At 43.5% G+C, this 70,378-nt stretch overlaps 7 protein-coding genes across 7 annotated transcripts; 2 read left to right on the top strand and 5 right to left on the bottom strand.

Annotated features, from left to right (window-relative positions):
• Positions 4,351–7,402, bottom strand: LOC110431195. The gene is made up of 6 exons (XM_021449924.1): positions 7,239–7,402; positions 6,039–6,111; positions 5,690–5,791; positions 5,146–5,352; positions 4,761–5,054; positions 4,351–4,576 (listed from the first exon to the last, which is right to left on the bottom strand). The coding sequence occupies exons 1-5, from the start codon at positions 7,400–7,402 to the stop codon at positions 4,764–4,766; spliced, it is 837 nt and encodes a 278-aa protein (XP_021305599.1). The 3' UTR covers positions 4,351–4,576; positions 4,761–4,763.
• On the bottom strand, positions 13,396–15,218 carry LOC8063781 (zingipain-2). Its single transcript, XM_021450235.1, has 4 exons — positions 14,637–15,218; positions 14,289–14,521; positions 14,043–14,183; positions 13,396–13,858 (listed from the first exon to the last, which is right to left on the bottom strand). The coding sequence occupies exons 1-4, from the start codon at positions 15,118–15,120 to the stop codon at positions 13,640–13,642; spliced, it is 1,077 nt and encodes a 358-aa protein (XP_021305910.1). The 5' UTR covers positions 15,121–15,218; the 3' UTR covers positions 13,396–13,639.
• Positions 17,341–21,530, bottom strand: LOC8063780 (probable glucuronosyltransferase Os06g0687900). Its single transcript, XM_002437441.2, has 3 exons — positions 20,371–21,530; positions 19,728–20,276; positions 17,341–17,835 (listed from the first exon to the last, which is right to left on the bottom strand). Exons 1-3 carry the CDS (start codon positions 21,222–21,224, stop codon positions 17,637–17,639), a joined length of 1,602 nt encoding a protein of 533 aa, XP_002437486.2. The 5' UTR covers positions 21,225–21,530; the 3' UTR covers positions 17,341–17,636.
• LOC8065100 (EH domain-containing protein 1) lies at positions 22,698–28,020 on the bottom strand. Its single transcript, XM_002437440.2, has 16 exons — positions 27,850–28,020; positions 27,647–27,726; positions 27,472–27,540; positions 27,316–27,373; positions 27,177–27,229; positions 27,041–27,083; positions 26,899–26,960; positions 26,301–26,414; positions 26,039–26,141; positions 25,905–25,954; positions 24,741–24,869; positions 24,411–24,662; positions 24,235–24,314; positions 23,854–23,980; positions 23,621–23,764; positions 22,698–23,198 (listed from the first exon to the last, which is right to left on the bottom strand). The coding sequence occupies exons 1-16, from the start codon at positions 27,932–27,934 to the stop codon at positions 23,013–23,015; spliced, it is 1,635 nt and encodes a 544-aa protein (XP_002437485.1). The 5' UTR covers positions 27,935–28,020; the 3' UTR covers positions 22,698–23,012.
• LOC8063779 (malonyl-CoA:anthocyanidin 5-O-glucoside-6''-O-malonyltransferase) lies at positions 37,184–38,961 on the top strand. The gene has a single exon (XM_002438857.2). It carries the CDS (start codon positions 37,295–37,297, stop codon positions 38,732–38,734), a length of 1,440 nt encoding a protein of 479 aa, XP_002438902.1. The 5' UTR covers positions 37,184–37,294; the 3' UTR covers positions 38,735–38,961.
• Positions 44,202–45,801, bottom strand: LOC8063778 (putative cis-zeatin O-glucosyltransferase). The gene has a single exon (XM_002437439.2). The coding sequence runs from the start codon at positions 45,757–45,759 to the stop codon at positions 44,368–44,370; it is 1,392 nt and encodes a 463-aa protein (XP_002437484.1). The 5' UTR covers positions 45,760–45,801; the 3' UTR covers positions 44,202–44,367.
• On the top strand, positions 54,122–54,976 carry LOC110430826. Its single transcript, XM_021448856.1, has 5 exons — positions 54,122–54,209; positions 54,291–54,354; positions 54,444–54,520; positions 54,654–54,867; positions 54,937–54,976. The coding sequence occupies exons 1-5, from the start codon at positions 54,142–54,144 to the stop codon at positions 54,964–54,966; spliced, it is 453 nt and encodes a 150-aa protein (XP_021304531.1). The 5' UTR covers positions 54,122–54,141; the 3' UTR covers positions 54,967–54,976.

Below are 70,378 nucleotides of genomic sequence, written 5' to 3'. Positions count from 1 at the left end.
CGGAGAGGAAGACAGAGAAGGGCAGTATTGAGGAGGGTCCATGAGCATCTTTTTGATAATATAAGTTTTTTGTTGATATATATAGAGAGATCGAGTTCTTATCAAGTTAAAACTTGTGTTACCTACTGAGAGTTGGAATTTTGATTAGACTGCGCCAAGGTTGAATTATATATATATATATAGAGAGACCAAAGTTTTTCAAAGTAAACTCGGTGTGTTTGTTCTCCCCGGCCTTGTCGATCTCTGATCTCGAAAATTCACACGTAACAAGGCATGGCCGCGCTCCCGCTGCGCGCGCGTCCCCCCGCGGCCGTGGCCGCCGCCGCGTCCCGTATCTCGCGGCCGTTCCACGTGGCCATGAATCCGCTGGGCCGGCGAGGCCCCTCGCCGGCGCCGGTTAAGTTGCAGGCCCGCACGCGGCGCGACTCGTTTCGCTCCCACTGCGAGAAGCGTGTCGACGACGATGGTCTGAATGAGCCAGATCCGGAGCCTGCAGAGAACCACGATCCCGAAAAGGTAATTAACAAGAGCTGAGCTGTACGTACAGAACAGATATGGATCATCATCTCTCTCTTGGAGTGCTAGAACTTATCTTAATTTTCCGTTTGTTTGGAGTGCCGGACCTGCAGAACCACCCCTTGGTGGAGGAGTTGCTCAACAAGAAAAAGGCACTTTTAGCTGCTATAGGCGTGGTAAGTGTTTCTGGCGATGGTTATGTGTATTGTTAGGTCTGATGTGCATGCATGTCACTGTTTTGGTATTGTTAGGCTTTTTTTTTTTTTTTGCGGCGATGGTTATCAACCACTAGTAATTTCGTATTGTTAGTTTTTTTTGTGGTACCAATCATCAGAATATTCAGAATAAAAAAATACTCGTTGTTTGGAGTATTGGACTTTGTTATTATTAACTCTGATGCATGCATGTCACTGTTTTGTACGTATATCACAGCGGGAGCCTCCTGATATGTTCCTTAAAGAGAAGGAACAAATTTCTGACTACTGGATGAACTTGGGTCGTTCAGCTGACGGTCGGGTGAGGTCCTTTATTACTACCGCTAAAACTTTAGTTCTTATTAAATTGGATGTTTGATACATGCATAAAGAGTATTAAATACTAAACTATTTGTAAAACTAAAAAAATATAGTTAGAGACTAATTTATGAGATGATTTTTTAAATCTAATTAATTCATTGATTAGACATTAATTGCTACAGTAATATATGCTAATGATGAATTAATTAGGCATAATAAATTTCTCTCGCGGAGTACTAGCGGAGTCTATAATTTAATTTGCTTTTCTATTAGTATCGGACTATCTCATATAACATATAATGTGACACCTATTAAACTTTAGTCCATACAACCAAACACACCCTATAATTATGTTTGTATCTCAAATTCTCAATCACGTTGGAACAAGTTCGACAAACTCCTTTGTTTCTACTACTACTACTACACTACTAGTATATAAAACTTTAATTGTTCAATAATGTTGAAAACGAATCGCGCTAAGTTTTTTTTTTGGATCTGATGATGTCATTAGCATTCTTTACGTATTGGATTTAAGACATGTTTGTAGAGCAAGGTCGAGCGAGTCTCCAAATACTAGATATCTCATTATCTTTTCCTCTTTGTTTATCTGCTGTAGAGTTTTGATGAAAGGGTAGTGGCAGAAGCAGTTTGCTTAAGAGCAAAGGAAGGTTTGGATTTGGCTTCCAAGGTCATGGTAAGCGGGCCTAAGTGTCCAACTATATTTTTTTGCTCCTTTATAATATTTATAGGGCACAGTATGCAATAATTATTTTTATTTTCTTAACTTGCCACATCCATCGATTGTTTTAAAACTACCTAGGATATTGCACATGATGGCCCTGGTACAATAGAATTTTCTCGACATACAATAGATCAGGTAACCTTCACTGCCAGGTTCATGCCACTTTAGATAACACTTGTGAATGAACTTAATGATCTTCTTATCTCTATAATATAGATGGTTAGGACATATGCAGCTATACTTTATAATGTTGCCGGTGATGCTTACCACAAGAAGATCGGGACAGAAACCACGACTCTCTCGTTTCTTGGTGCTCTTAGAGGCTTGGGGGCAATTTGTCATATCTTAGTTCAAGATACCGTGACTAAGCTCAAAGATGGTCATTTGAAAAACAAAATCACCCATGCTATGGATACATATTCCCGAGTGTTTTATAAAAAGATGAATAATTTGGAAGATGAAGTTGCAAGGATTACGGAACAAAAGGTGCATCTTTGTCCATAGATTTACTTGCCATCATCTTTAACCGAATTTGTTGTCTCAATGATATTATTAATTACTAACCCTTGTGCATCATCACTTCTATTAGCTTCAACAGAAGGTGACTACGATGCTCCAGTATGGCTTTGAACGTGCAGCTGTATATATTTTTCTGCTTATTGAAGCTCGCAAGGTTGCACTGAAGTACTTAACACCCAAGGTTAATAAGAAATATGATGTCCGATTTATTTCTCTTCTCATTAGCAACTTATCTCTTTGCTATGCCTAGCTTTGACTTTGTTGCAACTTGCAATGATGAATGCCGTTGTGATGTATATTGTTGCAGGAATAATAAAATGGGCAAGAGTATTGAGGAGTTGTCTTTTCTTTGCTGAAGCCGTCAAGACAACTTGAGCCGGAAAAAGATGGATTGGGTACTATATAAGGTTGCTTTGCACATTGATTTAGCGGAATACTAGGAGAATTCTCTGCGCATTGCCGCATGTATGAAGGAGGAGTATCAATATTCCTTACTGTAGTCTACGAATCATCTATATATAGCTTGATTATTAGTAGTCAGTTTTCAAAGAGCAAGAGATGAAGTCACGTGAGAGAATAATACTAGCAGTATGCGTGCATGGTCACTATGGCCTTGTTTAGATGTAGCCAAACAGCCAAAACTTTTGGAAAAAAATAAGCACTTTTTGGAAGAATGGATCTAAACAGAGGCTGTAAAACTTGGGGTGTAAAGATTTAGAATTTGGGACCTTAGAGCCCCAAAACTGTGTAAACTTGCTTAGAGACCCGTGTCTTGTGTGTTGCAGACCAAAAAATTTGGGAAGCATCTAAACACCTATTTGGAATGTAAAGTTTACAACCAAAAGGTTTGGGATATAAAGATTTGGGATCTAAACAGGCCCTATATCCACTATAAGTGGGCACTTACATGCGGCAACAAATAGGAGAACTAGATGTTGATGTGGCTCAAGGAGGTGCTAGAGACCGTGGCGAAGCCACCTATAAGATGGTGGATGCGGATGCACCCACTAGAATTTTAAATATCAATGAATAGGGTTAAAATTCCACCATGATTATGATTCAAATCTATGTATCTATAAGGCAGCCGCACCCTTCTCGAATTTGTTCTAGCTTCGCCATTGGCTAGAGAGTATAGTGGGGTTTATTTTTATAGGGATTACGCATGGTCGCTGCCGGGCCAAACAGTTTGCAAGTGTTACACAGTACTTATGTGAGTCCTTAATTTGTGTTCACCCTAGTTAAAAGTCACACTTTGTGCTACTTGGTCGATCGACATGACTGCATCATGAACAATTTAAAGGTCCTTTTTTTTCAATTCGAAGGATTTAAAAAGTTGTTATGCCAAAACAAGAGGTGCCACTATATTGGTGCTTGCCATTAATCGTCGCTAGTCTTGCCGCTGGTCCTAGCCGGCTGCTGGCCCCACCCCACGTGCCATCCATCATCTTTTGTTGTTGTGTGCTCGTGACAACTAAGTGTGTATTTGGTTCATGCCTCCTAAAGTTTAGTCACTTAAACTAGAGGTCTTTTAGTCCCTTTTTATCAAGGTGTTTAGCTCCAAAGCGACTAAAATATAAGACAACATGATTAAAAGGTAGGCTTTAGTCCCATTTAGCAACACTTAACTAGTTGGCTATAATACACTTTTTAGTCCTATTTAGTCATAGTGTTTGATGACAGTGTAGGGGAAGTTGTCAGATGCAAAGTGTCAGTCGTCGAGCACGTACTGTCTATCGACTAGCCGACTTTGTTAGAGTTTTGCATCTCACAATGGTGTGAAACCCATTTTACTGTTTTTAACAAATAATGGGCAGCTGTTGGTGGCAGCAGTGGATTGTGATCTCGATCGAGCCCGGCCATGACGGATCCGATGCAATAATTAATTGTCAGGCCAAATTCAAGAAGGATGAGGGCTCGCACTGCACCCCGCCGGTAACAACGTACGTACGTATGGCCTGCCAAATTGATCGACAGATGGAGGAAACTGAAGAAAAACTCAACGATATGATGATAACATCTCACTAATTAACTTAGAGAATTGTACGGTACGACACAACAGAAGGTAGGTAAACTGAGATAATAATGTGCACATGAGGCCGGGTCTGACTCAACTCAAGTTACCAATACTGTCATCACAACACTAACATGCATGTAAGACAAAGCAACAAACCAAACAACACTAACAGCTACTACTAGTAGATATAGATAAGGCCCTGCTTGAAGCAACTTTGATCCTGGGCGCTGATCAGATCACTGTCTTGTTCTGGCTAGGAGGAGAGCAGATCTGTTCCATGGAAACAAAGTAGAATGAGTCAGAAAGTATACTCACCGAGCTATATAAGAAACAGAAAAAATAATAATAATAATAATAATGCAGAGACTCGCCAGAGCTAAGAAATTGATCGTTGATCGAGCTAAGATATATAGTTTAAGCTAAAACCAGTAGTAGAGAAGTAGATTTTGCCAACCTGCTAGTTGGCATCGTCCAGCTTCAACATGGAGTTGATGTCCCTCACCATCAGAACAGAAATACGGTGCACAAGGTAGACGAGTCCCCTCTCAGCATCGTCGTCGCCCTTTGGTGCGTCCCAGGCCCAGCGGAGCGACCAGTCTAGTGGAAGCGGCGCCTTCAGAGTGGACGACACGAGCCGGCGCAGAAGGTCCAGCGCCTCCACCACTTCAGACATGTTCTTCCAAGTCGCCCGACAGTCGTGGCAGCTCACCACAGCACTGATGAATGTTTCCCCACACAGCCTCAGGCCCTGTACGTATTAGAAGATTATTACAGGTAGTATAATAGGCAGCAGTAAGAATTGTAGCAGGATGAAAGAATATTTGCCCAATTAAATTTACCTCATACAACTTGCTCTCAGTTGGGGGCCTAAAGCGGCTTGTCACCTTAGCCCAGACAGCAAAAGACTCCTTAACGTAGCTTTCGAGCAAGTTCTGATAGATGATAGAATGCGGAACATCATCCTCATCAAGCAGAAGTATCTTGACACCACTTGTCTCATTGATCTTGCGGTCCAGAGCAGCCTTCAGCTCACGGACGAGCTCAAACTGAAAAACAAAGTATGTAAACACACAACAAAATTTTAAATCAAATCAAACTAAATTGAAGGTACTCCCTCCGTCCCAAATTATAAGTCATTCCAAGAATCTTGGAGAGTCAAAATTTTTCAAGTTTGACCAAATTTATATAGCAAAATAATAACATTTTTTGTACCAACTAAGTATCATTAGATTCTTTGTTAGTTATATTTTCATAGTGTACCTATTTTATGACATAAATCTTTATATTTCTCTATATATTTTTGGTCAAACTTGAAAATGATTTGACTCTCCAAGATTCTTGGAATGACTTATAATTTGGAACAGAGGGAGTAGTATATAGCACCTCCTCATCAGACTCAGAGTGGTCGTCAGCTCCCTCTGCGGGGCGATCATGAGACTCAGCATTTGTGGCTTTAACAGCCGACGCCGAACGCGGAAACGGGACCTTCAAACATAAGAAAAAGAAAACAATAATGTCAGAGAAAAGAAACTGAGAGACTACACAGTAAAACAAGAACGTACTGGGGCGGGGATGGAGAGATAAAATTGATATCCTGGATCGGAGTGCCGATCCGAATAGGAAAAACGAAGAAAGTGTGAACGCACATATAAACGCACCATACAGCAGGAAGTACGTACTGAAGTAGATAATAAGGAGAACTACAAAAACTCCCAGAAACACCGAGACATGCCGATTCGATCCCAATCTGCCGGCCGCGGTGCCCAGCACGCCACGAAGGAATTGAAGCGGGCCGGGGCACAGATCTGGATGAACAATAAGGGACGAGCGACCAACACCAAACTGAGAAAAATCGAGATCACCAAGGTGCAGAAAACGGGCCGGATTTGGAAATCATCAAAAGAACGAAAAAAAAAGAAAAAGCACAGCGTCCCTGCGCGCATCGTGTGCGAGCTAGCTAGCCCTCTCGCCATATATAGCTAGTACCCTGACATACATGCATATATAGGGCGGCATACACATTTAAGCAACACGAAAATTAAAAGAATGATCTGGATACGCAAAAAACCTCTGGACACTTAGCTTGTTCTTTGCTAGACTCGAGCCGAGGAAAAAACATTTCGAGATGAAAAAACAACGCAGGCTGAAAGAAACCCAAGAAATAAATCACCACAAAATTAAATCAAACCACAAACTGATCGAACTGCAATATAATAATCACCCAGCCGCAAGCCTTAGCTTGTCCCGACCCTGACCGCACACTGTGGCTCTAATTTCTTTTATGAAGTTTTTGAACAAGAACTAAACAAAGTAACCAAAAACAGAGAGAACAAGCGGCCGGAGGAGTAGTGAAACAGAAAAGAAGAAGCAAAAAGAAGGCCCAGACGATCGACGACTGCATGCTTGTCCGTTTCATCTTGGCAGCAATATACATACTGCTCATCTGGCCGGGTACGATCCGACAGTGCGTTCGAGCATCACACGCAAATTAATTTGCAGAGAAGGAAAAAACACCGTGAAAAAAATAATAAAAAAGGCTATCAACGAAAAGAGAGATCATCATGTTTGTTTGTTTTTCCGGCCACCTCCATGCATGGACGAGGCTTGGAGAGGCTGAGAGAAAAAGCAAACAAAAAACTCACACGGAGACTTCCCTTCCCACCAGTTCCCACTTCCCACTCCATGGACGGGGTTGGGTTTGGAGCGAGGGCACACGGATATGCCATGAACGAAAGAAATCACCGTATGAATCCACGGAGCAAGTCTGGAGGGAAGCGAAAAGAAGCACAGCCAAGCCAACCCACGCAGATCGAGATTTGAAGAGAGAACCAGCAGCCCCTAAGTGATCGAGAACAGCGGTTATACAAGACCAAGAACCAAGGCGAACCCGAGACAAGTCCAACCCCGAGCGAGCGCCATAAGAGGAACTGACCTTGAACTCAGCGGTGGCGAGGACCCCGCCGCGGCCCGTCCCGTCCCTCCGGACGGCGAGCACGGCCGCACCGCGGCCAGAGAGAGCCGCCCGGACCCGGAGCCGAGGTGGCGAGCTCGAAGGGACGGAAGGGCAGCGGCGGCGGCGCGAGCCAAGGACGCCATGGTTGGATTGGGGTTTCGTGAGTCTGGGAGAGCCTGTGTGCAGTGTGTAGGAAGAAGGAACGGGTAGGGAACTGGAGATAGTTATATAGCCCCGGATGACTTTCTACCAGACAAGTCCTTGCTCTGTTAAGTTTTTCCAAAATAATCCCTACTTTATTAGAAAGACACCCTTAATTCTGTACGTACTACTCATAGGGCTTCTTTTTTTTCCTCTCTCTCTCTCTTTTTAACCTTTGAATTGAAACAAGTACTCGTACTGTACTGCGTAGGGATTGGAACCAGATGGCAGTCTGCACTCTGCAGATTTCATCTTTCTGTACCTGTACTGGTCTGTACACAAGTTTGTGTCTATTTCGTCTTTGACTAAAATCGCTGTTTGAAGCAAGATTACGTTTTCAAAAAAAAAAAAGGAAACAAAAATCCCTCTGTTGGTGGCCTGATGGATCGTTCAAAATTACCCCAACCAGAGAGCAACAGGGTGGGCTACTCTCCCAGCCAAAAAGAAAAAGGTAAAAGATATATGACCTGAGCCCGGCCCGGTGGTGGGCAGCTAGCACTAGCACTAGCAGCAACGGCTCCCTCGCCTGGACCTCACTAATTAGCGACCGTTTTTTTTTAAAAAAAAAAACACCTAAACATTCCAACAAATATTATCTAAATAATATTATCTAAATAGGAAAACATTTATTTTATTTTACTTCACTTGACTTTCTCTTTTTGACGACGCAGGCATTCCATTCTTTTGGGCATTTCATTCTCTTTTCACTTCTAGTTCAATCGCACACGCTACAATGTTTCTTTTTACGAACCATATGCATGTAACTTAGATAACTGAATTAAATAGCATAACTTCGACAAATATGTATTCCCACATTCTCTTTTGGGTTCATCAGCCTAACTTATATAACTAAATTAAACAGCGTTAATTTGACGAATAACTTACCATCATAATTTAGTAGCGCTCCCACATTCTCTTTTAGATTTCATCCTCATCTATCGAGAAACGAGCAAATAATACCACTCCTTTCGTTTTTTTGAAAGAATAATCATATCTCCGCATGCAACCCAAATTGTACTCGTTCTCTTTTCCCGGCTAAACGAACTGCTGCATGTGTCCACTCAATTTCAATTGTATTAGGGTTCACGTAAAAATTTTATTTTAAAATATTATAGTTTTTGAATGGTGTATCTGTTTTTCTTAATTTTATTTATACCAATGTGTTCTACGTGACGAGACATATCAAAACTAGACCATGCTTATATATGTTTGGAAGAATTTTTCTAGTGATGTTATAGTATTTTAAAAATGGATACATCGTTGATAAGTTATAATATTTTGAAATAAATAGTTTGTTTTTTAAAAAAAAAGTGACGTCAGACACTTAAAGACTATGTCAGGCATGTGCGGGATCGTTCAATAAAAAAAGAATTAACGAACGACCGCTATAATGAATTTGAGCAAACCGACCTCGCAAATTTATACTCCCTCCATCCCAAATTGTAAGTCATTTTAATAATCTTGGAGAGTCAAACTTTTCTAAGTTTGACCAAATTTATATTATAAAATAATAATAATTATGGTACTAACTAAGTATAATTAGATTCTTTCTTAATTATATTTTCATAGTATACTCACTTTATGTTACAAATCTTAGTTTTTTTCTCTATAATGTTGGTCAAACGTGAAAATGCTTTAACTCTCTAAGATTCTTGGAATAACTTACAATTTGAGATGGAGGGTCTAAATTAGACGGGTTGGGTAGGGGGAAAGGGAATGAGTTTATTTTTAATGCAGGTTGGGGCAGGTTGAAGCGGGTTCCGACTTCCGACGAGCCATTAGCAAGGGCTAGCGGCAAAGGCAGCTTTTTCTTCAAATTTTGAGTTAATTCCTGCCATTACAGCCTGCAATGGGCTTACCAATTAATTACCATGGCCTACATTCGACAAGAAAAATCTGGACGTTCCCCTACCAGAAAAGTCCCTGTTCGGTTAACATTTTCCACCACGCGGTCCATACTTTATGAACAAACAGAACAGACACCCACCTTTCGTACTTGCATTGGAATTTGGAAAGCAGCGGAACCGGCCGGATGGACACTGTGCATGTTTGATATGATGATCTGTGTGTACACGATTTCGTAGCGTTAAGTTCCATCGTTGCGCGTCCGGTCTCTGCGCTGCCTGGCACGGTCCAGGCAACAATATTGCTCCAAATCTCCTCCGACCCTCTCATCTTGATCTCTCTCACCACCAGCTGATGATTCAAAATCTCAAGTCCCCAAGATAACAACAGCAATGTTGACAAGGAAATTAAATGGATGTAGCAGTCACAAGTCACGAAACGACGCTCGTTTTGTTTGCATGCGGGGACATGGCCACGCCGTGGGGGGTGTGTGAGTGCAGTACGGTTATCTTTTGGTCAGGAAGGAGCTGCTGCTGCAAAAGCAAACGAATCGCCACGCACAGACAAAACTGGTGCTGCAGTACCGGTTGTTGGTTTAAAGGGTTGATCCTTTTTCTTTTTCCATTCTGATTTCCTTTAACACGTACTTACGCTGCATAGGGCCAAAAGCTGAGAAAGCTGCACCAAGTAATCTCACATTACTTGATGGGTGCGGTGCGGCCGCCGGGGAATCCAAGTTCAAGGAATAAGCTTTTCTTTTTTTTTACTGTGCGACCAGGCACCAGAGGTAAACTCACATTACTTGATGGGTGGGGGAATGGGAATCCAAGCTACATTGCAGTATTATTACTAGTTACTAGTTGTAAAACAAGGGTACGATCTCGAACACATCATGAACACATAGTTCAGCTAGTGGTAGTAGATATACATATCGCTCAAGACAACAACAGCCTGTTAATTACATCCAAAACTAAACACATCCCTGCACACAAGTTACTAGCTACAGTAGTTGATTTCGTGCACGAAGCCGGTCTGCAAGATCGATGGATATGTATACGTCTGCCAGCAAGATTTTGCTTCGTTGTCGAGAGTGTTCTTGTGCTGCATCTCATGGGGATGATGTTGGGGCCATAGAGGTAGGAGCTAGCTGCTTCTGCTCGCACGCCGACGAACACAAGCCTCCGCAGGCCGGTCTTGATCATCCAGAGTGCTCACCGCTTCACAAGGCTCAACGACAAGCGCACCGGAGAGTGTGGTTGCATATTATTTCAAGTGGAAACTGATAGCTTACATTCCAATGCCACACTTTCGGCATTAGTTTCCACTTAATTTGGCGGAAATGTATATGTATATAGAAATTGATTAGAGAGAGATAGTAGGAAGGGATCCTTAGGGCACGTACAACGCCCGTCTCCAAGACGCGAATTATGCAAAAAAAATCCTCGGTTTGGCTCAGAGACGCTCGCCCCGTCGCCTCGCGAGACGACGACAAGGGCTCGTGCTCCTAGGTGGAACGGACGAGGGCAGCAGCGTTGTACAGGTTCGTTTCCACGAGTCGACCCTGCGCTCAGATCCCGTGTAGGCACTCGCGTGTTCTAGTTTTGGTGCTCGCAGAATTACTTTGGGCGATGGTGACTGAGCTGTCGTCACAAGATCCAGCACTGTCGTCCCGCCGCCGACGCTGCCGGAGATGCCAAGCCCGACGATCTAGAGCGCCACCGATGGTGCCCAAGCCGTCACCGCGAGATCCACAGCACCGTAGTCGCACCACTGCCGCGCCGCCACCGCTGCCAGATATGCGAAGCCCGATGATCCCAAGGCTGGACACAACCACGCCAATGCCGGTGGACACTGACATCATGGTGAGCTTGGCCTCTGGTGCGAGCACTAGGACCTCTACGGCAAGAATACGTTCTTAATTCAGTAGTCTGATGAAGGAAACCTTAGTAATCTATGATAAAGCTTGTGTAGACTCCATTGACTAGATGTGTTTTTTGAAGGAGGTAATATTACAATGAGGTTGCACTAAACTGATGGCACTTTAATTGTATGCTGTTTTCATAATGTGAAATGCTAGCTGTTTTTGGCTGACCCGGAGCTACGAGGATGCTGCTAGTGAAATTTTCTACTGAAGTCAAATCTGTAGCATTTGCCTACGCTACGAAAAGAAAGAAAATTAGACAAAGATGTTATTATATATAATATGATATACAGATGGGGGATGTTGTGCCGAGTATAGCTTTGCCTTCAAGGTTACCAGTTAAATGACCTTCTTTTCTTGTTAATTCAAAGGTTAGAAGTTGTCGTTCCATTCCATTCGTAATAGCCATGGTTTCAAAAAAAAATATTGTAATCATATTGCTCTTATTTATTCTTGCTATATTTTCTATCAAACAGCCACACAATGGTACACAAAAATTATTTATAGTTCATCCTAGCTACATGCAAAGTATTAAATATCTTAGAGACAGACTCTCGTCTGTGGGTTGTATAACATGTCTTTATACATGTCTGTATGATAAATTCGAGACACTTAGAGACGGATCTCCGTCTATGGGTTGTACATGCCCTTAGTACTGATATGACACGGCCCAAAGGCATGTTGTCTACTCCCGTGTCCCTTGCTCCCAACCTATATATGGCAACTCCAAGCGAACCATTCTAACAGATTTTTTTGTTTCCTTCTCCACGGTACTGCAGTGGATTTGCTTTCTTGATGACCGACTCTTATTTTTGTTTTTCTTTTTTCTTTCATCCAAAACCGCTAGCTGGGTCGCTTTCGGGCTGGATTTTTCTTACATCCCGTTCAACATTGGAGCTCACTGCAGGCAAGGTTATCAGAATTATTAGTACAGTGATACTTTGAAGCCAAATGGACCGATTGATAGAACCACATATGTTGGCCCTTTTTTTTTTACACAAACTTATACTCCATCTCTCCTGAAATACAAGGGATTCAAGTCTGTGTCCTAACTCCTAGGTCAAATTATGTTAAGTTTGACCAAAATAAGAAACAAGAATAATAGTTATGACATTGAATTGGTATTACTGACACATTACAAATTATTTCTTTTTCATAATTTACATTTTTGATATGGTAGATATTAATACTTTTCGCTATAAATTTGATCAAACTTTACATAGTTTAAAATAGGACAAACTTATATCCTTCATATCTTAGGATGGAGGGCTTTTGCAAAAGGATGTCCAATAAAGAAACATTCATGCAATCACTCATTTTGATTCCAAACGAATTGAGCAAATTCAACTTGAATCGTCACAAAATACTGCCAAAACTTCAAACCCCAGTACCAGTCTTAAGTTCTCCACTTATGAAATTCAAAATTTTAAAATTCTTGGTGACTTACGATGGAAACATACTCTACCAAATTTAAAGTGCTTAAAGAGATCAGGTGAGAACGCTTTTGCGCGCCTCCCCTCGTCGCGGGCGAGTCCAGAATGGCTCCGCGTTGAGCGGAGGCGGTCGACGTTTGTCGGTGCGCTCCTACCACCATCGCGGGCGAGTCCGAAAGGCTCCGCATGGTGTGGCGGCGGCCGGCTACCACCTCAGTCGCGGGTGAGTCTTTGGAGGCTTTGCAACGGCTCTAGGCGAAAGTTCAGCTCAAACTTTTTGAGCCAGGGACGAGATTCTCCTTCCTCAAGGCGTCACTGAAGAGCCTTGCAACTACTTCTCATCGATACATGGCTCGGGAGAAATCCTTGCCAAGCTCTGGCTTGCATGACGATGATTACGTTACGGCGTCATTCACCCCCCTGGAGGCATCGTCGAAGAGCTCATGTCCTGATTAGTAGTCTCCGCGTCCTGCTATTGTTTCCTTGTTTATCTGTGGCTCTGTCACTTTTCGCCCTAGCGCTAGGGCGTTCGGTGCTGTTGTTGTTGTTTTTCCTCCTCAAACCTCTGTAAATCTGCCTTTTTGAGTCCTTTTTTAATATATTCAGGTGGGAGTAACCCTCCGGTGAAAATTTAGAAAAAAAATCTACGTGTCGGGAGGAGGACGAAGAAGGTATGGAGAAAAAAAATCAGGCGTTGGAAGAATGTAAAACACTCCGAAATTTTCACTTATAAAAGTTTATTTTGTTACATAATATTAACTTTATTCATAACTTATTTGTCGTGTTACAAATAAATAAATAAAATTCAATAATGAGACCATTTTCACCAGAACACTCCATACAACAAACGCTTAATAAACGACGCTAATAAACAAAGACTCTTAGACACGCACCAGAGCAAGGGCAAGCGGTCAGCAGCCTACCGACAGCAAGAACCATCTTGATGTTTTTCTATCCATGGCTTAGCCGTACGTCGGCGGTCAGCGGCCGTTCTTGACGGGGTAGGACGCGTACATGGCGATGCCGCACTTGCCCATGGGCAAAAGCACGTTGCGCTTCATGCGGATGTAGCCAGACTCTCCCCACTCGGCGCCCCACGAGTTCTTGACGATCCAGAAGTCCTCGCCGTTGTCGCTGCCGTAGCCCACCGCCGTCACGCCGTGGTCCAGTATGAACCCGCACGGCCCGTTGAAGATGCCCTGCGCACGTACACAAGATTATATTATTGACCGACCGATCGATCAAGAAGAACAGTTCAGAACAAAGAAAAGCGAGCGCCTACTGCTAGCTGCTAGATCTCCTAGCTAGCTTAATTAGGGTTTAGTGATTGTGCTGCGATCCTTGCCCTTCACCCAAAATGAATACATGCATGCATATGGTTACCGAGCTGTAGTGTTGGAACGCAGGACTGCTCGAGTCAATGGCGACACTGACCGGCTGGTTCGCCACCGCCTTCTGCAGCGCCTCCTCATCGTTGGTCGGCACATTCTCGTATGAATCTATGGACACAACCTTCCTCTTCTCCTGCATTAATTTGAGCAAAATGCAAACTTTCTATAATCACTACCAATGGACTGCAGAGGATCGATGGCATATATATGAGATTTGTTAGATCGATGTTGTACCGACCCTGATTGCATCGCAGGTCCCGTTCGTTCCGATGAAGGGGTAGTCGGCCTCGGTGTCAATGCCGCCGTTGTCGATCACGAACTGGAAAGCTTTCTGCATCTCTCCACCCTGGCAGCCGTAGTCCTCAGTGTCGCAGTCAATCAGCTCCTGCTCCGACAGCGATATGAGGTTGTTCGTCACGATCTTGTTGATCCCCTCCATGGCTGCCACCGCCGAGAACGCCCAGCACCCACCTGCATGCATCATCCCTCACGGCAACACACACGCCAGAGATCATCATCAGTGGAAATCCTTGTAGTAGAACTTACTACCCCGGCTGGCAAGCATGGATCGAGACTGAGTACGAACCGCAGTCCAGCTGGTTCTTGACCCCGGTGACGGCGCCCTGCTGGCGCCAGTCGACGGCGTCGGGGAGGTCATCGCCGGCGCGGGGCAGGTAGCGGTCGCTGGCGACGCGGGGCAGAGTGGAGTTGAGGAAGCCGAGCGCGTGGGCGCGGAACTCCTCCAGGGTGAGGTCGGTGAAGGGGGTGAGGCCGAGGCGGAAGGTGTGGAGCCCGGCGTCCGCCTCCGCGTTGTGGGCGTCGATGTACCGCAGGTTGTCTCGGAACACCTTCAGACGTAGCCCGTCGGCGACGGAGATGCCGTCTCTTGGCCGGCCGTGCTCCGACTTCCACGTCTTGTAGAGCTGCCGCACCTCCTCGTCCGCCCGCTCCAGCGGCGCCGCCGAGCGCAAGTCGCGCGCCGCGGCGACGGTCGTCGCGGTGGCTACTGCCACCGTGAGCGCGAGCAGCGCCAGCGCTGCGCCGGCAACCGGTGAGCGTGCTGAACTCATGGCGATCCCCTCAAAGCCTCAAGCTCGATCGATCGGGGAAGCACGAAATGACGATCGAGAAGCTGAAGAGAAGGTGATCGACGACGACGAAGAGTACAATCTCTGAACTGCTGGTGTGTCTGCCAATGCAATGGCTTATCAAATATATAGCCACCGGAGGCAACGAACTGGCCCGACCGGACCCACACGGCCTACCCCACCACGCAACCTAAAAAGCTCGTGTGTTGATGCATGTCTCTGTCTGTTCTGAGTTCTCAAACAGAGGGCTGTTAAGCCACCATGTTAATGTGTTGATTTCAATTCAGCTGTCTGTCACTCAAAGAGAGAACTACGACGATGCTTGCTATGACACGGTCTCTGATTTAGCTTGAAACGGTTTCAAATGGAAGGAATGATCCACCTCAACACGTGGGAAGAGTTGAACAAAGTTTAAGATACAGCAGCTTCTACATTCCTCTGTTTTTAAGTGTGGCAGTCTAGAAGGATGTAACAGTTTAGTGAATAGAAAATAAAACAACTGTTTTTAAGTGTGGCAGTCTAGAAGGATGTAACAGTTTAGAAAATAAAGCCAGGTTTAATGGACTAGGCTGCAAGATTTTGATATGTGAGTTTTGCATTAGACATGTGCTTTACGAAAACGGAGTGGTAATCCATCATCGTCCAGGTCGATAAGAGTAGGATAAGTACTGGGTTGTAAAGTTGGAATAAAATTTTCAAGTCAAAATATGAGGCTATCTAGCACGTCAGTATCATATCTATATATATTAGACGTGAGGTTCCAAAAAAATAAGTTTAGTTTTTTTTTAAACCAAAGAAGAATTATACTAGATTATAGCGAGTACATCACCACAATACAAGCACTCTATAATACACAACATATATTCAGAATCTGATCATCTAAATTGTACTTATGCTTTGTATAGCTCCAAATCTCACATCCAAACCAAACCTATATGACGATTCATATGGATGATCGTACAAACAAACATTCGGCAAAAAGTCTGAGAACAAATGCATTAGTTATAAATCATCATATTACTCAATTAGAACCAAATGGATGGTTAGGCTAGTTAGAATGAATAAGCGTCTGCACTATACATAAAAAATACTACTTCCTCCATCCTAAATTACGTTGACTTCTAGAATTATTCTAAATCAAATTGTTTTAATTTTAAACTAACTTTATAGAAAAAACATCAACTGATTTAATGTCATTAGATATATCATATATTTTTATAAAATACTATTTTGGTGTATGATATTGTTACCTTTTTCTTAAAAAAATAGTTAAATTTAAGATTGGTTGACTTAATAAGGTGTTTTAGAAAATATATAATTTGTTTCAGAACACAGATTATCCCAATCGTACTCTGTTGTTTCAACCAAACCCATACTAGACACCAATCAGCCGTGACGGTCAAAAATAAAATGAACATCATCATATATATATAGTTATACATACTCGCCCCGTCCGGTTGCCCCGTCAACATGTCCAACAGTATCTTCAGAAATGTGCCTTGTCTTGGTCCTCGGATTTGGACCCAGCCGGTTATTTGTTTCTCCCATCCAAGCTGAGCACGATTTTTGATTGGATAATCGCAAGCAGCCGAGCAGAAGGAAATTACAGCGAGTCCAGAACTCCAGATTTCGGTTGGTCCAACGCCCTGGCGTGCAACTGATTTTGTCGCGAGCTGTGTGCGCGCGCCTGACGGAGGGTGCGCTGGCCGCTGGCTGGGTGGGTGTTACACCACCATGCACGCGCGTTGAGCAGTCACGATGCATGCCTTGCCGCCCGCCGCCGCGGCGGTGAAGAGACAGACGCAACACAAACCGGGGGAGCTCGCCGCCGTTTCGTTCGCGCAGGGAGCGGTCCTGCGGTCCGGGTGTCGCGCGTGCCCTTCGTTGCGTGCACCTGCTGGCTGCTGCTTTTCTGATCCTGGGTGCACACGCGGCGAGAAGTGGTCGCAAAGCTTCACGCGGTGCGGGTGCGGGTGTGCGTTACGCTTCCAGGACAGTCCCGCGGCTGCACCAGCAAACGACCCATCGCTGATACGACGTCTTCCGATTGCCCCGATCGTAAGATCCAATCCCAACACCGGTAGAAGGTCATGGACTACCTAGGCTTAAAAGATTCGTCTCGTCAATTTCGATCAAACTGTGCAATTAGTTTTTATTTTAGTCTATATTTAATACTCAATGCATATGTCTAAAAATTCAATGTAACGTAAAATCTGAAAAATTTTAAATTTTTTTAGGAACACAAGGCGACAGATTTCCAGAATTCAGCCACCATTTTCAGTTCCCAATGCAGCGTACATTACAACACAACAGATACAGCTACATTAAAAATGTGCACTCTACAGATAACATACCCAAGCGTGGACCATCGCCACAAGAGCAAAAACATCAGAAAAAAAAAAATAAACACAGCCACCGCCAGATTAACTGGATACGCTTCCTACTGTGTTTTTTGCAGGGTGTAAGAGATATACATTACAATGCCAGTAAGTTCTCCATCAGTTTTCTTGCCCTTGAGGGTCAGCCTTCCGTTTCGTGGTGCCTCGGGGCCGAGATGATTTGTTGGCTCTAGACAGCCGTCTATCCTCCTGCTCTTGCTTGTCATCCAACAACTCGGATGGAAGCTCGGTGGTGGTTTCAGGCCATGGAGTGCGCTTTGCAGGGACGACGACTTCCAAAGGCGGCTCAATCACCCACCTGCAAAAGAGCGTATTTAGTTGTGGCTGAGAAAGAAAAGGAAACCTAAATGGGCAAAAGAATTAAACAAGAGAGAGACATGAGGATCCAATTTCTTAGCTAACGGAACCCAATGTTTTCACTCTATGTTGGTTTCAATGAAACTAAGTGTTTTCCTTACAAAACCTTTTCTCTGTTCAAGCCTTCAAGGTCCCAGGAACAAGGTACATATGACACATGGTTATCAAAGACACTACTGTCATGAGAACCCAGTTTTTTCATTTCTTTTTTAGAATGATGAGGACCTGTCTTCAACCATGAGATCAGCCTAGATGCTAGATTTCATGCCAAACAGAACACGAAAAATTTAAACACTCTGTCTAATGTTAATAATGATATATTCAAATCTCTCTCGTGCCTTAGCCATGTGGCACCATGTCAATGGAAGAGGCTAATTGCTACGGTAGCATGTAATCTTATCTTAGACTCTAGTAGGCTTCAAATAAGCAGTGATTGTCTAGAATTTTCAAGAACCCAGTTTTTTTCAAGCACCTACAAGCATCAAATTTACAGGTTCAGCAGCTTAAGATCAACAAAAAACCTTTTAGTAGGGATGAAAATGGTCTGATACGGACAGATACCTACGGATATGAATACATATAGCTACAGCATTTCTCAAATTTAGATTCGAATAGCATTAGTTGTGCCGGATAAGATATGAATGGATATCAACATCATATATGTCCGATTTGAGTATTCAGATATGGATGGGTCTGAACTCTAAACAATTCGAACTGATACAAACGGAAAATATCTGTACTATTTGTATGCCTACCTTTTGGTGCCAAAGCTAGTTGGGAGAGGTTACATGCCTAAATCAGTTTACAATAAGAAGGCACATACGAATTGGACACAATGTAGACAAAGCAAAGAAAATATATTTAAGCTGCATATCAAAATTAAATCCCTTGTACAAAGTAAAACTAAACATGATGCCTTCAGTAGCACAAAGCAAATTTCATACTTCGTTGATCCCAAATATGAGATTTGTCCTAAGTCAAACTTTTTACAAAAAACTTTGACAGGTAGTATCTATAGAAAATTATATCAAATGAAAAGAGATATATGTTGTACAATTAATTTTACATAATGAATCTACTTGTGTTGTCAACATACATAAAATTTCAGTTATTGATTGTCAAAGTTGAAGCTTTTTTACTAGGACAGACCTAGATAGGCTTATACTTACAATCGGAGCTTCACAGGAAGTAGATTATAGAGTTTTCAATCACAGTGTTTGCCGGTATTATGAGATCCTAGACAAGTATGGAAACTCTTATGGCCAGACCAGACTGGCTTAGTGACAAGACAACATAAACTATTTTACTTGAGGTATTAAGGGACTACTGTAAAGCAGTTGTTGGGACATACTTATCTCAGTGCAATCAGTCAATCACATTCAATACGATAAAATCCATATAAGATCCATAGGCAACAGAGAGCCTGTTTGGCAAGACGTGTGGAGCTAAGGTTTGGTGTACACCAGAAGTGTCGGGGTGTGGATGTCTCATTTTATTTAAAGACAAACTAGTTATTTATACAAACGCCAAACCTGGCGTGGTCCGCATGGATCTTGAAGATGGAGCTCAGCCTAACAGGGCCAATGTTTCAGTTGCTGGGTAGCTATTAGACAGTTGGTTTATATCCAGATGCCACATATATAAATATATTCATTGGAGATTTTGAGCCCGTGAACCTAGCTAAGTCTGATAAGAACTAAATTAACAAGGTTAAAAAAGGTAGTTTCCATGACTCTAGATGCTCGAATCTTGGATGCTAATCAAACAGTGTAATCTTTCCCAATAGCATAGAGGTAATAAAAATGCCAAATAATGGGATGTAAAAAAACTCACCCCTGAGGAAACTTGCTATCAGCCCGTGCTTCAACACGGAGCCACCACAGAAGGACCTTCTTCCCACAGTTCCCTAGTGGCTCAACAGAGGATGGATCATTCAATAGAGCAAGTGGGTTCTCAATCTCCTCTCCATTCTCGCCCACAGCATCAAGATCCTTCACCCAGTCAGGCTTGCCATCAGCCTCCTTCCACAGCATTCTCGAGTTCAGCACAAAACCAGCCCACTCCAAACCCCTGGGCAGAACAGGGGCTGCCTCACCAACCACTGTGGCGGTCTTCCCAGAGAAGGGCAGTGAGTTGAACGTGTGCCATCCAGCCAGATGCCCTGAGGAGTTGCAAGCAGGGCCCTGGACTGGAAGAGGCATATTCTGCTTGTCCTCCTCGCTTAGCCGTAGTTGATCTGCCGTTCCAGTATGCGCAAGGATTCCAACGGATACAGCACCCATCCACTGGACCTTCTGCACCTCATCGAACAGCTCCATGCTATGAACATTGCTGTCGTCCGCAAACACAACCACACCATCCATCTTCCTCTCACGGATCACGCTGCACAAGGAAACTGATCCTTCATCAGCCACCTTCTTTCCACAAATACTACTAGCTAGCTGAAGAGGTAGCAGTAGTAGGAAACCATACATACCGTAGGGCGTGGAGGCGCATCCGGTTCTCAGTGGCGTGGCGGTCGGCCCATTCATGAGGCATGCGGTCAGGGAAGGGGATGTGGACGAAAGTGAGGCCAGAGCGCGCCAGCATCGACGCCGTGGCGTTGGTGGTGCCGCCTGCCTCGACGACGATCCAGGTGAGCGGGTACGGCACGTTGCGGAGGGAGTGGAGGAGGCCGGTGAGGTGGAGCGCCTGGAACGCACGGGAGTAGGTCGGGGTGACGACAAGCACCTGCCTGGGCTCCTTGACGCCGTACCAGCGCCGCTGCTCCTCCTGCACGCGCTCCATGATCCGGTGCGCGCGCATCACCTCGACGGGGTCCGGGTGCGGCCACGGCCGGATCCGAATCCCGTGCCTCCCCACCACGACGTGGCTCTGCGGGTTCCCCGACGACGCCGCCCCCTTGTTGTCGCCCGCCGCCTCCAGCGCGGTGCGGTTAGCGGGGCCGGAAGGGGGAGTGTTGGCGGCGGCGAAGGAGAGCGTGAAGGTGTTGGTGGTCGTCGTCGTGGTTGTCGTCGTTGTGGTGGTAGTCGTGGTGGCGCGCAGGACCGCGGCCGAGGAGGACGAGGTGGTGGAGTGGTAGAGCGCGGTGGTGGAGAAGAGCAGGAAGAAGAGGAGCCGCGAGAAGCGGAAGCCGAGGAAGAGCGAGATGAGGCAGCAGAGCGCGTGGAGCAGGAACCAGAAGGTGGAGGAGGCCGGCGCCCGCGGGCCCGCGCCGCCGCCGTCGGCCATAGCCCCGTCTCCCCCCGCTGCGCCGCCGCCCGACGACGACCGCGCGGCCGCCGCCGACGAGCGCCGCAGCTGGCTCTGCGGCAGCAGCGACTTCATCATAGCCGCCGGATCTGGTGGGTTCCCCCCGCCGCCCGGCGCTCCCTCCTCCTCCTCCTCCGCCCGGCTCGAAGCGAATCAATCGATCGCGCTCGTCGGCGGGTAGGGGTGAGGTGGGGGTGGACGGTGGGGGTGGGGTGGATAGTTTTTGAGGGGGAGAGGTTGGTGGGGGGTGAAGTGCGGTGCACGAAACAGCGGGTGCGGAGGTGAGGTGAGGTGAGCTATCAATTGTTGGGCAGAGGAAAAGGAGGGGAAGCGAGGAGAGCGTTGGGTTGGGTACTGGGTTGGGTTGGTGCCCGACGGGGACGGGGGACGGGGTCGCTGGAGCCGCGAAGAAGCCAAATGCGCAAGCGCGGTGCGGGGGGGCGCGAGGCGAGGGCGAGGGCGAGGACGGGGGGATCGGGTTGGGGGAGTTTGGTGAGGAGGTGGGGGCGGGATGCCGAACCCGCGGGCCGCGGGGCGCGGACGGGGTCGGCGGCGCGGCGTGGCGCGGGAGAGGGGGGTTGGACTGGAGTACTACTGGACAAGGCCGCTGGCCGCGGGTCGGTCGCCGGAGACACTTGCGCGTTCGGTGACGGCGTGTCGCCGTGTCCCGTGTCGTCATTCTGTGTGTTTTTTTTTATATAAAAACATATACATTTTTGCTTCGTTTTTTTAGAGAGGTGTGGTAGTGGTTTGTGTTTGCCACGTTTTCAATGATTGAGAGAGGCAGCTGCCGGCGTCGGCGGGACTCAGGTTTGTGCCAGCTGCGTTTGACTTCCAAGCTTTTTTTTTAGAATGTTTGACTTCCGAGCTTTAGCGTCGGTTCAGTTTTTTTTTTGGTCCCGGATGTAAAGATAGCTATGTTTGGACATGCTATCTTTGGTCATAATTCTTAGGGTATGTCTAGTCTAAATTCCATAGAAATGTAGTTCAATAAGGGCCTGTTTTTGACAAGGTTTTTCTCTGGCTCCAGCTCTGACTCCTACAGAGGAGTCCTGCTAAATTTTTTTTTAAGAAACTGTTTTTTTAAGTAAAAAGCAGATGAGTTGAAGCCATTTTGGCGAAACCACAATTTGTGGCTTCACTGAAACGGTTGTGGCTCCTCTAGAAGAGCCCTGCTAAACAAGTCTAAATTATACACAGTCACGCTCCCGCACAAATTTAAGCTCAGCTTTAGCTACCGCCCGTCAGTAGCAAGGCTATATAGAAACATGAAATTCACTTCATTCTTTGGCTCTATTGTGGCAGAAAAACAATAGTATTATCCAATCTCAGGACAACTTATCAGCCAAACAAATAAGGCATTTATTGAGTTAATTTCTCAAAGGTTCGTCCTTCAAAAAATATCTGATTTTGCAGTGACACAACATACATGATATTCATGAACAAATCCACATATAACTATATATAAGCAAAACAAGGAGCCAAGTTCAGGGCAACACCCCACGGTGGTCAGAATATTCTTCATGGATAGACCGAACCACATTACCCAGCTGTTCCAAAATGAATAAATACTCATTTGAAGAAATAATGAGAATAAATAGTATATTCTTTAACACTAATATCACTGTTTAGTCGATTTTACATGACCAGATGTCTGGTGAAAGCTTGAGCAATGGATCTACGATTCTTATGCATACAGTTATATAATGGTGAAGCATGGATGACAATGAACGCCCCACGACCTTCACTGCGATGATTCACGTTGCCAGACAATTCCAAAGTTATGGAATGCAGCATCAATCCATGCCCCACTCAATCCCTCATCCTGGTGCAGATCGAAGTCATCTTTCAGCTGCCTGTATGGGTTCACTCGTATGGGTTTCTGAAGTTCTTGAGAAGTTCTGGAATGTCATATCCAAGCATATCATCCACGGCCTGTATCATCTTGGGCTTGACCTTCTCAAACTTGTCAAAGCTATACCCACTCAAGACTTCTTTGAAGTGCTCCACATAAGGAAAATCTCCCGACGGAAGGTGGTATTCCCGTTGCACCTATTCCGCCAGTCAGCAGTTGTTGATTAGAGCATGAAAATTATATGGAAAGAATATGTAAGGGGAATGCTTCACATGGCATCCAGTAAAAGAAAAGAGAGAACTGTGCAACTGAAATGAAAAAGGAAGAGCCCAGAATTCACACCATTGGCGAAATCAACCAACTTTTACTGTCACTATTTTAGAATGTGTGAAAGTAGTAAAATAACCGAAACTTAAGGTGCAAGCTGGCTACATGAAACAAGCCACGAGACCATGATACGCACCCCCCACCCCACCACCACCACCCACCCACACAAACACATGGTAAGAGGACATCTGACAGAAAAAAGAGGACCTAACATAAGGAAGGACCTCTGCGCCTTTTCAATCTACAATGATCCTATATCGACTAGAGAACTTAAGAACCTCAAAATACATACCTTTGCAAACTCATCGGGCAGATTGTCTATGAGTCGTTGTTGGGCTTTTGCTTTGCCCATCATTGTAGGCATCTCCTTCTTCAGATGGCCTATTATATAAGCATGGATCTTGGCAGCTCTAGCACGTTTAACAAATTCATTGATCTGCAAGGCACAGAATACTGATGTTAATATGCAAATACTGATTAGTTAGGACTGAAAAAACACATGGAAAAAAATAAGAAAAGATTTACCCGACGGTCACAGGCTTTCTTGGGGATATCTTTGAGATCAGAAAGGAGATCATCTTGCTCTCTCTCAAATAGTTCCTTTCCAAGTGGACCAACAGCTGATTCATTTACTGGTTTGTCATTGAATGATCTACAAACAAACATGGAAGTTACTTGAATGATTTGCAGGCACTTGAATGTTCTAAGGTCAATACCAGAACAAGATTCAAATATACTATTGTTTAAGTAATGGAGAAATCCAGTAATACCCGAGTCAAGCTTTAATAGGGTAAATGAAATACATCAATACTCTAGTTGTAAATTCTGAAGTTGCAATTTGAAGATATTATGTAATCTATCACAAAATATTTTAGCTATAAAGAAGATCAAGGTATCAGAAGTTACCCAATATAAACACGTGAAACCTCAGGTGTATTCAATACTTTCCCAAGAGACCACATCAATGCACCATAAACTCTCATAAGCTGCATGTCATGAGAGAAGGGCTATTAATACATAGAGCAAAAAAAAGCAAAATGCCCCATCAGAATTTAAGACACAGAAAGATCCACGAATACTACCTGTTGAGTGTCTACTTGATCTGCCTTGTTCAAAACTACACGAATTTTGTCATCATGTCCACGTAATGATCCAATGACACGTTTGAACTCATCGCTGATATCAAGCTTATGAGGATCAAACAGAAGAAGAATAAGATCACATTTCGCAGCAAACCATGATGTCACGCCAGTGAAATCATAGCTGCGTTGCGTGCGTTGCTTCTCACCAGAAAGAACACCAGGTGTGTCAACAAATGTGATATGCTCTAGCAGCTTCAAGGTAAATGTTTGGTATCAGTTTCCAGATTACATGCCTTTTAGGTTTTCACTTGCATCAAAATTAAATCTTACTGGATGTCGCATCTGAGAGCACTCAAACTTGGACAAAAATGCAGTCCCAAATGTTGTAAGACCACTAAAAGGCATGTCAGCTTGAACAGCAATAGTATTTCCAGGAATAGTCCTTTCATCAGGTCCTGACTGGCAAGCATACATAAGTTAACTGGAGCGACAGAAAGGGGAAAGTATTGTAGGTATAAAACATGTGGTAATGTAATAGATGGCACACAGGCAATTCATACTGCTTATACTGCAGTTGCGTTGAAATAACTGAAATTGGTCAAAGAGTGTGCCAATAGATGCTTAGTAGCTATTGCAAGTTTCACAAGAAAGAATTTGCATAAATCTAGCGATGATGAACTCAAACTTAATATTGATTTGGAGATATGTGCACTATGCTTCTTTTACCACCTTTTACATTAGCTAACATTCCCAACAAACCCCAAGGAATCAGAAACAATCATAAATATGATAGCTGGCGATATAATTGCAGCTCAGCATTTCAGAGAAAATTTAGAGAAAAAGGTGCAGGCTGCCAATCACAACGCAACAGCTGTCAACCAGAAAATTGACAGTATTTTCACAAAGCATAGAAAGACAATCAGATCCAAACATCTTATAGAAATGAACAAGCAATGCATCCCAAAAACACTAATTTTGGTTCTTGTTGGCAACAGGAAGACCCCCCCCCCCCCAACCACCACCACCACCAAAGAAATGACAGACTGGTAAATTTGCATAGGCCGTAGCACCTAAGAAAATTATGGCATCAGCACCATCGCTATTTTTTCTTCCTTGTAATACTTGTACCCCAAATAGAGAACCCAGATCAGCTTATACTCTTTGCATTCTGTTTACTATGTAGAAAACTCTGCATGCTCTTGAGGATTTCACGAACTATGTCTGGAAAAACTGTGACGACACTCAAAGGCATAAAGTCATATCCATTCTGTGTCATTATCTATCATCTGTAAAGCCAACATCTTAGAAGGGGTGCATAGGTAACTAACGATGTAAATTCCCTATCCAAAGTTTCGAGAAAAATGTTGGATTGCTTCATCCGTTCATCGTTTCAACTTTCAACTAAAATTCCTTCACAAATCAAATAAGAAGTTTAAATCATTTGATGCACCTATTATAGCTACAAAGAGAAATCCTAAGTTTTGCTCAGTTTACCATGACAACTACAAATCTGTCTGTTGTTGGCTCTGGTCCAATATGGGCACCTGCAAATGCAAAACATAAACTGTCAGACAGCACGTTACTTGAACAAACCTGGGAAACTAGAGGTACATCTGGTAGATATAAACCTGGATAGCTTGTTCTTAGCAGATGCTTAATAAAAGTTGTTTTACCAGTAGAATATTGACCTAAGAGCATAACCATTGGCTTTGCATCAAAATCACTACTTGTCTGCAACACCAAAAAAAAAGGATTAACAATATTCTGCAAGAAAGGGAGTTATTTTGAACAACATGACAAGGAAACAGCAATAATAATGGCATATGAGGACACAGGAAAGTAGCATTTCTGTTTCATAACGTATCCAGAAACTGGGAATACAGTGTGTACCAGCAAAGGGGAGACAAAATCATTGAACTTGTATGTAACTTCCAAAGGCTTCAGTTTTTCGATATAAAGTTTTTTCAAGCCATCGATGACAGAGGTAACAGCAGTCAGAGGTATCTGTTTATATGTAACACCATAAAAGGAAAGATCAGCAATAATGATAAATGTGACATTGACAAAATTAGGGTCAACTCACAGCATTTATTGATATAGGGAAAGTTCTTAATATTGGTGGAAAAAAATCTGGAAAGTTAATAATGCACAACAGAAACACAATTACTGAGAGCTATGTTGTCTTACAAACATTTTGGTGGACTGTGGGCTTCATTTTAGACAACTTACATGTATCATACTGTTTTCAAGCTCGTTAACAGACCAGATACAGTTAAAATAAATAGGTAACCAGCTAAGGCGGCTTACACAAGCTAAACAAGTAAACTTGCTGCCTTTTCCTTTTACTAACGTAAAAATGACAGAAAACTGAACTAAGGTCATAGTAGAATTTTCCTCAAAAGTTGTTTTGGTGCTGGTATGCAATAGATATTCACAAGAGCAATATTCTAGGAGCATACAGAAGTCACAAGAAAATTGTGAGTATTACCTTCTTTGATGACTTTGAGCTGAACCATTTGTTCGTTAAAGTAGATTGTTCTTGAGGATATCCTGCATGGATTAAAAAAATAGGTTTGTATCATTGATTTCCCCCCAAGCATGAATCTCCTGTTAAAGAGTGCATTACTTACCATCCATTTCTGGATCAACACGCTTCACCAAATGCTTAGATTTCTGAAAGCAGTTGCCATCGTAGTTAATACAAGGCATTGAGATAAAAGCACAAATTTGATAAAGAAACACCATAAGGACACAGTAATACATTACCGCAAGTAGGGCATCCAAACCTTCCATAACAGGTGGATTCAAACTTATCAAATCTGTCAGATATAACCTTACACTTGTTAGCAGTAAATAAATAAGCATAATGCGATCAAATAGACTTGATTTGGAGGCTAGCAACAACCATCTCGCTTAAGGCTATCTTGAGTAATCTCATTCCCTGCTTGTGCCAGAGAGACTAGCTGCCAATTTAAACAAGCCCATTAGTGACGAACAATAACCCAAATCACCTCGTGGAGACAGAGAGCACAACAAAAACATCAAATAGACGAGGGAAAACCTGCATCGCCGTGACGAATTCAGGGAAACCCAGGTACCCCTGCCGTCTGGTGTCCGAGATAGCCCAGACCTTGAATCGCAGCACGGTTAGACAAAAATGGCACATACATTAAAAACCAATAGCTCCGCAAGCAGAACAAAGCCAGGAAGGGGATTAGTAGCGAGAGCCAGCGCACCTGCTTGAGGTCGGGGCGGGAGAGCTTGGACATGCCGAAAAACTTGATCGCGTCGGGTCCTGTGATGCGGCCATCCCCATCTGCAAACACCGTCGATTAGAAGACCACACATCCAGGGCCAGGCGAACAACAGTGGGAAGGGGATTGGGGATCGAGGGGGAACAGAGCAGAGGAGAGCAGGGGGTGGGGGGCAGGAATCGGACCTGCGTCCGCGAGCGCGAACCACTCCTGGTAGATCTTCTGGTGCTCCTTGGAGCAGCTGCTCACGGGGTACTGCCCGATCTCCATGGCCGGGCGCCGGCGGTCGCCGCGCTCCGCTTTACCGCCGGGCGAAGCAAGCAAAACCCTACGACGTGGCCTCACTGTGTGGAAACAGGAACAGAGTTTTCAAATGGGCTTTTTTACCTGAGCTCGAGTGCTCGACATCGACTCGAGCTCCAGGGGGTGGTGCGGCCGTGGAGTTTGGCTCCAACCCACGCGAGGTGGCTGCCGAACGCGTCAAAAAGCGTTGACGCTGCCGTGCCAGCTCGTGGCACGATGGCCGAATGGGATAAAGTGGGAGCGCACCCGATCCTACGTGTCCTGTTCTTCCGAGGATCGATCAGCCCGGGTGTAGTATCTGAAAGAAATCAGGTGTGCCGACTCTGTCGAATTGTGATTGCACACCCTTTTTTTTTTTTGGCACAGTTTCTGCTATCTCCGTCAACAACGAAAAATACCCCGTTCATTTTTATCCTATATATCATACTACATGTATATAGAGCAAGATTAATATATCTAGAAAAAACAAAATATCTTATACTTTAATATTTAAGAAGTACCGTTTTAGTTCTATCCTAATTTCTAAGTCAAATCAGGGATTCTATAGTTTGATCAAATTTATAAAAATACTCATAACACTCCCTCATATACCATTTTTAGTACATAGTGATACCGAATACGTATAAACTGAAAATATACTACCTTATAATAAATCTAATCTATTTGGTGCCAAATAACATTAATATTTTTAATAGACATGATCAAATCTAAAATGGTTTGACTCGTTTTTTCGGCTTTAGCGAGCAACTCCATGAACTTTGTAGAAGTATCTCCGAGAGTTCCCACTACTCCTAATCTTGATTTTTTTAGCTAGGTTTAAACAATTGCTCTTAACAACTTCTTATCTCAACTCTCAATCTTTTCGCACTTAGGAAAATAAATGGTTATGATAATTTAAAAATAGTTTAGGATTCTTAATACAAAATTATCCTATATTTTAGGGTTGAGATTTCAAAAACGGTTGAAGAAACATATGTGCCTATTTCTTTTTAGGCACTTGAAAAACAACTCATTGATTTATCAATTGTTTTTTTAAGAAAAACTATTGGTGATGCTCTAAATGAACTCCCTATTTGACTTTTTAAAAAACAAGGAAAAAAACTCATCCATCATCTTGGTAAAACAGTTCCTTCATAAAAATAAAAATAAAAGTTGCTAAAACTTCTCTCCAACTACTCAGTAACTTTTCGTGTCGGGTACAGCCGGGTGAGGCTAGTCCTGACATTTTGGTAGAGGTAGCCCTAACCTATGCCCCTAGCTATGACTGGATGAAGGGTATAAAAAATCATTGTATAAATGTGTCGGTTGATGAACAATTCTTTTTTTTTCTTTTGCAATTATATGTGAAAAGGTTTTGTCGGTCGATGAATAGGATTCATAATATGTAAGATGTCAAATTGTTTTTGTTGTGCTCTCATATTTTTCTTACATTAAGTATAATATATATATATATATATATATATATATATATATATATATATATATATATATATATATATATATATATATATATATATATATATATATATATACATCTAAGATCAATGATAGGCATGCATATTGCACACACAGTTAGCCGAGACCGACTTATCCATATGGATTCATATTTTCAGTCTCTTGGAGATGACATTCACCTAAGTTTCAATGTCTTGTTATATCGTCGCATCTTGCATGGAGCTCATGTTGCACTTGTGCTAGAACCAGACCTGACACAAAATTGCTTTGATCTCCACGATGCTTTTGTAAGCTCTTTGTTTGGGTGGTCCGCCACATTGCGGATGCGACGACGGAATATGGGGTCAAAATAACATGTGGTGTTTAAGATCCAAGAAACAATGAATCCAATTCCTCCTAGACGTAAAATGTCTGGTCTGTCTTGACCAAAAGGTAGAGACAAAACTTTACATGGAATCGAGTACAAACCATGATATAAGTAAGGTGTGGAAGAAGAGGCCATTGGAACTTGCACGTTTAATGGTCATCCGAATCCAAAGCCTTAAACTTGCGTCGTAGTTGGACGATTTCACGTACAATCCAAACTGTACCGATGCAATACATCCAAGTTCCCAAGGTGTAGAGGCGCTCAAGGAACTTCCCAATGTCGCGCGGACTGTGAAGAGTGAATGGAAGAAATAAAGACACACTCAGAATCTAAAAGAATTAAATGGAAGACCATACTAGTACAGAGCACAAATTTACCTTGAGCAATAATCGCACTCATCGTTCTACTGCTTCCACCTTTGGACACTTATCATCTCCTGGTGCACTGAGCTCTTCCTGAACGAATTCATCTGCGGCAAACACGGCAGCACAGAAGCTTCTCAGTTCAAGATTATTTAGGCCTTGTTTAGTTCCAAAAAATTTTACAAATTTTTTTAGATTTTCCGTCACATCGAATCTTGCGGCACATACATGTAACATTAAATATAAATAAAAGAAATAACTAATTGCATAGTTCATCTGTAATTTGCGAGACGAATTTTTTAAGCCTAGTTAGTCTATGATTGGACTTTATTTGTCAAATACAAACGAAAGTGCTACAATGTTTATTTTGAAAAAAAAAATTGAAAGTAAACAAGGCCGACCGAGCAAGATGAAAAAGGTAAATATTCTTCTTTATTTATTTCAGAGCAGGAGCCAGATTCTAATCTAAAATACTAGTTTGCATCATCCTTCAAAAAATAAAGAAAGAAACATAATCCATATCCAAAAATTGTTTTTGCATGAGGATTTGGACTAAGTCTTCTACTATTTATGCCTTAGAGCATCTCCATCAGTTATGCAATTGAAATTTGCCATTTGTTGGAGTTTGCCAAGTCCCTAAACGTTTTGCCAAAGGAAAAATAAGTTCATCTCCAAGTGTTTGGCATTTTTGACTTGGCATATCCCAAAATAGTGGACCCAACTATTTTTGTCCGAGAATCTTTCATCTTCGCGGAAAATTTTCTCGCGCGTCGCGCGGGCGTCCATCGCGCGCAATTCCTTTGCCCGTCGCCGCCAATTCTCTCGCGCGTCGCCGCTTGGTCCACGTCGACGCTTGGTCCAGGTCGTCGAAATCCGATCGAGGCAACAGTCCCAGGCTGCACCGCGGCATCCAGGTCGCAAGGGAAAAAGAAGGCGACGCGTAGAAAAAAGGAGGCGGCGCGCGGGGGAAAGAAAATAGTCGCGCGCGGGGAGGAGTCGTTTCGCGGGAAACTACCGCGACGTGGGGAGTACGGGCACGACAAGGAGTTCAAGATTCTCGGGATATCAAAATTGCCAAGTCATTGTGCTTATGCAAAAATGCCAAGTTTGGTCCATCAAATGCCAAGTTTGCCAAAATGCATAAGTCAAATGCAAAACTGTTGGAGAGCAATTTTTAAGGTTTTTGGCAAATTTGAAGAATGCAAAGTCCAATTGCATAACTGTTGGAGATGCTCCAACGGTTTGCCATTCTAATTTTGGCATTTATGTTATTTGGCAAAAAGGTAAAAATCACTCCTCCAACGGTTTTGCAAACGAGTTTGCCATTTTAGTAAACTTGGCATTTGAGAGGCTCCCCTTGGCATATTTGGGAGTTGACTTTTGGATTGGCAAACGCTTGCGGCCGGTTTTCCTACGTCAATTCCGTGCGCGGCCTGGTCTCTTTGGCGTCGTTTCCTTCGTTGTAGGGAGTCCTCGCGCCAAATAGAGTCCGCGCCGCCATTGGTTTGCCGTGACTCAAAGACGCAGATCGAGTCTGCTACGTCGTCACTCCCTGAACGCGATTAAAATACGCCGATCGAGTCTGCTACATCCCTCCCTGAAGATCGCGCGCGTCTGGACAGAAACACGCGAGCGGCCATTGCATCCACGCAGCTGAGCGATCGCCACTAGGTAATTGCCAAGTCCAAAATGACAAACCATTAGGGATGGCCATATTTTTTCCTTTGCATTTGCAATTAGGAGTTGGCAAACAACAACAAATACCAAACCAAAATTGTCAAACCATTGGAAGTGCTCTAATTAGTTGGACCATTCAGCATGCTTAGCAGGTTCTCTTGTCTTGAAAGTAACGAGGCATGTCGACAGTTGTCAATCAATCATTAAACCAAGTTATATCATAGTTGCTATCAAAAGTTAACTTCTTGGCGAGACATCTCTTCTGTAAAAATATTTGCTTAGGAGATCTTTTTATTAGTATGTTTTCTTTAGACGAACCTTTTCAGTAAGATTGGTAACATGAAACTGCTGTTATTTAGCAATCTGATTAAAACTTTATCCATGTTATTATTTAATTAATTAATTAATCACACTATATCCAACAATGCAAGGACGTTAGAATGGTCTGTAAGGCCAGTCTCAATGAGAGTTACATTAGAGTTTTATGCACATTAAATATGCTGATGTGGCGCTATATTAATGAAGAGGGAGATGATAAGAGTTTCATGGGAGTAGAGAGAGTTTCATCCTCATAAAACTCCTATGCACTGTTTCTAAAATATTGATGTATTGGAAACTGTGTCATAAAACTCTCATTGAGGATGGCCTAACAACATGTCCGACAAATCTTCTTACAAGCGTTTTTATCTGTTCCTCCTGTACGCTTGGTAGTCATTTGAGAAGTGTTCAACTAATGCTGTTATTATTAGGGCACTCACAATGCAAGACTCTATCACAGAGTCTAAGATAATTAACATATTATTTATGATATTTTGCTGATGTGGCAGCATATTTATTGAAGAAAGAAGTAGAAAAAATAAGACTCTAAGTCCATATTATTCGAGGTAATAAATAACTTTAGACTCTATGATAAAGTCTGGATTGTGAGTGCCCTTCCAGGAAGAAATGTGAGTTCAACAGTATACCTTCAGAACGTTTTCAGTGGTAGAAGGGCCTGAAGCAAAGTTTCTTTTTCCATGAATCAAAGAAGTGCCGGGCAGGGCCTGATAAGTGAAAAATGTGATCAGAATCAAAATAAAACAGACAATGAGAGATCACATCAGTTAATTGATGCATATAACTAATTGAACTGTGCAAACAAAAATATTGCAGATGAGAACCCATCATCCTGTTTCCTCAAAAAAAAAAGAACCCATCATCCTTCCAGCACATCAATATTTAAGTTGCAATGTAATCCTAATGCAACCTACGAAGCTGTAGTACGCATGAAATTTTCGACAACATTAAAAGATTTGAAAGATAGTGCAAGGGAACTAGGCATGAGCCTCTTCGCTCTAGGTGGGTAACCAGAGGCGAAGCTGTCCTCTACCTGAAAAAATGAAGAAACCCCGTTGACGCAAGCCGGATTGTTTGGGCGGAATTTGCGTGAAATCGTAATCAAATAATCAATGATCAAATCCTGAGACTTTTAGATGCTGACTGTCAGGGAACAATCTAGGCCACAGGCTGAATTGCAATGGCATCCAGCAGGCAGAGCAAGCAAGCGCCTACCGACGAGCTGACAGCCGTCTTATAATATAGGCCGTGCATGGAGCGGCCTCAGCCCCTTCAAGAGGTCATGACATGGCAAGACTCGCTTTGAAAGCTTGGTTCCCAGAAGCCGCAGCGCCATGGGTGTACGTCTCGCGTGAGGTGCGATCCAGACTCTAGAGGGCGATGAAGCCGGTCGTGGAGACGGAGAAGACGGTCGCAAAACTTCTATAAGCCACGGCGAGCAGATCCAGCCGGCGCAGGGGCAGTTGCATTGCAGCCTGCTGGGCTGGTTGGGCCTATGAGCCAGGAAAAACAAATAGGCCCACAATGTTGTATACTCCCAAGCATAAGTTCCTAGACTCTAAAAAATAAAAGATTGATCTGTACTATACCTGGGCAACGGGCCGGCCCGGCCCGGCCCGGCACGACACCGGGCCGGCCCGGCACGTTGCCTAACGGGCCGAGGGGGGCCGTCGTGCCCTGCGGGCCGTGCCTTACCGGCCTGCGGGCCTGACCTCCGGCCCAGGCACGGGCCCGTGGGCCATTTTGCGTACCGGGCGGGCCCGTCAGGCCGGGCCAGCCCATAGCCCGTTGAACAATAACATATCAATAAACACAGATTTAAAAGCATATTTCAAACACATTCATCAATTCATCACTTCATCAGTATAAAGAACACATTCAAATACATATGACAGATGTAGAGAATAGATTTAGATATTAAAATGAGTTATTTTATACAATGTTGTTATTTGACGGACCGGGCCGTGCCGGCCCGTGGGCCTGAAGTGCGGCCCAAGCACGGCCTGCAGCCCCGTGCCGTGCCAGCCCGAGCCCAATGACTTTCGGGCCGGGCCGGGCTAGGGCCGGGCCAAAATGACGGGCTTCGGGCCGTGCTCACGGGCTCGGGCTGCATGCCCAGGTATAATCTGTACCAATCTCGTAATGATACTCTCTTTTTTTTCTACGAAAGGAGATATATAGTCGCTTTCTTTTGGACCGTTTCTATGGCGACGAATCTCAACGAAGCTATCGGATTTCTTTTCACCGATCCGCTTCATTGACAAATGCACGTTCCTTTGCTCCAACTCCAAAGGTCAGTCATATTTTCACTTTGGCTTTTAGTTCAAAAAAAGCTTATTTTGACTATAGGTAAGATTTGGGCCGCCGGCAACTCTTGTGCTTCGTGCAATTCTACCGTTTAGGCATGCAAGGTACTCCCTTCGTCTTGAAATACTTAATCTTTTTCAAAATATTCATCACATCGAATCTTTAGACGTATGCATGGAGTATTAAATATAGACGAAAATAAAAACTAATTGCACAGTTTGGTTGGAATTAACGAGACGAATCTTTTAAGACTAGTTAGTCCATGATTGGATAATATTTGTCAAATACAAACAAAAGTGTTACAATGTCGATTTTCTAAAATTTTTTGGAACTAAACAAAGCCTAAAATATTTGATGTTCTCACTTTTGAATATATCTTTCTTTTTTCAATTGCCCTTTTGTTTTTTCCAATACTCCCTCCATTTCAAATTATAAGTTGTTTTAACCATTTTAGTATAGAGAGTATGCTATGTATCTAGACATAGTATGTTGTATCTAGATACATAGTAAAATTAAACTACCAAAAAAATCAAAAGGAATTTATAATTTGAAACAGAATGCCTTTTGCTTTATTTTCCGTGCACCATGGATTTTGCACTCCTCCTTGATTCCGTGTCCAACCCTAAAATATATATTTATTGCATGAGTATGTTGGGCTCATAAATCTTTGTTTTAGCGCAAGTATGCCCGGTCTCCTTCGTACCGTGTTGGCTTAAGCTGGGCTCACAAAATATCTTTCCTTATTTTCTTGGTCAACTTGCATATAGAAAACTAGAAGAATACTCCGCGTGTTACTGTGGGAATTTCAGATAATTTAAAAAGAAATTAGACTATTTATATTTAGAGTTATATGAATAAAATTATCTTAAATTAATTTTGTTGAATGATTTGACACATCAATATGAACAACTAAATGAATGTTAATAGATGAAGAGATGACTATCATAATTATATGTGCTAGTTGGCTATAAATGCAAGTTTTAGTGGATTGTTGATGTGGATAGCTTGCATGTTGAGAGAAATCTCTAGTGGGGTTTAGCTTTATAAAAGTATAAGATAAGATATATTTTGCATATACTATTTTTATAAAAAATAATGATTTTTTTGTATCCATTTAAGAATTAGAGAAGAGGTACGCACTATATTGTAGCGTTATAATGTGCTTATGTGCTATTTTCATACCATGTTGGTCCAAACATGATTCAAAATGTGAGTTGTGTCAATACAAAATATGGTGTGTCCTGCTTATTTTGTTGGGATCCTAGACACAACACGGCCCCGCACGGTATTATGTCTTAGACCATGCTAAAGGATTATTGCCACAACTTGCCTGCAAACAGCACGGTCAAGTCCAACTCCAATGACAAATACAATTGCATAGTAAACTTTGTTAACTTTAGTTCCAATTCTTTTTAGTCTGACTAGAACGCATCTTTTTGATAAATAATAAAGTTAAAAAGGTCTGGTTTAGAACAAGTTAGATTGACTTTATTTGTGAACGGAGGAAATATTGTACTAGAAAACCCATCCAGTTGTTGAAAAATCATCTCCTTATGACAAAATTAGCGCGTTGTTGTGCAAATGACACTTGAACTACTTACATTTATTTATATAAATAAATATTATATGTTAGTAGATGATTTAACACTCGTCAACTAAATATATGTTAGCGAATGATATGGTTTACTGAATAGCTTAAAGAAAGACATAATTGTATGTGCTAGTGGATGGTGTGTGGACTATGGACAGCTAAATGGCGAGATAAAATATAGATATACATATTGGTAGACCTAAATATAGATATATATCAATAAATACTCTTAAAGGTGGTGCAACAAAAGAAAATAAACTGCTCCTTTAATTTAATTTTAAATTATAAGATGTTTTAACTTTTTAAATATATTTTTTGCATATAATATAGGCATAATATATGCCTAAACATAATATATATATATATATAGAAAAAGCAAAATATCTAATAATTTAGAAATTAAGAGAGTATATAAAATAGATGGAAGAGAGAAAGATGTTCAGTTGTCATCTCCTCTCTTTTCTTTTTTAAAAACAAGACCTTGTTTAATTTTGAAATTTTTTTGGTTTTCGGAACTGTAGCATTTTTGTTTTTATTTGACAAATATTGTCCAATCATAGAGTAACTAGGCTTAGGCCTTGTTTAGTTCGCAAAAATTTTCAAGATTCCCTGTCACATCGAATCTTTGGTCGCATGCATGGAGCATTAAATATAGATGAAAATAAAAACTAACTAAACAGTTTATCTGTAATTTGTGAGATGAATCTTTTGAGCCTAGTTACTCCGTGATTGGACAATGTTTGTCAAATAAAAACGAAATGCTACAGTAACCAAAAACAAAAAATTTTGCCAACTAAACAAGGCCTTAAAAGATTCATCTAACGCAATTAGTTTTTATTTGTGTCTATATTTAGTGCTCCATGTATATACCGAAAAATTTGATGTGACGGGAAATTTTGAAAAGATTTTGGATTTTGGGTGAACTAAACAAGGCCCAAATTGAGGTGCTTTTTTCTGTGGTCATGGATGACGTTACGTTCCGTCCAGAAGATTGGAATCATTGCGAAGGTAGCTGTTAGGAACAAGCCCGGGACGTACGGCGGGACCCGGAGGCTGCTGGAGCCTGGAGGCGGCAAATTTTCAGCAGCCAACCACCACTGACCCTATATATCAACCTCGCATGGCCTTTCTCCTTTCATCTGGTATATCTATCTGTCCACTACAACTATTCAGCTCTCCAATTGTCACCCACTGCCCACTGCCTGCCGCGCAAGCTCGTCCGACGTTGATCCATGGCCATGGCGCCAGACCAGCAGCAGCCACCTGCAGGGGCAGGGGCAGGGGCCTCCTCGACGACGGGCTCGACATCTCCTCGCCTCCGCGTACACGTACACGACACCACCCTCGTGCCGCCGTCTCCGTCACCGCCGGAGACTTCCCTCCCGCTCACCTTCTTCGACGTCTTCTGGCTCCAGTCCCATCCCGTCGAGCGCCTCTTCCTCTACCGCCTCGCCCACGACGCTGACGTCGAAGCCATCATCTCCAACCTCCGGAGCTCCTTGCACAAGGCCCTCGCCGCCTTCTACCCGCTCGCCGGCCGCGTCCGCCTCACCCCCGGCACGTCCGACCGCTACGAGCTGCACTACCGCCCGGGAGACGCCGTCACCTTCACCGTCGCGGAGTGCGACGACGACGTGGACGGCGACGCGCACTTCGACGCCCTCGCCACCGACGAGCCCCGGGAGGTTGCCAAGATCGCCGCGCTCGTGCCGACGCTGCCGCGGGGCGGAAGGCTGCTCGCCGTTCGGGCCACGCTCCTTCCCGCGCGCCGCGGCCTCGCCATCGGCGTCACCCTGCACCACGCCGCCTGCGACGGCTCGGGCTCCACGCACTTCCTGCACACCTGGGCGGCCACCTGCAGAGGTGGCGGCGCCGAATCGCCGCCGCCGCCTGTCATCGACCGGACTCTCCTCGCCGACCCAAGGCGCCTGTACGACGCCTTTGTCCAAACCGCGCCGAGCAGTGAAGAGTATGAGTTCGTCAAGATGTCCGCCGACCAGCTCTTCGCCACGTTCACACTGTCCAAGGACGACCTCAAGCGCGTCAAGGACGCCGTGGCCGACGAGGCTGCGCGGCGCGGCGTCGCGCCGCCCCGGTGCTCGTCTCTCGTTGCCACCTTCGGCCTCGTCTGGTCGTGCTACCAGCGAGGCAAGGAGGGAAGCGGCGGCGGCGCCGGAGAGGGCTCGATGGCCTGCATGGCCTTCCCCGTCGACCACCGGTCGCGGATGAAGCCTCCCCTGCCGGAGAAGTACCTGGGCAACTGCGTCGGCCCAGCGTTCGCGCTGGCACCAACGGGCGAGCTGGCCGCGGCCGGCGCAGGAGGGCTCTTCAGCGCGTGCGCCGCCGTCGCGTCCGCCATCGACGAAGCTGTACGCGACATCGGGACGTCGAGCATGGACGCGTGGATGGACCGCATCAGGGAGGTGCTCCCGATGGGTTTACTCACCGTGGCCGGCTCGCCGAGGTTCCGCGTCTACGACCTGGACTTCGGATTCGGCCGGCCGGCGAAGGTGGACATCGTGTCCGTGGCGAGGACCGGCGCAGTGGCGGTGGCGGAGAGCCGGAGTGGCGACGGCGGGATAGAGGTGGGGGTCTCTCTGCAGCCGGCGGCTATGGAGAGGTACAGGAAGTGCTTCGCGGATGCTACCCTGTGGCTCCACCAGAAGACATGAGAGCGACAGCTCAATCTAAATATGCAGAAACGGGTTATTTATGGTATCGATCGTGTGATGAAAATCTCCGCCTCCCATCCAAATTATTCAACGTTTTTAGCTTTCCTACTAGGGCTTTGTCTAGTTTACCAAAAAAACTACAAATTTTGTAAGATTCTCTATCGCATCGATCTTGCAGTAAATTTTGCCTGTAAATCACGAGATAAATCTTTTGAGTCTAGTTATTATATGATTGGACAATAATTGTCAAATAAAAACGAAAATGCTATAAGTATCGAAAACCAAAAAAATTTCAGAACTTTTACTACTTCGATATACGCAGCATCCGGATATATCTAAAAAATAATTATGTATCTAGTAGAAATATTAAAGCGTCTTATGAATAGTTTTATAAAGTAACTAGTACACGATATTTGTTCATGTACAAGACTACAAATATGTTGGTTTCTAGTACTTTCTCTGTTCTATTTTTTCTAAATATATAGTTTTTGGTATGTCGTATCTAGATATAATATTCTCTCCATACTTATAAAGAAAGTCGTTTAAGACAGTAACACGGTCTCCAAAGCCTAACTTTAACTCCTTGTTTTTATAAAAATATATATGAGAAAGTGTATATGTACAATTTTATAAAAGTGTTTTTCAAGACAAATCTATTCATATGGTTTTTACATTTTCAAACTCAACAACTTAAAAATTATTTATGATTTATATTCCCAATGTTTAACCCAAACCTTTCCAAAACGACTTTCTTTGTGAGTACGGAGGAGTAGTATATATCAAGATACATAGTAGAAAAAACAAAAATAACTTACAATTTATAGGAAGTACATTAAAATAAAGCAAGTGATGTTGGGATTGATTCTAAATTAATTTATGAATTGTCTTGTACATGGTTGATTGTTCATATACACAGTTACTCAATCCATCCCAAATTATAAGACGCTTAATTTTTTTGACACCAAGTTTGACCATTCGTCTTATTAAAAAATTTGTGAAAAATATCACTTCTTTTATCGTGGCTTGGTTTATTAATAAAATTTCTTCAAGAATGACTTAAATTTGACTATGTTTGCATAAATTTTTTGAATAAGACGAGTGATCAAACTTGTGATAAAAAGTCAAACATCTTATAATTTTAGAATAGAGGGAGTAGTATTTAAGGCAGAACATGGTGGTGATAGATTCGAATTAGGTTTGAGACATTGGAGAATTGTCATCCAAAAAATATCGTATGGGATATTCAGGCTAAAAGAACACTGCACAAGAAAATTTATCCATACACGAGTTTATCTACGACTCGGCCGCTAGTCTGACCGTAGCTAGTCTGATATGAACAGTATAAGTATACCTCGCTGTTTAGATTTAGAGAACACGTCGCCATGGAGTGTGATGTGCGCGGTGCGCCCGTGCAAGCGAGCTGCTCAGTTCACGCGGAAAACTGCAGGCCACTAGGCCCACTATGGTGTACGAGCATGATGGCACGTGCGTGTGCTTGCATCGTACAGGAAGTGGCGTGTGACTGTGAAATTCCGGCGTCGACATATATATAGGCCTTGTTTAGTTGGCAAAATTTAAGGTTTTTGGCTACTGTAGCACCTTTGCTTTTATTTGATAAATATTGTCCAATTATGGAGTAACTAGGCTCAAAAGATTCATCTCACAAATTACAGGTAAACTGTACAATTAGTTTTTATTTTCATCTATATTTAAAGCTCCATGCATACGACCAAAGATTCGATGTGACGGAGAATCTTGAAAATTTTTGCGAACTAAACAAGGCCATAATAATGCACGTGAGATGCGTGTCGTGAGAAAGTGACCAAAGACATCGTCGTGCACGGACCCAATGGAGAGTCCAATGCTTTATTCACACATGAGGACAATATAGGCTGATGAGTGGCCCAACCCATCATCAATGGGAAAAAGTCCATATGCTTGGGCTGACATTAACAATGGGAAAAAGTCCATATTAGCTCACTTTTGTAAAAGTCAGTTTTTTCTTTTATGAATTCCAAATTTGGGCAAATCACGTCCCTCAACTTCTAAAACTATTTATTTTACCTCAGTGGTCTAGTTGTAGGCGGTTTTGAATGCGGTTTTGTCTTTTTTTATTTATTTATTTTGCTGAATCTTTAAAAAATTATAGTAAATCACAAAAAATCATAAAATAAAAAATTTAATTTTGTTGGACTCAGATGGATAGATCTACACAATAAACATATAACATGATATATTTTAGTACAAAGTTTCTGCTGTACCTTTAGGTCTATGCTTTTCTATAATTAATTCATATTTGCAGTTTCTATGATCTAATCATACTAAAACTTTTATAGTAGGCTAATTATTATATGCTTAAATTATATTAAAAAATTTTATAGGCATTAGATCATTTATAACTTAGTTATAGATTTATTTAGATTTAAATCTATAACTGTAAATCTGTAATGATGAAACTATATACTAATAGAGAACCGTTTCATATTAAACTCTACGTCTTGAAAACTAAGAGATGAAACATTCTATTGATATTAGCCTAGGCCTTGTTTAGTTCCAAATTTTTTTTGCAAAATAGGAATAGTACTACTTTCGTTTGTATTTGACAAATATTATCTAATCATTTACTAACTAGACTCAAAAGATTCGTCTCGTCAATTCCGACCAAACTGTGCAATTAGTTTTTATTTCCGTCTACATTTAATACTTCATGCATGCGTCTAAAGATTTGATGTGACGGGGAATTAGAATCATGGCATCATCAAACTCTGCACCGACTGCGCCTGCCCCTGCGATATGCATGGAAGATAGTCACAGGAAGGCCACTATACAGCCATGCATTGGCCAATTTCTTTTTAACTTCCCGTGGACCCTAATAATGATCCAACAGTGAGCGAGTAATTTAACCACGCTGATATGGAAGATAGTAACAGAAGAAGGCAACTGCTGCCATGGATTTGGAAGGACTCGAAGGAGCCTTCCAGTTGCAGATCACCGGATGCTTGTTTTTTAGGTAGGCAAGGAGGCATCTCGGAGGGGACGCCGCCGTGATCGATCGCTGCATGTATATATAAGAGATGCCGCGCCGCCGCTAAAAGCCTAGAACCCAAAAGTCCGTCGTGCTCGATCGGTAGCATTCGCCGCCCGGCCGCCATGCAGCTGATCCAGTTCTTCGCGGCGTGGCTGTTCCCCGGCGCCAAGTGCTTTGCAGTGGAGATGGCCACGGCCGACTCCTCTGAGCTCGACGACCGCGCGTCGTGGTCTCCGTCGTCCAGCGTCAGTGCGGCCGGATCGGGCTCCTCCCTCTCGTCCCCGTCCTCGACATCGTCAAGCGACGGCCACCGCGGGTTCTTTAAGTCCCGGTCCCGGCAGGACAGCCCCTCCACGACACCGCTGTGCTTCGGCGCTGGCGGCAGCGGCGCCGCGGCCGCCGGGAGGAGGCTGCTGCGGGGCTCCCGCGCGCGAGCGCCCGTGAAGCAGCAGCCGCAGGCTGCGGCGACCATGGCGCCCAAGATCAAGGGAGATGTGGTCGGGAGGTACCTGCGCAAGATTTCGAGAAGACTGAGGAAGGCCAGGAGCGACGACGGTAAGGGATCGCCGTCACCAATGGCCGCCGCCGTTGATGACACGGCCCGCGAGAGGGCCGAGTCCGTGGCCCGCGCCATCTCGTACTGCAAGGACACGCTCCGGCGGGGCAATTCGCGCTCGCGCTCGCGGTCGCCGTCCCCGCCGCCGCCGCCACCCTCTCCTAGCCTTGACGAGTGGCTCCACGACAGACAGGAGGAGATCACCGCGACCGCCGCCGTGCACTGGGACGAGTGCAGCAGTGACCCACGGTCCTCGCCGACGCGTCCTCGCCGGGCCGCCGGATGGCCCCTTGGGATGCAGACGATGGCGAAGCGATTCAAGGAGTCGCCGTGCCCGTGCTCGGCCTCGCCAAGCCGGGACAGTTCGCTCGCCGCAGCCGCGTGCGCCGTCGCGCACGACGAGGAGTCACCGCAACCGCATCACGGCCACGGTAGGTTGTCTCTGCTAGCTAGCCACCCGCGCATCCCATGCAATGCAACCCTGAATCCCTGATGCGCCGGCTACGTCTATCGTCTAATGCGTTGGCTCTACGTCCAGGTTGCCGTGGCGAATCGTCGATGAGCAGCTTGGACGAGATGGAGTTTTTGAAAACATTCGATGCGGACGAGGAGATGATCAATCACCATTTCATCACTGTGGAGATCTGAAGAAGCGGGCAAGCAGAGTCCGCCGGATATGAAAAGAAAGCGATTATATATGAAAAGGAAATTCTTGACAGCTTAGTATATTACCAACACTGAACGGATTCCAGCTTCCAGGAGCTAGAGAATTAACCAGCTTTAGCCTCTTTTTGGCAAAGGTCTAGCTCTAGATAATCTGTGGATTTTTTAAAAAGTTCTAGTTTTGAGTTTTTTTCACATTTGAGATCATTAAAATGCTTAAAAAATTAATTGGATACTTAAACATGAGGATATTTTTAACTTTTTATACCTGCAGTTTAACACCGTTAGAGTCCGTAGAGAGCAAAAGAGTTCGGGACAGTGGCACCTCTAAAAGCGTAACTTTTTTAATGACTTATAGACAAATATTAACTTTTATAATGATATACATATAAAATCCTTTTTTTAAACACGTTTGGCATGTGTCATGGCTACTAGTATAGTAAAAGAGAGACGGATGGGGCTGTTGCAGCGACAGGACCGTGTGATATTGTAAGTGTGCTCAGTGTTAAGGCCCTTGGCAAGTTGTGGTTGTGGTTCTTTTTCTAGATAGAGTTTTTCTTGTCTAGAGTTTTTCCTTAGCGAGTTGAGTTTTGCTGGTTTGGAGACGAGTTAGTTATGCGTAGCTTGGGGAAAAAAATTGGTGTCCATACAATTGATATCCTCTCCTTACCCGATCAGTGCTAACAACTATGTATATGTTTACCCATTCTAAACCCATTACACGTTTATTGGTCGAGCTTTTTACCTGTGCGCCATTATTAAAGTTTAAAATGACTTGTATACTATTAAAGTTTGAAAAAGCTCCTCAGTATCCTTGTATACAATTTTCGTTCCCTGGTGCCACTTCAATCAATTTTGCTTGTAACAGCATGTAATGGCCAACTAAAAAGACAATTTTGCCCTCAGTTGTAAAATGCATCAAATTTTTCATTCTTTCCTTAGGTGCCAGTGTGCCACTATATTCCTATGATTAAAAAAAATCACCCTTTTCTCTGTACCATTATGACAAAATTTTGAATCATAATAGTCAGAGAAAAGGGTGATTTTTTGAATCGAATATAGTGAACCTAAGGAAAGAACAAAAAATTTGATGCATTTTATTATCAAGGGCAAAATCGTCTTTTCCGCTGGCCGTTACCTGCTGTTACAAGCGAAATTAACCGAAGTGGCACATGGAGAAAGAAAATTTTATACAACTGTAGTAGGGAGCTTTTTAAAACTTCGATGATGCACAAATTATTTTGAACTTTTATAATGGCATACAGGTAAAAAGCTCTTATTCGCCTAGCTCTAGGCTCTGCTCTTAGAGGCTTGAGATTGTTGCCCATCCGGCAACTAAGAACAAATTTCAAAGTATTCGATAAAATTTTAACTTCGACTAGACGGTTACTTTGTGATATGAGCAATGAAATCATCAAGGTCTTTGCGCGATGAGCCGCCGTCAGTCAGGCAGGCACGGACGGCCTCTCCGAGCACCTTGGCTCGCTGCCGCACTGCCACTCCTTGGTCAGAAAGCATGGCAACCTCGATTACTTGTCTGATGGCCTCCGCCGGAATCACCTCACCGTGCTTCTCCCAGGGGCGCACAAGGATGCCGGCGTTGAGATACTTGCACACCAGCTCCGCATCCCACGGCTGGTCGGAGTGCATGGGCCACGCAAGGATAGGCTTCCCGTTGCTCAGGCTCTCCATAGTCGAGTTCCAGCCGCAGTGGCTCATGAAGGCCGCCGTGGCGCCGTGCGCCAGTATCTCCAGCTGCGGCGCCCACCCGGTGATCACCCTGCCCCTCCCTCGGGTCTGGTTGGTGAACTTGGACAGCAGCTCCGCGTGTCTGTTGTTCTGGCTCTCGTCGTCGTCCGCCGATTCGTTGCCGCGGTCTGCGTCGCGCACCACCCAGACGAACCGCTGGTCGCTGTCGCGCAGCGCTGCTGCAAGCTCTGCGATCTGCTCCGTCTGCAGCGACGATGTCGTGCCGAACGACACGTAGAGAACCGAATCCGGTGGCTGCTTGTCCAGCCAGTCCAGGCACTCGTGACGCGGCTTCTGGGAGTCCGCGCGGAGGTGGAGGAGCAGTGGGTTTAAGGGCCCGATGGCGAAGTACTTCTTGCCGTCGGCGGCAAGGTCGCCTGCAACGACGTCCACGAACTCGCCCTCGAGCGTGCGACATGAGTTCACGAGGATGCCCGCGCCAGGCGAGATCTCCTTGGTCGGCATCGCGCGTTTGGCGACGTACTCCGCGAACTCCCTCGACGTGGAGTGCGCGAAGTCGAGGAACGCCAGGCCGCGCTCACGCAGGAGACGGAGCCCGGCGCCCGTCGTCACGGCGAGCGTCGACGCCGCCAGGCAGTGGAGCCCGAACGCCTCGCCGTTGGGCAGCCGCGCGGCCTCCTCGCCGGCGTACACGTTGACGCGGTCGTGCACCACGACCACGCGGCGGTGCGAGGCGGAGAGCCTGGCGAGGAGCGCCGCGAGCGGGGCGCGCGCGCCGGCGGTGTAGGCCTCGAACAGGGGCATGAGGTGCGTGGGGAAGGGCGAGGGCGCGGTGGGGTCGGGCGGCGGGGAGACGTACTCGGAGATGCCGAGCTCGTGGAACTCGACGGAGCGGAGCGCGTCCTCGTCCCAGCCGTGCACGCGCGCGCGGGCCTGGCGGACCTGCGCCGCGGGCGCCGCGTAGTGCACGGGCAGGCCCCGCGACGCGAGCTGCAGCGACAGGTGCAGGAGCTGGTTCAGGTGGCCCTGCGCCGGGAAGGGAACGGTCACCACGGCGACTGACTCCATCTGCCTCCCTTTCACCAATCAACACCAACGCTGGTGAGAATTGGTGATCAACGCAATCTGAGCACCAAGTCGGGCGAAACAAAAGATATGCTGCAGTTAGCATGTGCCCATGAATACTGACAGGTTACGTCTCCGAGGTATTCCACGCGCACGTGACACGACTCCTTGGCCAAATCCGAAGTATTCCACGCACACGTAACACGACTCCTTGGCAAACAACACATAGCAGCAAAGAACAGGCGGCTGAGCTAACTGGACACCAACTACAATTCTGATTGGAGGGAATGAAATACCAGCCTGACCGCAGTAAAGAATACCAAGACTGTAAACTTTTCCGGAACGGAACATAAAGTGATGTGTAAGGACCGTGACACCTAAGAGAGAAAGTGAATTAGGCAACTACGGAGTCTAATTTGTACTTTAACAAAATCTATGCAAATAAATAAACTATCTAATTGTGCAACTATGGGCTTGTTTGGCACAGCTCAACTTCACTAGTGAAGCTGTTTTTTTAGAAAATAGCTTCATGAGTGACTTTCTAGATGAAGCTAAGCTGTTTTGGAAAAAGTGTTTGGCAAAATAGCTTCACCAACTACTTCATGCATAGTTGAGAGAGAGAAATGAGGGAGAAGCTACAATAAGCTACTATTTTTCAGCTTCATACAACTTATGTTTTTGTGAGAGGAGGGGAAAAACAGCTTCACCCATGAAGCTGTTTTGGAAATAAGTGTTTGGCAAAAAAAAAACAGCTCACAACAGCTCATGAAGCTGTTGTGAGCTGTACCAAACAGGCCCTATGATTTTGCTAGGTGTGCTGCTATCTCTATCGCAAAAGAGTTATGCACCCTAGGTTCCAATTCTATCAACTAGCCTATCAAACTAAGTTAGGAAAGTAAGCACATAACTAACCTACATAATATAATGCGGAAGATAAAAGAACAATAGAGATGCAAACTCCTATCAGTGACTCTAGTGTTTTTACCGAGGTATTAAGAAGCTCATGTTTCTCCCTGTCTTTGTAACCCTCGCAAGAGCCAAAATCCTGATCGGGTAACTTTGTGGATAGCCTAGGACCTTTCCCACGCGCAAGTGGGTCTTTGACGTGCCTTCTGCTAAGCCTCTCCTAGATGCTCTCCGTTGTCTTCGCTATCAAGCTTCTGGCCAAAACGCCACATACCTTGTTCCGTACACGGTGGCAGGCACACCAGAAACACAATTGGTATTGTCCCGCAAGACTTACAATCCTCTGAGATGTACAACAATGGTGCACACAATCAACAAAGGTAAGAGGAGTGCAAACCTCACTCAACCTATACCTAAACCTAGAGCAAGCGCATACGAGTGTGATCTAACTAACCTAAGCTCTTCGCAAAAACACATACACTAATCACCGATTTTTTTTCTAAGCACTATGCATGTGGATAGCACTGAAAATAGTGTATCAACACCCTTTGTATATTTCCTTACTCCTCTGCACCTTATTTGGCTGGTTGGAACTCATATTTATAGCCCCCATTGCAAATAGAGTCATTGGTAGCTTGGATGGACAATTCTACATACTGTCAGACGAGTTGCACTGTAACATTAGACTAATATTGTAGCAGTCTGACGCCTTGCAACGGTCACTGTGTCAGTAGCCATTGCTGCCAACCGTTGTTGTGCGCCTAAGGCTGACATGCGGGATCACTGTCGGACTAGTCTGACACCCCATCCACGGACTACGTTCGACGCCTGGCACACCTCTCAGGAGAACCCAAACCAAACCACCATCGGACTACACACTGTAGCGGTACAACGCCTAGCTAGGTACTGTAGCGGTCCAATGGTACTATAGCAGTCTGACGCCTAGGCATGGTCCGATGCTCCTGTTGTGTTTCCTCCATAGTGTGAATATAGTGGTCACATCTGGTCCGACGCCCTTTACTGTATCAATCCGACGCCTACCTTTTTTTCTTTCTTGCAATCTTTTGCGTCCGGATTGGTTCTGACGTTGTGGCTTGAACTTTGCTTGATCTATTGAGTCTTCAAACATGCTTCTAAATGCCTTACTTGAGGTGGATCACCATGTTGTTCTGTCCAAGTCATGTTGGTAACCTATTGGACTAAAAAATAAGTGTAAAATACAATGTTTTGTGTAGCCTCTTCATGATGTACTCTGCTGGAAAAATATGAAACCTAGAAAACGAATAATTTTTGCTTGTTTTAAAATTATCTCTTTTAATTAATAATGCAACTTTTATGATTTTTTGTAGGCCAAAATAAATATTAAAAAATTATGAAAATTGATTTATAGATGTTTTATGACGATATCAACATGTACAAAATGTTTAAATAAAACTATCTCAAACAACAAAACAGAGTACACCATTAGAAAGAGCTCGACGAGGCGATTAAAATTGATATATTTGGCGCTACAAATAAAAATATATCAATTTCGTAAATTTAAAAAGAAGTGCTGACATCATCACCATAAACGGTGATATGCATGGCCTACCAGAGGCGGCCATGTGGCAGAACAGTGCCATGCAGCCGGTGTTATTCTCGTATTTGCATGTTCATGGATCAATGTGGCACGGATCGACAAGTTCAGGAGGCACTTTTTCGCGTTTGCAAGTTCATGGACCAAAGTGGCACATGGCGACAAGTTAAAGGGTTGTCAGTGTATTTTACTCAAAAAATAAACACTTGCAAATACATTTTCAACTTGGTCTTATTGATCATCAAATACCAAACTCCAAACTAAATGGGTCGATAGTCCATTTTCCTTACACGGTGGAAGCCGCTGAGCAATTTCTATAAGTAGAAAGAGCAAAGACATCACCGTCGCAGTTTTGGTCCAAGTTTTCCAATGTTTTATTCACATGCATACAATGTAGGCTAAATAAGCGGCCCAACACAACACTATGGTTGGGCTGATCTTGTTAACAATGATACCAAGGCGTGTCTAATACGACTATGTTTGGTGCCGCCCATTGGGCTAGCCCGTTTTGGACCATGTCATCAATCTCTGCACCAAACGTGCCTGCCTTTGCCCCTGCGACATGGAAGATAGTCATAGGAAGGCTACTATACAGTCAAGCATTGATATTCATCTCGATCCACATGTGATGAAGTGAATTAGAGTAGAATTAAATTACATTCTAACTCACTCCAAGACATGTGGAGCGAAGTGAATATACATGCATGCAAACATGACCTAATAATGAATAATGATCTATCAGTGTGGTTTTTTAATCTAATGAAGGAAGGCTTTCTCGGCGAGAAAGCCGATTGGGGAACTATTAAACGACCTAAAAGAACGAGGAGACTGGCTCTGACCTTTTGAATCCCTATCTCATCTGGATGATAGTAGAAGGTACATACAATGGTACCATGGATGTAAACGAGGTCGACCATATCTTTAATGATTTCAAGCTAAAGCATACCTAACCTGCATTGGATATGAAAAAGGGAGTTGAGCCAGAAGAAGATGAGGATCTATCAGGGCACTTACAATGCAGACTCTATCATAGAGTCTAAAATTATTTATTACCTCGAACAATATGGACTTAGAGTCTAAATAAGACTTGGAGTCTTATTTTTTCTACCTCTTTCTTCAATAAATATGCTGCCACATCAGGAAAATACTATAAATAATATATAATGAATTGTCTTGGACTCTATAATAGAGTCTTGCATTGTGAGTGCCCTCACCGGATGAGCAAATGGAAACAACTAAGTATTAGTTAGGTTTAGGTTCCGGAAATGGAAATATGGTAGAGTAATTTAACCACGCCCATGTATATGGAAGATGGAAACAGAAGAAGGCAACCGCTGCCATGGATTTGGAAGGATTGGAAGGAGCCTTCCAGTTCGAGACTACCGGATGCTTGTTTTTTTAGGTAGGCACAAGCATTGGCGGACCCAAGGGGGTGGCTGGGGTGGCTGTAGCCCCCTCTTGGACTCAAAAATCTTTTAACAAGTTTTCTTTTTTGCAAAAGATTCTATATATTTGGTATTTTTCTATGCTTATTCTATGAATCTTTGCCTTTAAACACTTTGAATCAATATTGAATTATCAATCTTAGCTATATCTATTAGTGTACTGCATTGAGCACGAAAAAAAAATTAGCCTCACTCTTGGTTCGTTTCTGGCATCTCGGAGGGGACGCCGCCGTGACCCGTGATCGATCACTGCCTGTATATATAAGAGATGCCGCGCCACGCTAAACTAAAACCCAAAAGTCCGTCGTGCCGAGCATTCGCCGGCCGCCATGCAGCTGATCCAGTTCCTCGCGGCGTGCCTGTTCCCCGGCGCCCAGTGCTTTGCAGTAGAGATGGCCACGGCCAACTCCTCTGAGCTCGACCGCGCGTCGTCGTCCCCGTCGTCCAGCACCAATGCGGCCGGATCGGGCTCCTCCCTCTCCTCCCCGTCTTCGTCGTCGAGCGACTACGGTCGCCACTCCGGATTCTTTAAGTCCCGGTCTCGCCAGGAGAGCCCCTCCACTACGCCGCTGTGCTTCGGCGCTAGCGGCGGCGTCGGCGTCGGGAGGAGGCTGCTGCTGCGGTGCTCCCGCGCGCGAGCGCCCGCGAAGCAGCCGCAGAAGCAGGATGCGGCACCCAAGGTCAAAGGAGACGTGATCGGCAGGGACAGAGGAAGGCCAGGAGCGACGGTAATGGGTCACCATCACCCATGGCCGCCGCCGCTGATGACACGGCCTAGCCTAGACGAGTGGCTCCACGACAGACAGGAGGAGATCATCGCGACCGCCGCCGTGCACTGCGACGACTGCAGTGACCCAGGGCCCTCACCTCCGCGTCCTCGCCGGGCCGCCGGTTGGCCCGGCCTCGGGATGCTGACGATGGCGAAGCGATTCAAGGAGTCGCCGTGCCCGTGCTCGGCCTCGCCAAGCCGGGACAGTTCGCTCGCCGCCGCCTCGTGCGCCGTCGTGCACGACGAGGAGTCACCGGAACCGCATCACGGCCACGGTACTAGGTGTCTCTGCTAGTGCTAGCCACCCGGCCGGCATACCATGGAATGCAATCCAGATGCACTGGCATCGTCTATCGTTTAATGCGTTGCATTGGCTCTCCATGCATTCGTGCAGATTGCCGTGGCGAATCGTCGATGAGCAGCCGCAGCTTGGACGAGATGGAGTTTCTGAAAACATTCGATGGGGACGAGGAGATGATCAATCACCATTTCATCACTGGAGATCTGAAGAAGCGGATCTCATCTCATGTGTCCTGGAAGCAGAGTCCGCTGGATATGGAAAGGAAGCACGATTAGATATGAATTAAAAAAAAATCGTGTCAGCTCAACACTGAACGTATTCCAGAAGCTACATAATTAATCACAGCTTAAGTTGTTTTTCCATCAATCTAACAAAGGCGTAAGCACGCTCTGAGCCGGTCTAGCTCCAAAAATTCTTGGAGCTGGAGGTGAGGGCTGTGGCACACTGAAGATATTTAGTTTAGTTAAGCAATTTTTATTAAAATTTTGAAATGCTATATATTTAAGGTGCTTGAAATATAGCATCTATTCAAGCGATAGCTTACAACCATGAGATTTCCATCCAACAGCCCAAATCTATTAACACATATCACAATAAACAAATTACAATTTTTTTATGGAAAGACAAGGACAAAACTGTTCAGGCTCCTGAATTATAGGAGATGTGTATTAAATTTGATTAAACACATACTTTATTCTATCTGATTAACATCAAATCATGCTTGGGTCTAGGGGTGGTGGTATGCCAAACTTGCTCTTAATAATTCGGAAAGCATTTGATGTCACTACGCTAGTAGGCTGTAGGTTATTAATTTGTACTTTGTAATTGACAAAAAGTTTTGAGGACAACTTTTGTAAATACTATATTTAAATCCATTTGCTGCACAACTTTTAATTCAAGCATTGCATAATTCATTTCATGTGTCCAACTCAAGCATTTTGCTCCTTAACATTTTATTCCTGGAATCACTTTTGGCTCCTCTTCACTGTTTGCCGGGTCCCCTCAAATCGGTACCCATAATTTTAATTTCTGTGCTGGAAATATAATTCCTCACTCAAATACATGGTCATGAAGAATGACGTATTAATGCAAGATTGCAAATCATGCTCCACCAGAAATTAATTCCAACCTTGAACGCGTGTTGCTGTTATGGAATGACAGTACTGCCCTACTGGCTGTTGCTGCCATGGATTTGGGAAGGACCTTCCATATACTCACACGCCCCCAAGCGAACCATTTCTGGCAAGAATGCTTGTCATCTGCCACTCTCCAGGAGGACGCACCGTCGTGAATGATGACGACGTGAATATAAAGACACGCCGCCATGCCATGAACAATGCCATGCATGCACCGATCGATGCACACGCACTCCTCCAACTCCATTCCTACGAGAGGCACCGGCACTCACTAGCCGCCGCCATGAATTGGCTGTCCCCGTACGCCGTGGGCACGACGACGGTGGCCACGGCCGCGACGCCTGCACCCTCCGAGCCTGACTTCCCATCGCCGTCGTCCCCGTCGTTCCGCGCGGCCGGCGGCGCCGGCACTAATAAGGAAACAGACTCGGGCTCCTCCTCATCGGCGTCCTCCTCGTCGAGCGCCGACGCCTTCAGTTTCAGCACACCCGGTCCGCGGAGCCCATCCACCTCCACCTCGGCGCTGTGCTTCGGCGCGGGTGGCGCTGGGATGCGGCTGTGGACCTCCAGCAAAGCCCTCGCGCGCGCGTCCAATATCCATGCCGAGGAGGATGCGGCGCCGGCGGCGAGCGTGGCGCCGAAGGGGTACGCGGTGGGGAGGCACCTGCGGTGGATCTCCCGGCGGCTGAGGAAGGCCAGGGCCGGTAACAAGGAAACGGCGGCAGCGCCACGCAGGGGCGCCGTCGACGACACGGCCCGCGAGCGCGCGGAGGCCGTGGCGAGCGCCATCGCCCACTGCAAGGAGACACTCCGCCGCGGCACGCCGCGGAGGAGGCGGCTACCCTCGCCGCTGTCCTCGCTTAGCCTTGACTTGTGGCTCCGCGACAGGCAGGACGAGATCATTGCTAGCGCCGCCGCGCACTGCGACTGCGACGACGAGTGCGGCGACGCGCGGCCGCCCGCGGCTTTCTTTCCGACTGCGCTTGCAGGCCAAGCCCCATGCTTGCGATTGCCACATGTACATGGTGGACGCGAGTTCGCCGCGGCGCCGGCGTCGACTGGAACGTCGTCGTCGTCAGAGATCAGTGGTCTGGTGGCTAGCAGGGCCAGGGAGACGGAAACACGCGGCGGCTTCAGCGAGCTGGAGTTTCTGGAAACCTTGGACGGGGACGAGGAGCTGATCGATCGTCACTTCATCACTGTACAAATCTGAAGTTCTGAACAAGCATCTGCGGCTCTCATGTACAGGAAGCAGTGTCTGCGTCGATGTCAGCTTTGCATCGATCGAGAACAGAAGACATCGGAAAATTACACATTTTTTATGGTCTGCATGTCAATCAATCAGATTTGTATTCTGCATATCAATCAATCAATCGGATTTGAACTTGCTAAACTCTCAAGTGCGTGTGAAGTTTCTATCATCAAGAGGGTTGCTGTCTCAAAGCCTTCCAGGTGGGCATCCTTTGTGTGATCAAGTGGTCCAAGATATGCACACTCTTGTTCTGCAGATCAGACGACACTACCAAGCCAGCACACTACTGGCCAAAGATCATTCTCCTACCTCGCAATCAATGATCTGCTAAACTTCAACAACACTACCTTCGTATCTGATTCGCAACTGCTTGTGCACTTTCTGAATGAAGCCAATCAGAACCATCCAAAGTGCTATGATGCACTGATGAAGTATGAATGTGTAACTTAGTAGTTTTCTGTATGAACTTCTGTTTATCAGATATATCATATCCTAGAAGCGATTAGGATGCTAGAATGGATGTTTGATGCTGAAATGGAAATTGAGCTGATTAAGTGATCGGCATTTTGTACCGAAAATAGATGATAGGGATAAAAACGGGACTTAGTGTCATAGAATGGATGTTTCGGTCAACTAACATCCATTTTGTGTGTACGACTTTGATCTTTTATAGTCACCCAGAATGGTGTATACGGCTTTGATTTTTCATGTAGCCGGAGCTTGGAGGAGACGAGCAGTCAGCCGACTCATCCCCACCGGCGAACTCAAGCGCCCCGCGGCGGGCTCTCCTCCGGCGAAATTTTGTAGTCTGCAATGCGACGAAAGGTAATATAGATTTTGTGGTTCATCCGAGTTGTCAGCTAAGCTAAGTGCAGCAACAAGTATATGGAGTAATTTGTTATTTGCATAGCCTTGATCTGTTGCCTTTACCAAAGGCTTAGTTTAGTGGTCAAGGTTAGTCTAATCTCATGCCTTTATCTGTGTTTCATTCCCTTAGAGGATGATACTACGAGTTTTGATCTTAGTACAATTGTTGATTGGACTGGTGGCATCAATGAGCATTACCAGGTAATTCTCTATGTATATAGTTACTGAAAATTATTGTAGATTATGAGTTTATTTATTGATCTATTTATTTCTGTGTATCAGAATACTACAAACTGTGGAAACAGAAAAATATTCTTTACTGCAGATGCAAACTACCATGTTCTTGGTAGGTCCTATGATTACAATTGTGCATCATGCAAATTAAGACCCAAGTCTTATTTCAATGCATGATATTATTTCAATGTCTTCCCTTAGATGAACATGATGATTGGACTACATGCGGTGATTGGACTGGGTATCTGCTTTTGTTGTTTACTAAACAACACTAGAAGGTAATGAATTTGCTAATTTATTGGTGTATCTCAGAAATGGACTATCAAACAAAACTAGAGGGTATATGTCTAGTCATTGGTGAAACTATCATGGACACCATGACTTACTGATTAGATTTTTGTTGTATCCCAGAAATGGAAATGGCAATATTCTCAGTGAAGAAGATGAGTGCTCTAGCAGTCAAGCTTCATCAGATGTAAGGATGAGTCAACTAAATGAGTGCAGAAGAAGACTCAATAAACTTTACAAGGATATCAGAACCATTAATATGGAAATATTGACACTACAGTATCGAATTGATGCAATTTTTGGTGAAGATTGCGGCATCAATAAATCTATTGTGCATGTAAGTCTCTATGTTTTCTACCTATGAGATTTTTTTAACACCTATGATACCTACCTCTGCTATTTTCAGCGCGTCTTGGAGTATTTTGGGCTGGCCTGATATTGTGCATGTTTTTAGTAAGTGTAGTGGACATATTGCTTCTTTTTCATTGACTAGTGATACTCTTTTATTATTACTTACAGAGCTTCCAAGTCATACACTTATCATTATCATTATTTACAGATCTTCAAGTGAATCAAGATTTAACCAGTCAATTTTCCAGGACTTCTTGCGCCTTCATCTTTAAGGATTTGGTTTTCTAGAACTATCTTTGTATCACCTAAGTTGTAAACTGTCTTTGTAGTATGAGTGTGTAACTTAATAGCTTTCTGTATGAACTTTGTTTATCAAATACCCACCTGTTGTGGTAACTTCCATTTCTGGGCTGGAAAATAGATGTTAATCTAGAAAACGGGATTTAGATACCTATATAATGGACCATACGCAGGCTATACACAAGAATTCATAGGCTGGTCTCCTCAACTGAGAATAGGAAAAGATGATAATGGTGTACAAGATCAAGAGGTGGTGGAGCTAGAAGGGGAAACTAAGTGGAGATGATATGGGCTGGTTCATTTGTTTTATAAGCTATACTTTTTCTATCGCTAATAGTGTTTTTCTCTCATAATATATTAGCAAACAGTACTATTAGCCATGACTTTTCAGATAAGCGAAACAATGGTGGTGCCTCTACATCTCCCCCTTCGGCTCTTTGTACTGCAGTGGGATAGGGTGGTTGTCGTCTTGGCTGTGCGTCGCGTCGGGGTTGCCGGATCTGCAGGGCCGGGTTCATTTGGTGATCATGCACACCACACGCTTGATGAGTGTGCGGGTGCTTGCACCGGCCTGCTCCCGCACCGCTGGTAGCACACACATGGGGCTCGCTGACACTACGGACGCTAACGATAGGCCCCTGACTGCGGACGGCGGCAGCAGCTCATCTAGCCTGAGCCTGCTCGCACCAGCCACTAGCTATCCTTGTCTCGAGAATTGTTTTGGCCTCCATGTTGGCATCTAAAAATAGGTTTGGAAATTAGGCCTTGTTTAGTTTACCCCGAAAACCAAAAACTTTTCAAGATTTTCCATCACATCAAATCTTGGAGCACATGCATGAAGCATTAAATATAGATAAAAATAAAAACTAATTGCACAATTTGACTGTAAATCACGAGATGAATCTTTTGAGCCTAATTTCCGAAAAAATAAAAACTAATTGCACATTTGTCAAATAAAAACGAAAATACTACAGTGCCAAAATCCAAAAAAAATTCGGAACTAAACAAGACCTTAGTTGCAAAATTCTAAAACCTGTTGTGGGCCAAAACTATATAAAAAAAATTCTTTCTTTCTTCTAGATTCCCTCCCCCCACAAAAAAAAATTACGTTCTGTCCCGCCATCCATTCCATCTAGGCCGAAAGATCCCCGAGCCTACCTCCGTCCCTCTCTCTTAGACCAAGGCCAACCATTTTTCCCTGTGGGCCTCAGCCCAGAAGGTGTGCTTGCCCGCTCAGAAGCCGTGAGGTCGAGGGTTTAGGGTCCGTAGCCTGGCTATGATCTACCTCCAGCAGGCTCCTACTTGAGCCCCTATAGTTAAATATGGATGTCCAGGCAAAAAAAAACAGCACTCCAGCATGGCCTCTACTAGAGCCCCCAATTTGGGGTGGGCACCCAAATCTTCCCTGCAGACTCCATTCCTGTTGGCCCAACAGCCCAGCCCCATCCTGCGTGGTGTGGCAATTACCTCCTCACACCGAACAAACACAGCTTCACCCATCTCCCTCCGGCGCTAATTTTCATTACCGCGCTCCCTCCCTCCACCTCCGACCTCCACCGTTGGGCCTCGCCGCCATCCGTTCCGGTGAGAGTGGCCTCTCCTCGATGAGCGGGAGCAGCCCCAGCCATGGTTATCGCGAGCGTCGAGTCTCCCCTTCTTGTGGTCATGAGGTAGTGAAATGTTTGACCCAATGACGAGTGGGTCCCACATGTCATTGTCTACCAGTTTAGATTTGGAGGCCTTCATTTAGGTGGTACTGTTGGAGTGGAAGTAAAAAATTTTAGGCACCCAAAAGTAGAGAAGCACCCAAATAAAAAGTAGGAGCCCTGTTTTGGAGGCTACTGCTGGAGTTGCTCTAACAAGGATGGTCTATTTTAGATGTAAAATCAAACTATAAAGTGATTTATGTGTAACTTTTATAGTTTTAAAAGCTCATCTATTATAGTTTAACCTTAAACTAAATTTTAGGGTGGTCCAAAAACCACCGCCCACCTAGCTAGCTTAGCTTATGTAGGCACTCTCGCGTCGCTGCTTCTTCCTTCGCTCGCAGCTGTTCTCGACCAGGGGCGGAGCCAGGATTTGAACATAGTGGGGCTGTGCAAACCAAGAACAATCATATGTGTCAAAATATTACATGACAAAGGTGTACATAGCACCAAAATAAACCGTTTGCGTTGCGATGTAAAAAAAAGCAGAAAAAATAAAAAAATAAAAGAGAAATTTAACTAGCCTTAGGCCTCTAACCTTCACCTGATCATTCTATTTCTTTGCCCAGGAAAAGAATCACAATAAAAACAAGTAGTTAAACGAGAACAAAATTAATTAGTACTAGATCCTAACATCAAATGACAAACAATCATTTACATATCATTTAGTCTTAGACAAAACGATCACTTAAACAGGTAAAATGGTCATTTAAATAGAAGGTTAAACAGAAACACCATACCACTGTTAGTGTTTAAAAGTTGAGTACAACGGGCTAAATGACGGTTTAGAGTTTAGACGAATATTGATAGAAGCATAGGAGATAAAAAAAGATAATAGAAAGACTAATGCTAAATAATATATATCCCATTGTTGGAGATCAATTCAGAAGGATTAAACAAGGAAAACGCCGATTTTCAATTAACTAGCTAATTAGAGTGTGTGGTAGGGGACAAACTGATGTTTGATAGGCAATAATAAAAATAAAAGATATGTCTAGATTCTATTTGTATAAGAAACTATTAGAGATTAATATGAAATAAGAATAAAAATTTTAGTACAAATAATATCATTAACTAGCTAATTAGATAATTAAACATCTAATCTATGAGGTGTATTAAGGGAGTTATGGGAAGGTTGGGGGGTGCCAGGCCCCCCTCAGCCCCCCCTTCCCTCCGCCACTGTTCTCGACGCCGTCGCCACCCCAAGCTCGCGAGGCCAGCAACCCTCCTCTCCTTCGCTTGGCATAAATGAAGAGCTTGTGAACCTCCTGGTCGCCAAGGGGTTCACGGCGCAATGGTAAAGGTCATTGGTTGGGAGGCTCCCACCCAGGGTTCAAATCCTGGGTGCGGCACTTTATTCTGGATTTATTCCAGGATTTTTCGGCGCTATGCATTAAGTGGTAGGCGACGTGCCCGTCGACAGCGAGGCGCCGGTGGTGACTTCGTGAACTTCAAGATTTGCCGACTCAGTCCTTCGAAGGTGCTCATAGAGGTAGGGTTTGCGTACGTGTGTTCATAGGGGTGAGTGTGCGTGCGTGTTGAGTGTCTGCGTTGTACTGTGTAATCTCAAAAAAAAAAGTCTGGGACATGGATACCGCATGGGCCTTTTTTTTTGGCAAGTTAAAAATAGAAAACTATTGGAGAGAGTCTCTTTTTAATTTGGTATAGTTTTTTAGCAACTTACCAAAACACAACATTTGCCAAGTAAATTTTAGCAAACTGTTGGAGATGCTCTAAGGCCTTGTTCAGTTGGCAAAATTTTGAGATTTTGGGTACTGTAGTACTTTTGTTTGTAGTTGACAAATATTGTCTAATCATAGACTAACTAGACTCAAAAGATTCGTCTCATAAATTAAAAGTAAACTGTGTAATTAGTTTTTGTTTTTGTCTATATATAATACTCCATGCATGTGTCGCAAGATTCTATGTAATTGAGCTAAAATTTTTAGCAAAACTTTTTAGAAACTAAACGAGGCCTAATCCGAGAAAAAAATATCTGTCTAAATGTGTACTGATCACGTTTTCTGAAGCAGACTTCCTTGCTGTCGAGTGTCGACGCTGGGCCTGCAAGGAAGCCTACACCAAGTGTAGTTTGGGCTGGGCTAGCACGTTTCTCGCTAGCAAAGAAGAGTCTTTTTTTTCCTCTCTTAACTATAATCGAAATCTAGATTTTCTTCACAAACTCTAAAGTCAGAAATCATCTTCCTCAAATCTCAAAGCCATTCATATTATATATCTTTGCCCTGGCTAGAAGTGGTTTTCAAAAAATTTCATTAGTTTTTAATTAAAATATATGAAAAAGATCTCTAAGCTTCTAAAATCTGAATCCTTGAGATAAATTTAAATATGAGAAACCCAAATAAAATATATAGAGATAAGAAAAAAAATGTATGTAAAAGATTCCGATAGTTGGATTTTAGCTCTATAAAAATGTGACAAATGTCTTGAAAGATCTTAATAATTCCCAACCAGTATTCTAATCAATGTCTAACATGTGTCTTAAAATTTTCCACATAAAAAAAATATGAAATGCATCCAGCATTAGTGCAACCTACACTAATGGTGAATGGATTCATGATGGTTGCACTCAAGGTGGCCGCATCTTGTACTCTTGTTGTGGGAAGTTTCTGAAACGTATTCAGACATTGATTAAGATTATTTTTGTAATCTTTCGGTTTCTTTGTAGATATATTGTTCCATTTGCATAGCTAAATATTCTCTACAATCTTCCATACACATTTTATGATCTCTAAATATTTATTTATTTATTATTTATATTCCAATATATGTTTATACTTTTTAGATTTTTAGAAGCATAGTGATAATTTTGGGGCTTAAAAAACTTATCAGAAGTTTATCAACTGTTTTTATAAAAAAATGATGAAATTTGCATGTTTTTTAAAGATAAGGTGTGTCGGTTTCTTTCACTTCAAGATAAACGTGAGCATTTTGCAGGCCAAACCAAAAAAAGCTCAGCTATTTCAGGCCGAACTAATCCCGTCCATGATCATCCCATTGCGAGTTTGGCCTATTTTTTCAGGCTAGGTTTAGGGCAGGCCTGGGCCTAAGTGGGCTACTTGTGGGAGTTTATAGTGTAAAACAACTAAAATAAATATTTGGGGCAAAAAAAAAAGATTATGGGTAGCGAGATCTACGCCCAAGCCCTACCCTCTAAGGTCCATAGGTGGGCCAAAACCCAGCGGGCTCCGGCCGGACCAAGTCTAATTTGATTAGGTCTACTTTAAGAGTTTAAGGAAGCAAAAAAACATTATTGAGGTTCCAAGCTTGGCCCAAAATGGTTTCCTTCAATGGGGCTAGTCGGCTGAAGGTGTGGAAGAATGCGATTGTTGAGTGCCTCCTACTAGTGGAATGGTGGATTGCCATTGGCCTCCTGCTCCATTTTCATCCTAGTTTCCCACATCCTTGCTACCACCTTGACCATTGTATTTGAAGATACTTGAAAATAGATGACCAGACGAGTAGCAACAAATAGACAGGGCTAACACAACCCGTTAGCCTGATCAGGCCTACTAGGTCTGCACGACATGGCTAAATGCATCGGTACGCTACTTGGCCCGTCATCGTCATCAACTGAGCCCGTCATAGCATTGCCTATCAATATTATAGTGACATGAGCCCGCCATAGCATTGCCCGTCAATATTATAGTGGCACAATGCCGTGCTTACCTAATGTAAACAGGTCGTGCCTTAGAAATCTTTAACAGTTTGGCAAATGACTTCCTATCCATAATTTTTTTAGTAAAATGAGAAAAACCACTCTCCAACAGTTTGACATCTCAATTCTCCATCTTTTCTAACTCGATATATCTCCCTGTCTAACGCACAAATATGCGTGCGGGCTCCGTGCTTGGCATCGGCCTTTCTTCTCATACTTAGCGGGGCTCTTTGTTCACGTAGCGGGGCTCTTTGTTTTGTTAACGAATTTTTAGAAACAAAATTTATCAAACTGTTAGAGATGAAATTTTTTTTTCATATAATCTTGAAATAAGTTAGCAAACAATAAATTTTGGAAAACAAATTTTGCCCAAACCGTTTGGCTGCTCTTAACCCGGACTCGATGTGGCCGTGCCATGTACACATCGCAGCAAGTGGCAGCGCACGACGGCAGGGAGGGGGCAGCTCCTGCTAGCGTCGGTGGCACCGTGCCAGTCGCTGGCGCTGGCGCTGCCGCAGTCCTGCACTGTGCTGCAACTGGCGTGGCTTTTGTTTTGTCGGAGGCAAGGCCGCACGGGGACGGGACGGGACGTGCGTGCCATCCCTCCACCGCTACATCCACCACCGGTGACCGGTGCAAGTGCAATGCAAATTCGGTTTCCTGTTCGCCGCACGTACATGCACCATCAGCGTTGAGGCAAGCACCGACGAGCCGCAATGCACTGTTGTTCGTTGACCACTGTGTCTTCCGCATATATAAACCTGTCCGTCTCACTCTCACCGAGTGGTCGATCAGTCAACACTTTGTTAGTTAACTGTCAGCGAGTCATAAACTCATAACTCATATAACAATCCATAAATGATCGCAAAAAGAAAAAAAAAACTTAATAACAATCCATAAACTTTTAGTGTCTATGTCTGCACTAACAGACAACCGTGCGGATGCCAAACCAATCTTTATACCCGTCGCTGACTTGCACACTGATAGCAGTATTGGACTGAGGACGACGACGACGACAGTAGCATCAATGCGATCGATGCGCCGGTGCACGCTGCGTTCCGTGTCAATTCGACGTCCCAGATATGCCTCCTGCCTCGCACACGTGGCAGAGAACAAAGCTTCAGATTCAGGCCTTGTTTAGTTCGTAAAAAATTTTAAGATTTTCCGTCACATCGAATCTTGCGGCACATACATAAAGTATTAAATTTAGATAAAAATAAAAACTAATTACACAGTTTGCCTGTAAATCGCGAGATTAATCTTTTGACCATAATTAGTCTATGATTGAAAAAATATTTATCACAAACAAACAAAAGTGCTATAGTATCCAAAATCCAAAATTTTTATCAACTAAACAAGGCCTCACACGTACGGGTAGTTAGGCCTTGTTTAGTTCAAAAACTTTTCAAGATTTTTCATCATATTAAATCTTCCAGCATATGCATGGAGCATTAAATATAGATGAAAATAAAAACTAGTCACACCGTTTGTCTGTAAATCGTGAGATGAATCTTTTAAGCCTAGTTACTCTATGATTGGATAATGTTTTATCAAACAAAAACGAAAATACTACATCGTCAAAATCCAAAAAAATTCAGATCTAATTAGTGGCTCTTAACACCTGATCTCACGGATTTCGATCATAAGTGATATAAATAATTTTCCAACGATATATAATACAATGACATGAATGCCAATCTCCACTACTATATAATCCACCACTTGTGAACTTAACTAAATGCACCTCATAACCTACTGCTACAGTCATAAGCTACACTAAGTACACCCAGATAATTACACCTAGAAAGTTCTATTTTTTGAAATTAAGGGACAAGATCTATTTTAACCTCTCATTTCTCTTACTCACTCAAATCCAACGGATCATATTGCTTGGATCAAACCTCATCACTCATCCATCGTTCCCCTCTCACCGTCTCACGCACACCCGGCCACACTCTCCCTCTCCCCAACGCCCACTCTCCCTCTCCCCGAGGCCACACTGCCTCTCCTCGACGCCCTCTCTCCGCACCATTACGCCGGCAGGGACGCGCGCGTCACCAGGGAGTCACATCGGGAGGGAGGGGTGCTGGCAGGGACGCGCACCGCAAGGAGTCGCATCGGGAGGGAGGGTTGCCGCCAGGGAGTCGTGTGTTGCGGCTGGTCAGCCGCCATAGGGCCGGCCTGCTGCTGCTGCCCACCGTCGCGGCCGTCGCCGTCTTCTGCCCCTTGATCTTCCCTTCCCGCTGTGTCAAACCAAGCACCCAAACCCTAACTTCCTTAAGCTCCGATCTGATTACACCTTGGTTCGCCCCCTTGGTCTCTCCCCAGTCCGTCGATCCATGGATCGATCCGTGTGCGGCCTTGGTCCTCCTCTGGGTTCTTATCTGTCCTCGCCTCGCCGGAGGAGATGAACAGCGCCGGGGTAGCCACCACAAGCAGCAGCAGAGGCTCCGACAGCAGCATTAGACACTCTTGATGCAGCAGCAACAGCAGTACCAGTCTGGTGCCACGGCGGCCATGACCCAGGTCGTCCCCCTGGATCCTTGCCTCTAAATTTTTGTGAAATTTTCTCCAACAGGATGTTTGTTCAGTTAACATGCTTATCTTTGTTAGTAATTTGTTGTCTTGTGGTCTCCAGTCCACCCAGTTCTTAATATATTTGGGCAGAAAATAATTTAACAAGATTTTCTTCTCCTGAACGAGAGTCACAATGGCCTCGAGAGATCACACTAGCTTGACCCAACAACTTCTGGATTTTCAACATGATATGATAGTGAGGTAAGTGCAGAACACGATCCATTCATGGATTTGAAAGCAAGATTCATGGACTATGTGTAAGTGGACTGTAATGTAGGCAAGTAACTTACCTCACAAGTTAATCTTGCTTGCAGGTTTATGTCATATCTGTCTACTCCCTAGGTTTCACATGGTTCAGAAGGCCATCTTGAGACAGCAAGTGAAGAGTTATTCACATTTTGTCCTCATGATTTGTTTTCTTATTTTATTTATAGTTATTCGCAAATATCTATGTTACCACTCATCCAATGGAATTCAATGGAATTTTTATTCCTGATGCAAACATTGTAATCACACATAATCAGTTTCACATCTGTAAAGCCTGGACATACCTTACTGTGCGCCGTGAATTATATGCTACACCATTAAAAGGTGTTTTGAAGGCCTGTGTTGTTGGCACCAGCTTATGATAAAACTTATTTTTCATTGGCAATAAATCTAACACGGTTTCATATTTCCATCTGCAATAAATCTAACATGGTTTCATGATTCTTTGAGTTGATTTTTGTAGGTACGATGTTTCATGATTCTTTGAGTCGATTTTTTATGTCAAATTAGAAGTTTCATATATAATTCTGTACATTAGTTGAGCTTATTTCTGGGGCATTTGCAAAATTTTCTTATAAAATTTTCAAAAGTACTGAATGGTTGCATTGCCTCGGTCTATAGGTTGATGGTCCGCAGGCCAATGTGAAGAAAAGTGGACTTTCAACAAAGATTGAGCTGGGTATTTCTTCCCCATTACTAAGGTATAATCTGGTAATATTTCTGTGCACTTTTTGGGTTTTAAGTGTTTACTTTGTATGCACATTTTTTTCTCCCTATTTTTCTTCATCAAACACAGATTAATAGCATATTTTCTCCAAGCTAGATTCACATGAGTCATAACATTTTAATTTCCCTGACCTCCTCACATGTCCATGTAATTATCTAACTGATGTTTTTTCTTCAGAAGGCCAACGTGTATAGGTTGTTGCCATTTTATAGCTGCAGTACAGGTTGTTGGATTGTACTTCTACATGGCTCATCGAAGTATGGTTTGTTGCATCCCAGAGCGAGCTCGACGCCGCCTTCAGCCGCGTGATGCGTGACATGGGATAGTGCCTTCTAATTTTCTTCATGCCTTTTTCAGGGTATTATACTATAAGTCATGTGTATCTACTATCTATAGAGCTTGAGACTTGGAGAGCTTGAGTTAAGTCCTGAGTTTAATTTGATGCAGTTGTTAGTGGAGGATTTTGAGAATAAGATTCAATTAAACTCTGCTGCTCCTGACTGCTGCCATTGGCATTTTTTTCTCCTTCTGCTGCTCCTGACAGTTCCACACAGCTGCTCTCATTCCATCTGTTAGATCTACTTCTTACAGTCCATATACTTGTTGCTCTGTAAGAAATTTGAATGCCTGATTTTTGTGTCTACTGTCTACTCTGATAAGTGATGAATTCCTATTTTTTCTATATCCAGGCTGCAAGTTCATTGAGGAGGAAGGACCCTGTCAACTCCTCCCAATCAAACAGATGTGTAATTTCTTCATCTTGATCTTCAATTATTTCTCTTTTTCCTGTTACATTCATTTTTGCTATAGTTTACAAAACTTCTAGAAGAAAAGCAGAGGATTGATATAGCGGGAGAGTACTACTCTTTCCGGTTCACTAAATTGCTATTCCTTTAATATTTTGCTCAATTTTTTTTATGTTTGCAGCAATAATTTTGGTGCAGATTGGAGATTGCAGGTTCACACCATGATGGAAAATTTTCTGAATTTTGTTATATGTTTGAATTCTGGATTTATAATTCATAGGTGATTTGCGATTCCAGTGATATGGAATCGTTGGTGTGACTTGCATGCCTCTGCAGGCATGGCGTGGGAACTAGAGTAGGTGCCAGCTCTGACTCTTTATGGTCTTACCGGTGATATTTAGCTATAGGTAGACATCTCTTGAATTTAGTTATGTCAGACTTCTAGACAGCTCGAGTTGTTAGCTGGAATCAAGTGATTGGACACTGAGAATGAGAGGGGACAGCAGCCAATGAAATTGATGCCAATACCACAACAAGGAAATATATTAAACAAATTTGGATAGTGATAATTTGCGCACATTATTGTGAGTTATCTGTATGATCTCTATGATCTCACGCAAATATTGGTTGTTTCATTTAAGGTATTATGGATTACAGAAGATATCCCTGTTTGCAGTAACAGATGTTGATGCTCAAATTACCTTTTCAATCATTAGTTTTGTGATGATCAAGTCATATTGATATTTCTGCAGGTATTTAAGAACATGTATTAATGAGAAACCAGGCTGCTTTTTCATTACAACCAAACATGATCCTACTAGGCATATGACATTTATAGTCAAGAAATTTATTGAATTTTTGTAGCTTCTATTTGTACAACAACATAATTTGCAATCACTTACCTTAATAGGAGCCAGAAATATAGCTGCTGCAGTAATCTGCTCATTACAAAGCAAGGTGCTTAATAGTAAGATGAAAGGACAGTGGATGCATTCTTTATTGATTTTCAATGCCACACTATCATAAAAGGTCTCCTTACTGAAACATGAGTGCTGGTTCACAAAACATATGCATATATGTCCAGTGCTAAGTCCTAACTGTTGATGTGTTATTAGGCACTATGTTTCCCACGATGTTGAAGAGCTCTCAAATGGCAAAGGCAGAAAGGACTGGATGCTTGGATGTTTCTATCTTCTGAGTGGGGTCATAATCTTCGCCTGCAACACTGTTCTATAGGTTTATCTGAGTTTTAGACATTCAGTAAATGGTGCATGTTGTGTTCTTGTAACTTTAAGTACTGCAAACTTGAAAAAGAGAGAATGCAAGGACTTTTTTGCAGGTATAATCATGACTTCTGAAATTCCTGTGTGTGTGTGTGGAACTTGGAATGTTAGCTGTGACAACACTGTATGAGTGACAGTTTGATTTGGAGATGTCACAGCTCGAAGGGGTCATGAATCTTCATGCCCAGGGACGTAAGTGGCAATCGTTGATGCATGTTTGGGCTATTTGTTTCTTGATGCATTTGCCTAAAAATGGTGTTTGTTTCTTCGAAGGAATCCATATCTAATTAAGGAAATACATAAATAATAAAATAATTAATTGTTGTTGGTGTTTGTTGGGTTCATGGTGGATTATTTAAATAGTTGTCTAGAACTTAAAGATTTTTGCTGCTATATTTTAGATGGGTCCTCATTCGGCAAGCAGCTCACTGTATGGTGGGATTAAAGATGGGGAGGTTCTTTCTATTGGCATCACCTGATTTTATAATAAAATAGAATACACATGTTATTGTACCTGCACTGGTGTACTGCCTTTTTCTTTTAGATGATGCTAAATGGTACCCTTTTTGGTTTTAGCACTGACAAGAACCAGAAGAATTATTGCCCTTGATGATTGAGTTGGTATATTGGTCATCTCATGCTTGCTACAGAGAAGATCGGCAGAAAGGCACACCTTGCTGACCTTGCCAGTAGCCATGGCTTTGTTGTTACCAAGACCTATAGCTATGATGATTAATTTGTATTGTAATTTGGATAAGTTACTCTTTAAGCATTGATTTGTACAATAATAACTTTATTGTCTCACGCATATTCTTCTCTCTTTGCTATGCTTGGTCAAGAAATGTCGATTGAGAGTTTTGCTGAGTTGCCGTTCCAGCTCTTTGTCTGTGTCGTGTGAATATTTATATCTTTTTTTGATTGCTTGATTTGTGCTGCTAAATATCATCAAATATTATCATAGCGTTAGCACGGGCAATATACTAGTAAAATAATTAGTGTCTGGGATCTAAGAATACAACTTGCCAATATTTATCCGTGTACACAAGTAGTCGTCGCCAAGGTCTTAATATAGCACATTAGTTTCTTGCTTGTGTGGCATTCTTAATGAGTTTATTCAGAGTAGATGATCTTTTGTACTTAATTTATTGAGTAGTCCATAAAAATGATATACCATTATTATTCTTAATGTCATGACGATGTACACAATTGAAATTAACTATTTATAGAGATAAATATGAGTGTTGCTTTCCCCAAAATTGACTGATTATTAAAAAGTCAAGACTCAAACTTCACAAATTTGAAACTATAATGAATTGTTTAGAAGAGAAAAAAGAGACAACTTTACATATTTACTTTCTCAACTTGTTTCGTTATTTTTATATTGTACTTGTGCACTGATTTACTTTCTCTCTTATACTTTATTAGGAGAAAGCATGGTAGTATGGGGTTGTAAGTTGTAACGCTATTTTTTCCTCTCTCGGATGAGCACTTTTTCTTAAGAGATTGCTATTTGATAAGATGTTCTAATAAATATATATAAGAGTAAAATACACTTACGGCCCTTTAACTTGTCAGCCTGTGCCACTTTGGTCCATGAACTTACAAACCCGAAAAAGTGACCCCTGAACTTGTCCGCCTGTGCCACTTTGGTCCATGAATTTGCAAACGCAAAACAGTGGCCCCTGAACTTGTCGACCTGTGCCACTTTGGTCCATAAACGTGTAAAGGCTCTTTCAACGCGTCAGCAAATATTTATTTATTTCATAACTAATTATTAATGAAATGCTACATTCATGAAATGTTTTGTGTAGCCTCTTCATGTGTACTCTGCCTAAGAAAAATATGAAACCTAGAAAATGAATAATTTTTGCTTGTTTTAAAATTATCTCTTTTAATTAATAAATGCAACGAATTGATATATTATTTGATATTTTTGACGCTACGAATAAAAATATATCAATTTCGTAAATTAAAAAAGAAGTGCTGACATCATCGCTGACGTCAACACCATAAACGGTGTCATACATGGCCTACCAGAGGCGGTCACGTGGCAGAACAGTGCCATGCAGCCGGTGTTATTTTCGTATTTGCATGTTCATGGACCAAAGTGGCACACGTCCACAAGTTCAGAGGGCACTTTTTCGCGTTTGCAAGTTTATGGACCAAAGTGGCACATGCTGACAAGTTTAGGGGCCTCTTTTTCACGTTTGCAAGTTTATGGACCAAAGTGGCACAGCGCGACAAGTTAAAGGGCCGCCGGTGTCTATATATAATGTATTATATGTATACATCACTACCATATTGGTGGAGTTCTCCTAGTGTTTCTAATTAGTAACAAAACACTAACACTAGTCATAGCACTAGGGAATTCTTACTAGGAGACATTTACTAGGAAAAATTTATATTAAATTTTGAATGCTAAAACACTAGGAGAAGCCCACATTACTAGAAGAAGTTGAAAATTTTGGTTGTGCATACTTAGTATTTGGACACAAATTTTGTGGACACAGTTGTACCCCCATGCACCAAAAATACATCCGCCCCTGCCTGATCTACTAGACAATAGACTAATACAATTCCATACTACTAGTCGCAGCAACAACATTTGATGCATTTGCTATTCTGATTACCTTATGTTTTTTCTTTTTTTTTTCTTTTTTGGTTCTCTCTCACGCGTGTCTTTTTTGTTTACCCTACTCACCACCAACCATCACATATACCCACCATCAACGGCCACCTCCCACTACCGCTCCATCCTTCACCCCAAGTCGCTATGCTCCACCACCACAATCCCTACAACCACCACTATATGTGTGAGCAAGTCTATCCTATAGTCTTCTCCTCCTGTAAGATCTAATCACTTTACTCTTGAACTTTAATCTCTAAATTCTAATTTGACAAAGCTCAAGCCAAATTTCCTAATTACTTATCGCCTTTATCGGTTGGCCAAAAAAAGAGTGCTGGAAACTACCAAATCACTTTAGTGAGTGTTAGTTTTGCTAAAAGAAAGTATGAATGGCTAATCCACTAATAAGGGTGGGCCGGAATGGATATGTGATTATCCGTTACACGTCTTATTTTCCGTTTTACTCCATACCATGTTTGACCGTATTCAGGCTCTTTCTAACAAAGTATCTAGTTTTTGTGTTATGTCTCTTACTTTTTTTTCCTGAAAAATAGGAATGGTTATCCCATAAATATGAATGTTCCATCGACTCATCATATTATCTATTTTGTTCATTCCACATTAGAGCCCCCTCTTTCTAACAAAAGTGTCAAGCCTCATCTATTTTCCCCAAGTGTACTTTTGTTTTTTTATTCTAATTTTAGATATACATAGTCCATTTTTCTTTATCAACTCTTCGGTCGCCTACTACACATTTTGTTTGTTTGCCAATCAATTTAATTGTCACACATCACATCATCCTCCCGTAACCCAACATTTGTGCCTCCTTTTCCATTACATTCTATCTATTTTATTCCGTACCACCCATTTTCTTTACAAAAGTATATAGATTTCGGTTTATCATTTCCGTCATTATCCGCAAGCATATTTTTGTTTTGTTTGTGCTAACTCTCCACGTGTCATTGTATCGTAAGTGGTGGAAACATTGCCTTTCAATTTATACAAACATCGAACATGACCTCAAAAAACAACTCTAACACGTCACTCCTTGAGCAACCTGTTGACAACACCGTAATATGGACCAAAACAAACAAAAGAACTAGAAGGTAAATTATTACAGTACAAAGCTAAAAAGCCCTTATACGGCGAGAAAATGGCTATTATGAGACTTCTAGCTTCTCTCAAATAGGACTCCAATCGTTTACTTCTCCCTAATAAGACTCCAATCAATTACCATAAGTTATAATGAGAATTTGCATCATTTAACCATTTTTCTTATATCTCAAATAAATGTATTTTCTAATAATGCCTATACTGCCCTTCTATACTATACACGACACCAATTCAACTATCGGACTCGTTCTCTCGTGCGACGTATTCACGAGACGAGCGAGCAGATGGCGATGCAGAGCCCCGCACCCGCGTCGGCGCTCAGCCCCAGGCTCGCTAGCAGCACGCTGACGCCGGCCTGGTCCAGGATCTGCGACGTGTAGTATAGCACGCTGTTGATGCCCGAGAACTACTGCAGCACCTGCATCTCAGCCTGAGCGTTCGGTTCGTCGGTTCGGTTCTTCAGTTTTTGACATAAA

The sequence above is a fragment of the Sorghum bicolor genome, chromosome 10, assembly GCF_000003195.3.
Source record: "Sorghum bicolor cultivar BTx623 chromosome 10, Sorghum_bicolor_NCBIv3, whole genome shotgun sequence".
Classification (NCBI taxonomy): domain Eukaryota; kingdom Viridiplantae; phylum Streptophyta; class Magnoliopsida; order Poales; family Poaceae; genus Sorghum; species Sorghum bicolor.
The sequence above is the reverse complement of the archived record's forward strand: the minus strand, read 5'-3'. Positions and strand labels throughout refer to the sequence as shown.

Excerpts from the sequence above, each read along its gene's own strand:
- LOC8063778 (XM_002437439.2), bottom strand. The coding sequence starts at position 45,759 with ATGGAGTCAGTCGCCGTGGTGACCGTTCCCTTCCCGGCGCAGGGCCAC.
- LOC110431195 (XM_021449924.1), bottom strand. The coding sequence starts at position 7,402 with ATGGCGTCCTTGGCTCGCGCCGCCGCCGCTGCCCTTCCGTCCCTTCGA. Across the intron at positions 6,112-7,238 it reads TCGCCACCGCTGAGTTCAAG|ATCTGTGCCCCGGCCCGCTT; the intron begins GTCAGTTCCTCT and ends TTGTTCATCCAG. Across the intron at positions 5,353-5,689 it reads ACTCTGAGTCTGATGAGGAG|TTTGAGCTCGTCCGTGAGCT; the intron begins GTGCTATATACT and ends TTTGTTTTTCAG.
- LOC110430826 (XM_021448856.1), top strand. The coding sequence starts at position 54,142 with ATGATACTACGAGTTTTGATCTTAGTACAATTGTTGATTGGACTGGTG. Across the intron at positions 54,355-54,443 it reads TGCAAACTACCATGTTCTTG|ATGAACATGATGATTGGACT; the intron begins GTAGGTCCTATG and ends GTCTTCCCTTAG. Across the intron at positions 54,868-54,936 it reads TCAATAAATCTATTGTGCAT|CGCGTCTTGGAGTATTTTGG; the intron begins GTAAGTCTCTAT and ends TGCTATTTTCAG.
- LOC8063781 (XM_021450235.1), bottom strand. The coding sequence starts at position 15,120 with ATGAGTTCAGCACGCTCACCGGTTGCCGGCGCAGCGCTGGCGCTGCTC. Across the intron at positions 14,522-14,636 it reads CAAGAACCAGCTGGACTGCG|GTGGGTGCTGGGCGTTCTCG; the intron begins GTTCGTACTCAG and ends TGATGCATGCAG. Across the intron at positions 14,184-14,288 it reads GGACCTGCGATGCAATCAGG|GAGAAGAGGAAGGTTGTGTC; the intron begins GTCGGTACAACA and ends AAATTAATGCAG.
- LOC8065100 (XM_002437440.2), bottom strand. The coding sequence starts at position 27,934 with ATGGAGATCGGGCAGTACCCCGTGAGCAGCTGCTCCAAGGAGCACCAG. Across the intron at positions 27,374-27,471 it reads AATTCGTCACGGCGATGCAG|CTAGTCTCTCTGGCACAAGC; the intron begins GTTTTCCCTCGT and ends TTAAATTGGCAG. Across the intron at positions 25,955-26,038 it reads GCTAAGAACAAGCTATCCAG|GTGCCCATATTGGACCAGAG; the intron begins GTTTATATCTAC and ends TTGCATTTGCAG.
- LOC8063780 (XM_002437441.2), bottom strand. The coding sequence starts at position 21,224 with ATGATGAAGTCGCTGCTGCCGCAGAGCCAGCTGCGGCGCTCGTCGGCG. Across the intron at positions 20,277-20,370 it reads ATGCGCCTCCACGCCCTACG|CGTGATCCGTGAGAGGAAGA; the intron begins GTATGTATGGTT and ends TTCCTTGTGCAG. Across the intron at positions 17,836-19,727 it reads GATAGCAAGTTTCCTCAGGG|GTGGGTGATTGAGCCGCCTT; the intron begins GTGAGTTTTTTT and ends GCTCTTTTGCAG.
- LOC8063779 (XM_002438857.2), top strand. The coding sequence starts at position 37,295 with ATGGCCATGGCGCCAGACCAGCAGCAGCCACCTGCAGGGGCAGGGGCA.